The following is a 62859-nucleotide window of genomic DNA, read 5'->3' as shown; positions in this document are numbered from 1 at the left end:
ATCGGGACTTAAGAAAATGGGTTTTAGATTTGGGCACAACTGCAAAAGAATGATGGATGGCATTCAATGTTGAAATCAAAAAGAAATTGGGAATTTAGTAGATTTGGGAAACAACAAGCGGGAATTGGGAAATGGGTTTTAGATTTACGCAACAAAAATGGGTTGGGCTTTTAATAGTTAAGGGACATGGGTTCCATATAACATAAAAGAGAAAGAAACGGCCCATTTCGATTTGTTCGGTTTTTTCTTGATTTTTCAGTTTAAAAATCAAACTGAACCAAACATCGAACTTCTCCAAAATCTAAAATCGAAACTGAACCGTTTAACAAGAAACTGAACCGTTTAACAAAAACTGAAAACCATTGCGTGCTTACCCCTATCCCTCCCTTTATCTTTCCTCATTTCTGTCCATTCTCTCTCTTTGTCGCGTCATTTATGGCTTTCTCTTCTTATTTATGTTCCTCCCCATTTCTATATCTTCTCTATCTCCATCTCTCTTTCTCTCTATCTTTATTTTTCTCTCTTCTCCATTTATCTCTCTCCCCATTTCAGTTTCCTTTATTTCTCTCTCACTCATTAATTATTGTTGCAAACATGCATTTTAATACCTTGAACCAAGAAAAAAAAATCAATGAATATATACATTTTTAATTCAAATTTAATCAATCTCTCAGTTTACATTTCATTAGAGTGAAGTTTTCAAACAATTAATTTACTTTTTCAATCACACTGATTTAGTTTTCAATACAACTTTACAATTCTTATATATAAAAAAAAAAGTTTACTTTTCAATGCAATTAATTTATTTTTTCTTTTTATATATAATGATTTACATTTAAGATTAACAAATTTACTATTTATCACACCAAACAATTTATATTTTTCAGTAAGTAAAAGGCACTTTATAAGAGTTTTTATGACCCAACCTATGGGCCAGACCGGCACTAGGACCTGGGCCAGCCTAAAGCCCCCGATACTCGTAGTAAGCCTAACTATTCATCAACCCAACTCTAAGGCCCATTTGGGCCCAATTTCAAAAATTCAACCGGACAAAATCTGGTCATAAAATGTACCTTTTTAACGGGGAGTTTTTGACTCGCCCGACCTATAAACACAATATATAATCAATTTGGGAGCTCAGCTCACCCTCCACATACTCAAATGTCACAAAAATAAATGGGAGCTCAGCTCCCTCATCTAGTCCAACATATATGCATATAATAACTTTATAGGTCCAACATGGTAATTATATTACAGGCCCAAATCAAATAAATGTTTTTAACACATGCGAAAATTCTAGGAGTTAATAGAATTATACAAATATTAATAAACGACCAGCGAAGAAGAAAAGCAGGTTAACCACAACAAATATCCTCATGTAGCCTGGCAAAATAATGAACAGGAGTGAGCGTTCAACTCAGATAGTAAAGTATTAATTTTAACCATAATCTCTATAGCTATCTAAAGCTAATGCACCCTGTAGAGTGAAATGCAACATCGTCAATATTTTCACATCATAACAGCAAAAAGGTAATTTGGAGCACTCACACACCCGATAATGTCAAACAATATATATATGGGAGCTGATCCCCTATACAGCCCTCTTCATTTAAACTGTGCCAGCAAAGAACTCAAGCTCAGACTTTCGCTTAATAAACCAAATCGGGATCCCAGCGAAGAACTCAAGCCGTGTCTATCCCGAAGGACTGGGTCCTAGCGAAGATCTCAAGCCGTGTCTACCCGTCATGTCCATAGCCAACACCACACCACACCACACGCACGCCAACTCACTCACACTGCTCCAAATTACCACAACATCCATGGCACTTTAACAATAATGAATGCAATATAAAACATGCCTAGTATTTAACTACATAGATATATATTTATAAGTGATACATAGACATGCTTGAACATATAATAATATTAAAATTACAATTAAAATTAATATTTTACTCACAGACTCAACCGAAGTCACTGTGGTGATTGGGCGGAGGAGGAAGGCTGTCCCGGCTTACCTGACAATTTTATTACAATTATTTAATACAGTTGACTCAATACAAACTAAGAAAAAGATCAAAGATGTCCTAAGTCGTGCCGAAAATCTGACAGAGTCTCCCCTATACTTAAGACCTACTCAACCTGTAAAAGGGCTTAAAAACACACTTCTATATTCACAAGCCATACATCCACAACTCAATCAAATCACACAGCCCCTCCTGGACCCATCTAAACAGTCATTAATCACAATATGTAAAATTATAATTTAGTTCTTATAATTGACCATTTTTGCAAAAACTATCCAAATAAGCTCTAAAAGTTCTAAAACTTTGCCCTGCAGTCCTTAGCAATATTACTAAGCTAATGCAAAAAGAATCACAATTTTTTGAGCTACCACGAATATTTTATGAATTTTTAATCCAATTCAAGCACTAGAAAATTACGAAAAAGTAAGGCTCGGGTTTACCTATGCCGATTCCGATCTCGGAAACGCACTCGGAACGTCTGAAAATGGTGGGGTAGACAAAATCTCGACCAAATTCTGAGACTTTTTGGGTAGCCTGTCTGTTTGGCCAGAAATTCACAAACCAGGGCAACTGTCGAATTTCTGTAAATTGAAGGTACCTACACGAAGCCCACAACACGGGAGTTAGTATATAATTTTTACTGAATTTTCTAAGCTCATTTAATGCTCGAAAAAATACTACGAAGTTTAGTGGGACCCACCGAAAAACGGTGTCGAAAAATTTTGAAATTTATATTGCCGCGAAGCTCTCGACGAGTGAAGCGCTCTGGTACTCTCGGTTTTCTCGTGGGGTTCACGGTTTGCGAGAAATCTAGCCCAAAAGTTGAAATGGGCTAAAACTTCCCGAATAAAAATTAGACAAACAGCTCGACGGATTTTGGTGTTCTTGGTGTCTATAAAAAACTCTCGAGGTGTAGATGGTGTTTGACACAAGACCTGACCCAATCGGTGGCCGGATCGGCCAGATTTCCATCGGGAAGCCGAAACGGCGCGCTGCATGTCGCATCTCTTCGTGCGTCGTTTTCGGCCTCCTGGAAGGCAGGCTGGCGGTGGGGGAAGGCAGGGGCGGTGCGTCGGTGAGGTGGGGAGGCAGCGGTGCGGCTTGAGGAGGAGGGAGGAGAGAGAAAACGGGAGAGAGAGAGGAAGAGAGGTCAGGATGCGCGGGGAAGGGAAGAAGAAGAAAAGAAAAGGTCGGTCCGATTCGATCGGTTCAATCCGGTCCGGTTTGATTCGATCGGTCCGATTCATGATACAAAATTTTAAATTTTTACTCTGCCTCGAGATCGAAAACGAGGCCCAAAAATTTCAAAAAAATTTTAGAAAACTCAGAAAAATTCGTAGACTCCAAATATATTTTTAGTTTTACTACGTGGTCTTTAAATTAATTTTTAAAAATCGTCAAAGTTTTATATTTTAGAAAAATCGAACCCGATTTCTAAAACCTGAAAAATCTCAAATAATTTTTCAAAATTTAATTAAAATAAAATATCAATATTTACCCACAAAATAATAAATTTAAAAATTATGAGTGTTACAAGAATATTGACAAAAAATTTACAAGTGGAATTATAGCCATTAAAAAATTTCAATCTCACGATGCAATAATCAATTCCAATCCAAACGACATTTGATGCAAGATCCATCTTTAAAATGTTCATCAATAGTTCCGTATTATCTTCTTACTATTATTATTTGTATATGAAATTTAAATAACAATAATAATCAAATTAAAATAATCAAATTCAATCTTATACTAAATATCAGCAATAATGCATTCATTAGAAAGATTAAAAATAAAATTCACCGGCTGTATATTGTAAATAAAGTAAACAAAAACGAAAAATGAATTAACACAAAAAAAAAAACTACAATTAAAAAATGGAATGAGGTTCAATTTGGTCCCTATATTTATTGAGGATGTTCAATTTAATTTATTTTTAACTTTTAGTCTAATTTAACGCATAAGTTTTGATTTATGCTCAAATTATTCCAATTAATAAAAATATTATTTCTTAATATTAAAATATAATATAAAAAAAATTTATTTAATATTTTAATTATACAATATAAAAATAATATTTTAATATCATTTTTAACATATTTAATTATTTTATTTAAATAATCTTAAAAATGACTTTTGTTAATATTAAAATATTATTTTTATATTGTATAATTAATTAATCAATTAATTTGTTTATATATCAAATAATTTATTTAAATAAATTATTTAATATTTAATTATTTTTTAATATTAAAATATTATTTTTTATTGTATAATTAATTAAATAAAAATATTATTTTTATTATTCAATATTATTAATGGGAATAGTAATAATTTTTAATTTTAATTAATTATATGAAAATATAAAAATATTCTTTTATATTTTCTGTTTAATTAATAATATTGAATAATAAAAATAATATTTTTATTTTTATTAATTAATTATATAATATAAAAATAATATTTTAATATTAAAAAAATAATTAAATAATGACACTTTTTTATTAATCGGACTAATTTTAATATAAATCAAAATTTATGAGTTAAATTAGATCAAAAGTTAAAAATAAACTAAATTAAACATCTCCAACAAGGACATGAAGTAATTTAAACCTTATTTTATTAAAAGATCAAACGAAATTAAAATAAAGTGTGGGTGAGAAATGAGGACATGCACCATTATTAAAACAAGCTACGTCAACTCCCAAGAGAAGGAAACAAAAAGAAATCCTAATTTCATTTTTTCATTATAGTTTTATAATAGAATTATGAGATTGATGGAACTTAATGCTTATACAAATACAAGTACGTCGATAATTATATTCATTTTAAATTATTACGTGACTTTTTTATTCTTTATTTTTATTTTATTTGTTAAAAATATTATTTGTTATTTTATATAAACAAAAAGATATAAAAAAAATAAACGAAAATTGAGTCTTTTAATTAAATAATATGTGACATGGGGATTTTTAACAATAGTTAACATATTTTAAAAATAACTTCCTAAAATAAAAATAAAAATAAAATAAAATGACAATAACATTGATAATTGATTAGTAGATAGAATACTCACCTCTTAAATATCCTATTGTTGGAAAATGAATCCTTTCAACCCATAAATTGAAAAGTATGAATAAATTGAAAAGATTACCTTAACTAAAGATCTTTAAGACCATCAGTGAACACAGAATTGAATATCTCCATCTCATGCTTATTCACTACACCAATCTCGACTATGTCACTTCCATCTTTGCTCTCCGCCATAGAAATGGATCCAGTCCGATCTATGGATATAATCTCCACCTTCTTTGGCCTCCCCCACCCAAAGTCCGTCGCATAAACCTTGAATCGGGGTGACCCAGCAGCCTCAATTCATTCTATTGAACCTGTCGTCACTGCCATAAAAGCTTCTCTTTTGCTCCCACAAGAGCTTCTTTCCTAAATTTTTTATCCACCTGCTAGGCCTTGTGCCACAAAGGCAAGCCCATTTTCTTCCATGATAACTCAGCTTCCGAATCATCAATATAATCGCCAACACAATTGCCAAAATAATTTGCAGGTACTGTAGGGTATAAACGAGCTCTACAATCTGCTGTAAATCCGAACATCACCTTTCTATGTCTTTCTAATCCCTTGGTTTTAACTACACTAACCAGTGCATATGAATAACTAAGCTCAAAAGTTGATAAATGAATGCAGTGTTTCTCTTTAAGAGCCTTTTCCAATTGGCAGTGTATCTTTTGTCTGAGTTTCTTTAGATCTTCACTAGAAAGCTTGAACGTTCCAATGACTTTGTGTCTATTTGATATTGAGATTCAGAGGTCAAAATTATTTTTCTAATAAAAGCAATATTTTAAATGCTTTTAAAAAAAGTAATTTAACAAAAAAATTGATTTATTATTTTAATATTTTTATGAGTAAAATTTAGCCAATTTAATTTTAAATTATTTATTAATATTCTCAAACTAATATACTTTAAAAAGTGATTTTTTTCAATAATAATTTCAACAACATACCAAATAGACATTTATGTCCCTCCAATTCAATTAACAATATATATATATATATATATATATATATATATATATATATATATATATATATATATATATATATATAAATACAATTTACATTATTACAATGTCATGAATTTCTTAACAAGCTTTCAGTAGTTTTAATTAATTTTCGATTCTCTTAAAAAAATAATTTTTGATTTATATTTTTTTTGCCAATTGCATTTTATTTTTTAATCACTATATTTTTCAATTCAAATTTAATTAATCTCTCTGTCTACTTGTATCGTTGTATAAAGATTTACTTCTCTTTCTGGTAAAAAAAAAAAAAAAAGATTTACTTCTCTAAAATGTTGTTATTTACATTCAAACAATTAATTTATGTTCACTACAATCAAGTGGTTTACCATATCATTTATTTTTTCAAAAACATCAATTTACTTTTTCAATTGCATTTTTTTTCGTTTCAATTACAATTTTACAATATTTACACAGTAATTAATTTACTTTTTAAAGCAATCAATTTATATTTGTTATGCATAATTATTTATATTTTAAGATTAATCAATTTACTTTTCATTGTGCTAAGTAATTTATATTTTTCAACAAATAAAGAAATTTTAGAAAAATATTGATAAAATACTTACTAATGAAGTTAGAGTTATAAGAAAATTGAGTTCTTTATTTCCTGTTACAATCAATATGGTTAGAAATTAGAAAAAAGCATTCACACTCAATTCGCATCGAAATCTCTCAGTTATGTTTATTGTGGAAAACAATTTTCTATTTTCTATTTTCTAAGAAAATTCTAGTTTCATTTTCTATAGAAAATAAGAGAAAATATATATGTTCACCTGTCAACAATAAAAAAAAAACAGTTTTCTAATTCAAATTAAAATTAAAAATTTTAAATATTTTAATTAGTAACTTTATTCTCCACAAATAAACCATGATACATAGTTTTTAAATATAATTAATTTTAACTACAACTTAAATTCAAAACATCACAATTTTAAAAATAATCAAAGTACCACTTAATTAGATCACACGATCCACGAACTTATTAATTCCAATCCAGATGAAATTTGATGCAACATCCATCTTTACAGCGTTCATCACCAACTCCATATTCTCTTCTTACTATTACCATCTGTATCTGAAATTTAAATAACAATAATCAAATTCATCTTATTATACTAAATATCCGCCAACGAAATTAAAAATAAACGAGAAGGAAAAAGAAAACACAAAAATAGTAAAGCAATATTCTGTAATAATGACAAAAATCAATTTTTAATTGACTGTTGGACGACGTTTGTTAGAGATAAGAGCTGTTTATAATTGAACAATAATTTCAAAAACTTAAAAAAAAATCTGACAAACAATACAAAATAGACAAAATCTAACAAAACGACACTATTCCTATAATTATTTTTTAAAATTATATTACGAATTAGTTATTTTCTTTGGAAATAAAAATTAAAAATTATAAACCAAGAAAAAAAAATCTGAACAAATTTCGCAAACAATTTAATAACCATGACTTTTAATGTTAAAAAAAAAAAAACTTTCATTGTAATGGATATTTACATTAAATACGTAATTATTTTCATATTTTGTGAATATATATAAAAAAGATTTTTTTTATTATCACTCTTTTAAGATTAGCAAAAAACAAATTTGAAAATTAAAAATACTAATAACGGAGGTTCTTGAAAAATTATGAAATTAAATTGGAAAGGTGCCTTAATTAAAGATCTTTAAGGCCATTAGTAAACACAGAATCAAATTTCTCCATCTCAACACTACACCAATCTCGACTCCACCACTCCCATCTTTACTCTCCGCCATAGAAATGGATCCAGTCCTATCTATATATGGATGTAATCTCCACCTTCTTTGGCCTCCCCCATCCAAAATCCGTCTCATAAACCTTGAATCGGGGTGACCCAGCAACCCCAATCCATTCTACTGAACCTGGTGTTACTGCCATAAATCCTTCAAGCTTCTCTTTTGCTCCCTCAAGAGCTCCTTTCTCTAAATTTTTTATCACCCTGGTAAGCCTATGTGCGACAAAGGCGAGCCCATTTTCTTCCATGATAACTTCTGCTTCTGAATCATTGCTATAGACGCCAACACAATTGCCAAAATAATTTGCAGGTACTGGAGGGTATAAACGGGCTCTACAATCTGCCGTAAATCCAAACTTCACCTTTCTATGTCTTTCTAATCCCTTGGTTTTAACTATGCTAACCAGTGCATATGAATAACGAAGCACAAAAGTTGATAAACGAATGGGGTTTGTTTGATCTGGTTCCTCTTTAGGAGCCTTTTCCAATTGACAGAGTATCTTTTGTCTGAGTTTCTTTAGATCTTCACAAGAAAACTCGAACGTTCCTCTCACAGTATTGATTAAAGGTGGGCCATAAGATGGCGAGAGCTTCAGGCTCCTGGGCTGGCATCAAGACCTATCAACTTGAAGAAGCTGAACCAGTTGTTCAAGTACACCATGTCAAGCCCTTCTGGGTCCTGAATAATTGTCTTATCAAAAGTGGGAGTTAGCTCCGGTGACAAACTTGGGTGCTTATCCTTTTTGCTCTGTTTGCAAAGGTGAGCCCATGCTTTAATGAACATGGTTACACTTTTGCCATCAAGAATGGCATGGTGGGAAGAGATGCCGATTCAAAAGCCTTGACTAGGAAACAACGTTATTTGAATGGATATGGTTTCTGCTGTGGAGTCATATACAGGCAACTCTGGTATATAGGGGTGTGACTCAACTGCTTCAAGAATCCTAACTGAAAGACGGTGAAAATCCGCATCAGATTCTGCAACTGTGAGTGAAACTGCGTTGTGTGGGGCATAGTGGATGAAGGGTTTGGCAGCATGTGGCGGCCAGGTGAGTTTTCCAGCGAGAGGGAGGAAGTGGAGGAGAGAAAGAGAGAGAGATTGCTTGAGTTTGGGGAGGATGACAGAGTTGAAAAAAGCAGGGGTTGAATCGGTTAGTTCATAGAAGAAGATGCGCTCAACTGGGTGGAATTTGATCCAGAAATTGTCAAAGAAAGTGAGAGGCAGAGAAAACTCGGTGGCTGACTCAGGAGAGTCGAAGGAAGGGGTGACTTGGCAGATCTCTGTTATTCTTACTGGATTATCGGTGGATGCCATGAGATCTATCAACTCAGCAAGCAGAGAAAAACTCAATGAAATAACTTTATACGTTAATTATCACTCTGCTGGGCAACGTCTGATTGTAATTAATAAGATTGGGTTAGTTGATGTGTCCAATCAATGGTTTTGCCCAATCAATTGCTTTTAATGCAAAAGGTGGAAATTATAAAATATAAAGTTGTCTCATATCATGTAAATCACATCACAATTGTTTTGCACAAATTTATTTATTGTATATATAATATTGCATAAAATAATATTTTTTGACGGAAGGATTTCAGAAAGTTTGAGAATCGAGATCTAAATTTAAAATTTTAATTTTAAATTAAATTACTTTTATTTGCAAAATATATACATGCCACAAAAGAGCAGGATATTGGATGACTTTTTTTTTTAAACAAGCAAGAATCTGTGTTTAGAGCTACACTCTAATGTCTCAAAGATTAAGGGATCAATAACGTTTGGGAAATGTTTACAAGACCAGCTACAGGGCATACTCTCCGAATCCCTTGCCAAAGCAGCAATGGAACCTCTATTACAAGCAACATTTAGAGCACCATCAAAATTTAATTTAATAAAATTGTGACAAGGAGGTGGTCAATTTACTGGGTACTAATGGGCTTCTATTTAAGGATTATGAGGAACCTACAACGGAAAAAAATTCCTCAGAGTAAGAAATAGCTGACAAAATGACCTGCTGGTGGTTGAGCGTGTTGTTCGTTAAGATTGTCTCATTTCGGCTTTTCTAAATACTCCACAAAAGGAATGCCATCAGAACCTGAAAATTGCTATCCGCTCCATGAGCTTGAGATCTGATGCAGGATAGGATTTGCATCCAGTAATCAGCGGCTGAAAAACCATGAAGAAGAGAGATTCGTAGCATGAAGGGAGAGAGGAACCAGATTTGAATAGCTCTTGGGTATTGAAAGAACAGATGAACAACAGATTCTGGCTCCCTACAAAACTTGCACTCATTAGAAAAGGAAGAAAAACGCTTGCACATTTGTTCATTAGTTGGGAGTTTCTCATGTAATAATTTCCACAAAAAACACAACAATTTTCGTTGGCAGCTTTAATCTCCACAAATTCCTTCAAACTTCATTTGTGAATAAAGTCGAATTAGGGCCAGGTCCTGCAGAGGCTGCTGTTTCCCTTGCTTGCCGAATGTAGGAAGCCAATTTATACGCTAATTTTACATTTTATGCCCCTGAAGTAGAATAATGCCTCACCATGGAGTCTTCCCCATTGAAAATACTCATGGGAATAGAAAGAATATAAGAAATTTCCTCCTCTTCAAAAACTGATTTCAGAACTTCTAGCTTCTAACTTCTAGACCTTATGTGTAGACTATGTGGGATAGAATATGTATTAGGAGCCAAATGCAGCATTTAAATTTAAGGAAGGCCAATGATGAATACATGGCATTTTGTATTTAAATTTAAGACCCGACATAATGATTAAATTAAATTTTCTTTTAATATGTTTATTAATAATTTAAAATTTTTTAAATTTTATTTTTTATTATTGAAAGGAATTAAAAAAACAAAACCAATTTTTTTATTTTGGTTAAATTAATAAAAATAAACTTTTATTTTTTAAAATATGAATTTTTCGTATTTCATTGAGCTGATAAATAAATATAATTATTTTAAATTTTTGCTAAATATTTATTATTAAATATGAAAGTTCATTAAAAATACGTTCACATTTAATCTGCTATCGCAAAGAGTTGTAACCCTTGCCAGTCCTCTTGGGTCCATCATTACAGGTGCCAAAATTGTTCTTACATATCCAAAATTTTGCCATTTGTGTGCAGTTAGTTTGAATTATTGATTAGAATAAGATCACGTATCCAATTTGTTCTCTAGATATTTTTTTCAATAATTCATTGTTCCAATGTACAGCTCCCAAGTGATTGGGCATTAATCATCTCACGCTGCGACATAATGGGCACCCCAATAATATCATGTAATTAATAGCAAATAGACAAGGTGGGTCTTTTAAGAAATAAGTACAGAAATTTTTATTTAAATTAAATTTATTATAAATTTAAAATATAAATATATAAAATTTATTTAATAAAATTTATTAAATAAATTTTATATATTTATATTTTAAATTTATAGTATAAATATTTATATTTTAATAAATTAATTTTTAATATAAATATTTATATTTTAAATTTATAGTATAAATATTTATATTTTAATAAATTAATTTTTAATATAAATATTTATATTTTAAATTTATAGTATAAATATTTATATTTTAATAAATTAATTTTTAATATAAATATTTATATTTTAAAAATAATTTTAAAAATTTTTAAATAAAAAATTAAAGGGTGTGGACTGTGGAGCCATTCCTTGGGGGCCGTGGTCAGTAGCAGAAGTACTATCCCATATTCGAATGTAGCAGAAAGCCCTCATGGACCACCCATAGTTTAGCTCTAATAATTGAACACTGCCATTAAAAAAAGAAAATAAAAAATTATTATTTATTTTTTTATTTTAATAAAATTAATTATTTAATTCTTTTATCTAAAAAAATATATATTTTTTAGACTTAAAAAATATATTAGCTAGTTCATATATCTTTATTCTATTTATTCTTTAATCTTTTTATTTAATTAATTAAATCAAATTTTCTATTAGTTAATATATTTTATAACTTTTATTATTTATCTCATACTATTATTTATAATTTTAATAATATTCATATATTTTTTAATGATATATAAAAATTTTTAAAGGATATTTTAAGATTAAAATTTGATGTTTGATTGATGAGAAAAAAAAATTTAATTATTTTAAATGTTTATTTGAAGTAAAAGAATTTTTATTATTTTTAAATAAATTTAAATTTAAATATTTTAATTTTTTAATAATATATTTTTATTTTATAGATTTTATAAAATTATTTTACTTATTTATTAATTATATAAATTAATAAAATTATTATTAAAGTTTTAAAATTAAATTTCTTTGTTCAATGAAACTTAAATGATTATTAAATTATTTTTTAAAAACTTAAATGATGATTTTTTTTTTTAATTTGGCTTTATTGAGACATTTTGTAAAATTTAAGGGTAAAGACATCGTTTTTATTAGGTCTCTCTTTCTGTCTTTCACTTCGTGTTCCATTCCTCTCTCTCTCTTCTCTCCCTCCTTCTCTGTCCTAAGGCAAAACAAATCCAACGACACTGAGGCAAAATCATCGATTATGCAAAGCCATAATAGTGCATGTTCTTAACAATCAATGTTACAGAAGCAAAATAATTAATGAATCCCCAATTTCCAGCAACAACATCATAAAAGAATAATAAAAAAAGTTCAATCAAAACTGAGATTTTAAAAGAAATAAAACAAAATAAAAATCTGAACTGTGAAAATCAAGCACAAAACCATGTTATTCCTCTATGCATGTACCCTACAACCAGTTTGCCTAAATCCCTAATCCCAGCATATTTCAACAAATTAAACAAAGTTCTTAACATTATTTATCAACAAATCAATCCTAAAGCAACAAATTTAGAAAATCACAATAAATTTCAACAAAACTTCAGGAATACCAATTAAAATGCAATACCAATCAAAAGGAGGAGAAGGGAAAGAAGGGATGATTGACATATATATGGCTTTGCGGGCAGAGGGTGAGAGGAGGAAAAGGCAGGGGGTGAGAAGGGCTGAAGGCTCAAATTCAGAAGGGCTGAGTGGGGGTAACTGTGACTATTAGATTTTTTTTTAATATATACAGGGAGGATTGTTTTATGTTTTCGTCCATTTGGCTTTCGCTGATTTAATCAAATCAAATTGAAACTAGAATTATTTAAAATTAAAATTAAATCCAATTATTTAAAAAAAATAAAATAAATTAAACCTAATAAATGTAATTCAATTTAATATAATTTTTCAGTTTAAATTGAAAAGTGAACACCCTAATGATTGGGTATTTGGGCATTGCAAACGTGAAATTGTTAAAGATGTCAATTATTGTTAATTGTCGAAGAGCAAATAGAGTGTTACAATCTTGCAATTATAGAAGAGCAAATTGCTTAGGGATGAATTGGTGTTATAATTATTATTAATTACAATTACCGTTGCACTCTGATTATGTATAAAAAAATAATTATATATATATATATATAAAGCAGAAAGTTATTTTAAGAGAATATCACGTAAAATTCTCTTTCATAATATTTGTACATGATATTTTTTTATTATATATATTTTATAAATTATTTAATAATTATCTTATTAATACCACAATAGGTAATTATTATTATAAAATAATTTATAGTTTATTAATATATATATTAATTATTTCTATATATATTAATATATTAATATCTATTAATTATATATATATATATATTAATATTTATATTATATATAGATATATTTTAATTATTTCTATTAAGAATTTTTTATTAAAAAGTTGAGAGATAAAAGTAATAAAAATAAAATTTAAATTAATTAATAAAAAAATTAAAATATTATATTATTTTTATATATTAAAATTAAAAGAAATATATAAATTAAAATTAATAATAACCGCATACATTAATCATGATAATTCCCTAATTTCTCTACTATAATAATACATTCAGATGAGATGAAATGAAATGAAATAATTTTATGATTTTAATACCTTCTTGTAGGACATTTCCGAATTATTTGAATATTTTGAGCATAGTTATTGGGGACAACATATAGATTTTTTTTAATTTATTATTTAGTACGGAGTTAAATCTAAATAAAATGGAATTTTTTTCGTGAACAATGAAGTAATAATTTGGTTGTTAATAAATTTTAACTCAGTAATATAAATTTTAGAGTTATAAAGTTTTAAATTTTAATTTTAATTGAATTTAATTATATTAAATAATAATATTAATAATTTTAATTTGATTCTTTGAAGTTGTTTAATTATCCTGAGCATTATATAATCTGAATCCACACAAAAATTTCTTTATAATCAAAATGTAAAATATATAATATTAACTAGTGTTATATTTATCATAATTTAAATATTTTGAAAGATAATTCATAAAAATACAAATATTAGTTAACATTATGAAGTTCAATCAACTTCCAAATTCTTTTTATTTCAATTTCAGAATTTGTCTATTTCCAAATTTTCAATCCCGTCACGTGTCGCTTTTTTTAGTTGTCCAGTGAAACCAGCGCCAACCTTTTGCGACTTTTGAAATGCTGGACAACCACTCTTGAAATTTTAGAGGAACGTGGACAACTTTGGATAAATTAATTAGAGTAGATGTTGATAATAATAATAACATACCTCACATCACAGGTTTTTTAGATTTTTTTTTAAAAAAAAAAGATAGGTTGGAATTCATTAAACATTAAGCTTATACAAGAAAGGGCAATACATAGGCTAACAAAGGAAGTTCAGGCCTAGACTTACTATTAAAAAAAGGCTCCCAATTAAGTTAAAGATACACTGTCCAAAATTAAGGCTCAAAACCATACAATATACTCTTACAACTACGAAGACTCGACCCAAGTACAGGATCCGGAAGACTATCTCTTCCAAAAGAGAAACCCTAATCGCCTGCTTCTCCAAGCTTGGACCATCCTTCACCGATGTCAACAACTAGAAAAGCTATTATAGGAAGCCTCACACCATTAATATTTAGCATAATGAAGCTCAAATGAGGACATAAAGAAATCTATCTAGCATCAAGACAGCAAACTGAGGGTTGCCGAAGACTCCCCACTGAGGAACCCTCTGCATGTAATAAACCACCACAGAGACAATCTTCCATTGGGTTCCCTCTCCATGAAAGGATGGGCAAACAACCCAAAACAAAACTAAAAAACAACTATTTGGGTAGGGAGGGAAGAAACCCCTGCCCGAATGGAGCAAGGGACAGCCACTAACGGTAAAGAAAGGAGCTGGTCTCCTAGATGAAAAGAAAGGAAAAATGAAAGAACTTTCTCTCTCTACAACAATAGAGAGAGAGAGAGTTAATTAACTCATAGGTTTCTTAGACCATTGACAAACACCGAATCAAATCTCTCCATCTCATGCTTCTTTAGAACTAAACCAACCTCAACTCCGCCACTCCCGTCTTTGCTCTCCGTTAAGGAAATGGATTCCCCCCTATCTATGGATGTAATTTCCACCTTCTTTGGCTTTCCCCACCCAAAATCTGTCCCATAAACCTCGAATCGAGGTGACCCAGCAACCCCAATGCCTATTGCTGTACCTCCTGCCCCCATAACTTCCAAATAGATTGCAAGCCTTTCCTTCTCTCTTTCGCTTATCACTCCTTTCTCTAACCCTTTTATCCGCTCGCTAAGCTTCTCTGCAGCAAAGGCAACCCCATCATCTCCAAGAAGAGTTTCTGCTTCTGTAAATATACGGATGCCTTTGACACAGTTACCAAAATAATTGGCAGGTATTGGAGGGTCCAAACGGGCTCTACAATCTGCTACGAATACAAAAACAATCTTTCTGTTCCTTTCGGCCATTCGCGCTTTCACGATACAAACCAAAGTATAAGCAAATGAGAGAACAAAAGTTGAAAAATGCGCTGATTTAATTTGATTCGAATCTTCTTCATGGAGGCCTTCCAATTGATAGATTACCTTTCGCCTCAGTTTCTGTATATCTTCGCGAGACAACTCGAACGTTGATCGTACTGAGTTGGGTGGAACTCCTTTACCCTGAAATAGCTTTAAACTCTTAGGATTAATGGTATTCAAACCTGGCAATTTGGCTTCCAACCAGTTGTTCAAGTAAATCATGGAAAGACCTTCTGGGTCCTGAATGAGACTTCGATCGAGAACCGGAATTAGCTCAGGTAATAAAGATGGGTTGGTCTCCGTTTCGCTCTGTTTGCATATGTAAGCCCATGCTTTCATAAACATGATCACACTTTTGCCGTCAAAGATAGCATGGTGGGAAGAGATACCAATGGAAAAGCCTTGATTTGGAAATAGTGTTATTTGGAAGGCTATAGTTGCCGCTGTTGAATCCGATACAGGCAACTCTGGAATATAAAGTTTTGACTCCATGACTTCACGCATTTGGTTGCCAGAAACAAGAGTGAAGTCCGCATTAGACTCGGCAACTGTGACCAAAACATCGTCGTTTGGGTAGTAGCAGATGGCTGGCATGGCGGCGTGTGGGAGCCACAAGATGTTTCCAGCGAGAGGGAGAAAGTGGAGGAGTGTAAGGGAGAGAGAGGCTTTAAGTTTAGCGACGATCACTGAGTGGAAAAATGTGTGGGTTGAATCAGTGAGCTCATAGAAAAAGATACGCTCAGTTGGGTGTTGTTTGAGCCAAAAGATGTCGAAGTGGGTGAGAGGGAGAGATAACTCAGTAGCTGACTCAGGTGCGTCAGAAGGAGTGACTCGGCAAATCTCTAGTATCTTGACTGGGTCGGTTGCTGCCATGACAATCGGATTCATGGTGATCTTCCCAATTGTTGGTACTACATATAGAACGATGGAAAATTATAGGAGACGCGGTCCATCCTGACACGATATGGAACGGGTCACCCCATCTTAAATCCATGAAGATACGTGCTATACTTTAAATTTATAGTGAATCCATTTTAAATAAAAAAAAATTTATAAAAAAGTTATATTTTAAAATTTTTTAACTTACTTAAATTGAATAAATTTTAATTTGAAATTTAGACAAATTTAAATTTAGTTAAATCTTTTCTTTTTAATTTTAATTCAATTTAGCTATATATTAATGAAATAAATTTAGAAAATCACAATAAATTTAGCCATATATTAATGAAATAAATTTAGAAAATCACAATAAATTTAGCCATATATTAATGAAATAAATTTAGAAAATCACAATAAATTTCAACAAAACTTCAGCAATGCCAATCAAAATGCAAAAACCAAACGAGGAACCAAAGAATTGAAGGTTCTTCACCAAAGAACTGAAGGCTCTTTACCGCAAGCAAAAGCAACAAATTTCAACAATCTCATGCCGATGGGTCTCTTGGTTTGTGAATCGTGCATTGGGTGTTTGTTGAAATAACCTTCAACAGAGAACTGAAGGTTCTTAGCCGCCCGCACGCAAAAGCAACTTGGTGGCTGTGGGTGAGTAAGAGTCGTCAAGGGAGACGAGTGCCTATCGAAGCATTGCACACCCCTAAATTATTGACGTGAGAGGCAGAGCTTAGGGATGAGAGGATGAACTGCGAGTCCGAGAGTGGATGGGTATCAAGGGACAATCGACAATGACTGAGATAGCGAGGGATAAGGAAGAGAAGGGAAAGAAGGGATGATTGACATATCTATGGCTTCGAGGGAAGAGGGCGAGAAGGGCAGAGGGCTCAAATTGAGAAGGGCTGAGCGGGGGTAACTGTGACTACTAGATTTTTTAATATATATATATATATATATATATATATATATATATATATATATATATATATATATATATATATATATATATGGGGAGGATTGTTTTATGTTTCCGTGGATTTGGTTTTCGCTGATTTAACCAAACCAAATCGAAAATTAAATTTTTTTAAAATTTAAATTTAAATTAAATTATTTATAAAAAAAATAAATTAAATCTTAATTTGATTTAATTTTTCAGTCTAAATTGAAAATTGGACACCGTAATTGTTGGATATTTGGGCATTGCAAACATGCAACTGTTAAAGATGTCAGTTATTCTTAATCGTCAAAGAGCAAATAGAGCGTTACAATCTTGCAATTACAGAAGAGGAAATTGGTTAGGGATGAATTGGTGTTATAATTATTATCAATTACAACTATCTTGTGTATATATATATATACCACAAGAAATTATTTGTGATGTGACATTTTTTTTATAATATTAATATATAATATTTTTTATTATATATAAATTATAAATAATTTTATAATTATTTTATTAATCCTATAAAAAATTTTTATTATTATAAAATAATTAATAATATATTAATATATAATATTATATATATATATAGATTTTAATTATTTTTATTATCAATTTTTTATTAAAAAATAAAAATAACATAAATAAAATTAAAAATAATTAATGAAAAATTTTAAAATATTATTTTATTTTTAAATATTAAAAATAAAAAATATATATAAATTAAAATTAAAATTAAAATTAGCCACGTGCAGACAATTCCTAATTTTTCTAATATGATAATACATTGAGATGAAGGGAAAGTCTTCTGGTGGGACACTTCCGAATTATATGAATATTTTGAGCATAGTTATTCGGGACAACATGCAGATTTTTTTTATTTATTATTTAGTACGTAGTTAAATTTAAATAAAATTAATAAATCTTAATTCAATAATATAAATTTTAAATTTATGAAGTCTTAAATTTAAATTTCAATTGAATTTAATTATATTAAATTATAATTTGATTTTTTAAAGTTGCTTAATTATTCTGAGCATTACATAATCTGAATCCATGGAAAAATTTCTTTATAATCAAAATGTAAAATATATAATATTAAAAAATTAAATTTAAAACAGGTTTCATAATAATTACCTGTCAAGGATTAAAAATTTTTTAACTAGTGTTATATTTATCATAATTTAAATATTTTGAAAGATAATTCATAAAAATACAAATATTAGTTAACATTATGAAGTTCAATCAACTTCCGAATTCTTTTTATTTTAATTTCAGAATTTGTCTATTTCTAAATTTTCAATCTCGTAGTGTGTGGCCTTTTTTCGTTGTCCAGTGAAACCAGCGTAAACCTTTTGCTACTTTGAAATGAAGTATAACTACTTTTGAAATTATGGAGGAATGTGGACAACTTTGGATTAATTAATTAGAGTAGATGTTGATAATAATAATAATAATAATAATAATAATAATAATAATAATAATAATAATAATAACATACCTCACATCACTTGTTTTTTATTTTTTTTACTTTTGAAGATAAATTTTTTTTAAAGATATTTATATTTATACGCTTTTATATGATTTAATAGTAAAATATATTCTTTAATATTTTATTAATATATATTAATTTTTATAAAATACCCATACACACGCTACCTATAAATAATATGCAATTTCAAAGTTTGATTATAATTAATATGCAATTTCAAAGGCAATCAATCCTCTATGTAGAAAATTACGTGTACGTTATTCAAATGTAAAATATAATTCATGCATGTATTGACTTACCATCTCAAATATTTTATTTTTTTTAAATATATATACACATATATAAGTGATTTACTAATAAAATATATTTTTTAATAAAATTATAATAATTTTATTAAAATATATTAATTCATGTAAATCATTCATATATACTGTTCCCAATGAGGATGGAATTCATTAAACATCAAGCTAATACAAAAAAGGACAATACATATAGGCTCACAAAGGAAGTTCAGGCCTAGACTTACCATTAAAAAAAAGGCTCCCAATTAAATTAAAGAGACACTGTCCAAAAACCAAGTACAGGATCTGGTAGATTTTCTCTTCCAAAATAGAAAACCTAATCGGCTGCTTCTCCAAGCTTGGACCATCCTTCACCGATGTCAACAATTAGAAAAGCCACTATAGGAAGCCTGACACCCTTAATATTTAGCATAATGAAGCTCAAATGAGGCCATAAAGAAATCTATCTAGCATCAACACAACAAACCGCGGGTTGCAGAAGACTCTCCACGGAGGAACAACTCTGCATGTAATAAACCACCACAGGGACAATCTTCCGCTGGGTTCCCTCTCCATGAAAGAATGGGCAAGCAACCCAAAACAAAACTTAAAAACAACTATTTGGGTAGGGAGGGAAGAAACCCCTGCCCGAATGGGGCAAGGGACAGCCACTAACGGTAGAGAAAGGAGCTGGTCTCCTAGATGAAAAGAAAGGAAAAATGAGAGAACTTTCTCTCTCTATTATTTTAGAGAGAGAGAGTTAATTAACTCATAAGTTTCTTAGACCACTGACAAACACCGAATCAAATTTCTCCATCTCATGCTTCTTTAGAACTAAACCAACCTCAACTCCGCCACTCCCGTCTTTGCTCTCCGCTGTGGAAATGGATTCCTCCCTGTCTATGGATGTAATTCCCACCTTCTTTGGCTTTCCCCACCCAAAATCTGTCCCCTAAACCTCGAATCGAGGTGACCCAGCAACCCCAATGCCTATTGCTGTAGCTCCTGGCCCCATAACTTCCAAATAGATTGCAAGCCTTTCCTTCTCTCTTTCGCTTTTCACTCCTTTCTCTAACCCTTTTATCCTCTCGCTAAGCTTCTCTGCAGCGAAGGCAACCCCATCATCTCCAAGAAGAGCTTCTGCGTCTGTAAATATAGACGCCTTTGACACAGTTACCAAAATAATTGGGAGGTATTGGAGGGTCCAAACGGGCTCTACAATCTGCTGCGAATGCAAAAACAATCTTTTTCTTCCTTTCGGGCATTCTCGCTTTCACGATACAAACCAAAGTATAAGCAAATGAGAGAGCAAAATTTGAAAAATGGGTTGATTTAATTTGATTCGAATCTTCTTCATGGAGGCCTTCCAATTGATAGATTACCTTTCGCCTGATAATGTAAGCAAATGAGAGAGCAAAATTTGAAAAATGGGTTGATTTAATTTGATTCGAATCTTCTTCATGGAGGCCTTCCAATTGATAGATTACCTTTCGCCTGATAATGTAAAATATAAATGTAAAATTGAAAAATAATTTTTATATTTTTTTAATTTAATTTAATTTTAAATTGAAAAATAATTTTTTATAATAAAAAATTATAATATATAATTTTAATTATTATATTATTATTTATTAAAATAATATTTATATTTTTATTTAAAATATAAAAATAAAATAATCAAAAAATTAAATAAAAAAGTGGACCCTAATTATAGTAGTTTTTCAGATTTTTATTTAATTTTTTTATTATAATAATATTTTATATTTTAATTTTTTATTTAATTAAAATTTAATTTAATTTTAAATTAAAAAATAATTTTTTTATAATAAAAATATTATAATATATAATATTAATTATTATAATATTATTTATTAAAATAATATTTATATTTTATTTAAAATATTAAAAAAATTAAAACAAAAACTGGACGCTACTATAAATATTTATAGTGTCTAACTTTTTTTTTTTTATAAATTTGAATCGCGTCAGCACGTTATTAAGAATAGCATGACGATAATATTTTTAAACGCTATTATTAATAATATTTTAAATATTAAAATATTATTAATATTAAAATTTTTATGCTTCTAATTTTTTTCATCCTGATTAAATAAATTTTTTACATCACACTCAATTTTAATAATTTTTATTTTCACGTTACCGCGTTCAATTTCCCCGTAGTCACGGTGATCTTCCCAATTGTTGGTACTACATATAGAACGATGGAAAAATATAGGAGAAGCGGTCTATCCTGACACGATATGGAAATGGTCCCCCAATCTTAAATCCATGAAAGATACGTGCCATATTTTAAATTTACAGTGAATCCATTTAAAAAAAAAGATTGATTTATAAAAAGTTTTATTTTAAAATTTTTTACCTTACTTAAATTGAATAAATTTTAATTTTAAAATTTAAACAAATTTAAATTTAGTTAAATCTTTTCTTTTTTATTTTAATTCAATTTAGCCATGTATTAATGAAATTTTCATTAATTAAAGTATATAAACCCTTAAAAATAATAAAATATTATATAAAAAAACCTTAATCCCATATATACTTTAATATACTCAGTATAATTACATAATAAATTATATAATATATAATATAAAAAATATAATATAATTTATTTATTTATTTCCTTTATAAAATAAAAATTTTATTTTTAATTTATTTTTCATATAACAGCTCATTCAGAAATTGAATCAAAGAGGTCCTTTTAACTCAATGGTAGAATAAAGCCATCGATTTTCCTTTACCAATTGACAATTCTTTTCTCTTATCGATTTTTTCTTCAATTGAAATTTTTATCTAAGTAATTAAGGGGTAAATTTATAAAAATAAATCATTCACGTGTTACACTTGATTCACTTTGCATTTGATTAAATTTTTCCTATCTAATCTTGCACTCAATAGTATGTGGGACATGGATCGGGAAAAAGCCTCTCGTCCTAAATTCTTGAAACTTGCTCTTCTAATAATATATTATTATTTTTATTAAAAGAAATTTATTTCTTTATATTTAAGTACTTAGATATTGTAATATTAATAAAAAATATATTTACATTATTAATATTATTTAAAAATTATATTTATAACTTATAATTAAGTTGTTTAATAAATAATTTTTTATTATATAATGGTAAATTAAAATAAATAAATAAATTCCTTGAAGAAATCCGCTTTGCCCCATTTCTTAGTTAGAAAGCTTTCACCTTGACTCTGATCCTTTGATATTTGTATCCAATTTATTTGCATCTGTGTCAACTCATTTCTTGATATGCTAATAATTATGTCATGATACGAACTGGTCTGTTAACTCAAATTAATATATTTATGACACATTTTATTATTCTTATTGGTGTTATATATCAATATGTGACCTATCAATTTATTTTGATCCGTCAACTTATTTTAATCTACTAATCCACAAATGAAATTATTATAAAATAATAAATTAGTAAATATAAGTCTATTTATTTATTACATTAGAATTTTGTTACGATAACTTTTTTTATTAAAATTAATTTAATTTGTAAATTTATATAATAAATTAGAAAAAATTGTTTTATAATTATTATTTTTAACTTTTTAGTTAAAATGTTAATTGACTAAGTATTAAAATATCATTTACTTGTTTTATGTTAAATTTTATATTTTTTTATATTACTAAATTTATGCATATTAAAATTGTGTAAATTTCATATAACATATTATTTTATAAAAATAAAAAATATTGAATCGTGTCCAAACGTATCAAATGAGTTATGTGGGATCATGTTAAATCATGTTGAATAAGTTAAATCGTATCAAATTATGTTAAATAAGTTAATTCGTGCCAAAACGTGTTAAATGGATTGTTTTGTGTCGAATTAACCCAACACGTATAATTTAATATTAACCATATCGTGTTGTAAAACCTATTTAATAAAATGATCATGTTAATGTTTTGATTTTTAATATGATTTATTAATTGTGTTATGTTTATGTTGACTATAATTATGTTCGTGTCTATGTCATATTGATACGAACAGTACTAGTCAACCCAAATTTCTACCCTATTCTGTGACGGAGAATGATTCCATTCTCGCCCCACCCAGTTACCAACCCTACTAGTGGGACACTTAATTGAGTGAAGTAAAGAGAAATAATTAAGTGGAAGCAAATCTTTAAAAGTTAATGGGAGCAGTTGCCTCCATTCCCATGCTAGATCCACCTTGTTTGGAGGTCCTCCTTTTCTTATTACAAATGTGCGCTTTCTTCATAAGCTCGACGACTTCCTCTCCAACGCTGCAGACCTTTTATATATATATATATATATATATATATATATATACTCTTAATCATCTTAAAAACGATGGTATTAATAGAGGAATTGGCATCAATCTCACCACTGAAGAGGCCTAAAAACAAGAGCTTGAAGGTGCATTTTGATTGTGGGCTCAACGACCTCAGCATAGGAAAGATCCAGGGAGGGAATTAATTAAGGCTGAAGAAGGAATTTGATGTCGAAGGGAGAGACACCAATGAAATTAAAAAGACTGGAATTTAGAAGAAATTACTCAGTATTTTTTATAAACAGGTAACATGTATCCTTAACTATTATATAAGATTCATTTTATGTATTTCAATTAAATTAATTTTTATAAGGTATGATATTTCTTAATGTACAAAGAATAACATATAATTTGTCGAAAATTAAGATCTGAAAAGGAACAAGGGAGGAATATCACTACAAGGAAAAAAAAAAATAGTGAGGAGCCATTAGTGCACTATAACAAATTAGGCTTTAATAATTTTTTTTTAACATCATTTTATATATGATGTAAAAGTAATAAATAATATCAAGATAATATATTTCAGCATTAAGATAACGTATAACTAAAATAATAAATAATGTATATAATATCAAGCATAATAATACTGTAAATTAATATAATGTTCTTACGATAGACAACCTCTCCAGCTTCCTTGGAAGGTTGGATTTTTTCACTGCTTTAGAGGGGCTATAATATGGTGACTGATGGTTTGGCAAATTTATCTATTCAAGGTGAAGAAGATTTTCATAACCTTCATTTGGCTCTTGCTGATGTTGTGCAATTCCTTTAATATGACATTCAAAGAGTAACTTGGCTAAGACTATGTCAGACCAAGCTTTATTTTTTGGGTGTGCATCTTCCTCTGTATAAAAAAAATAGTGAAAAGTGCTATTAAAATTTTAGGTTACAAGATGTATGTACATCAATAGATATTTGCTGATAATTTCAATTAACAATATATTTTAAATTTTTTACAATATGTAAGACATATTATTAAAATCTAAATTTATTGTAGCGATATATTATTTTTTTTATTCTCAATATTTAAGTTGAAGGAAGGACTAATAAAGAGATAACTGGTAAATCTGGTGTTAAGTTTTTTTTCTTTTTCATACAATATTTTATTATTCTTAAGGATTGTATTGTGGGGTTTTATATATTTTAAATAACGAAATATTAATGAAATTTGTTAGATTATAACTAAATTGAGTTAAAAATAAAAATTAAAAAGTTTAATTGAACTTAAAATTTATTTAAGCATCAAATTAAATTTTTATGAATGATTTAAGATTCAATTCAAAATTTTATCAACCAAATGATCATTCATTCATTTCTAGTTAATCCTTTCAATTCTTAAAATTCTACCTTTGTCCCAACTTTCAAATTTATGTATAGATGTGTAACACCCCTAAATTTTTAAATTTATTATTTTTGGGTAATTATTGATATTTTATTTTATTTGAATTTTAGGAAATTATTTGAAATTTTTTGGATTTTAGAAATCGGGTTCGATTTTTTCCGAAAATAAAAACTTTGATGATTTTTAAAATTTAATTTAAAGACCACGTGGCAAAACTAAAATATATTTGGAGTTTACAAATTTTTCTAAATTTTCTAGAATTTTTTTGAAATTTTTGGGCTTCGTTTTCGGTCCCAAGGCAGAGTAAAAAAAATTTAAAATTTTATATTCTGAATCGAACTGGCCGAATCTAACCAGACCGGATCAGACCGGTCGAATCAAACCGGCCTTTCTTCTTCCTTTTTCTTCTCTCCGCGCGCGTCCCGACCTTCCTCTCTCTCTCTCTCTCCCGTTTTCTCTCTCCGCCCACCCTGCCAGCCGGCCAGCCGTCTCCCCCGCCACCCCAGCTTGCCGGCGCACCTCCCAAGCCGCCCCAGCTCGCCGGCTACCGCCTGGAGCGCCAGCAAGCGTCGCACGAAGCAACACGACGCGCAAGCGCGCCGCTTCGTCTTCCCGGCCAAAATCCGGCCGATCCAGCCACCATTTTGGGCCGGGTCTTGTGTCTAAACCCATCTACTCGTCGAGAGCTTTCCATAGACACCAAGAACACCGAAATCCATCGAGCGGTTTGTCCAATTTTTGCCCGGGAAGTTTTAGCCTATTTTGACTTTTGGGCTAGATTTCTCGCAAATCGTGAACCCCACGAGAAAACCGAGAGTACCAGAACGCTCCACTCGTAGAGAGCTTCGCGGTGATATAAATTTCAAATTTTTCTGACACCGTTTTTCGGTGGGTCCCACGGAACTTCGTAGTGTTTTTCCGAGCATTAAATGAGCTTAGAAAATTTCGTAAAATTTATGTACTAACCCTCGTGTTGTGGGCTTCGTGTAGGTATCTTCAATTCACCGAAATTTGACAATTGTCTGGGTCTATGAATTTTCGACTTGACGGACCGGCTATCGGAAAAGTCTCTGAATTGGATCGAGGTTTTGGTTACCCCACCATTGTCAGACGTCTCGAGCGCGTCCCCAAAGTCAGAATAGGCATAGGTAAACCCGAACCTTACTTTATCGTAATTTTCTAGTGCTTAAATGGGATTAAAAATTCATAAAATATTCGTAGTAGCTCAGAAAATTATAATTCTTTTTGCAATAGCCTAGTAATATTGCTAAGGACCGCGGGGCAAAGTTTTAGAATTTTTAGAGCTTATTTGGGCAGTTTTTGCAAAAATGATCAATTATAAGGACTAAACTGTAAATTTATATATTGTGATTGAGGACTGTTTGGATGGGCCCAGAAGGGGCTGTGTGATGTGATTGAGTTGTGAGTGTATGATTTGTGAATATAGAAGTGCGTTTTGAGCCCTTTTGCAGGGTGGGTAGGTCCTAGGTATAGGGGAGACTCTGCCGGATTTTCGGCACGACTTAGGACGTATTTGGTTTTTTTCTTAGTTTGTATTGAGTCAAATTTATTACAGGATTGTAATAAATTGTCAGGTGAGCCGGGACAGCCTTCTTCCTCCGCCCAGCCTTCACAGTGACCGCTGTCAAGTCTGTGAGTAAAATATTAATTTTAATTGTAATTTCGACATTATTATATGTTTAAGCATGCCCATGCATCACTTATATGTATGTATCTATGTAGTTAAACTCTAGGCATGTTTTATGTTGTATTCATAACTGTTAAAGTGCCATGAATGTTGTTGTGGTAATTTGGAGCAGTGTGCGTGCGTTGGCGTGCGTGTGATGTGGTGTTGACTATGGATAGGACAGGTAGACGCGGCTTGAGATCTTCGCTGGGACCCGGTCCTTCGGGGTAAACACGGCTTGAGTTCTTCGCTGGGACCCTAATTTGGTTTATTAAGCGAAAGTCCGACTTGAGTTCTTCGCTGGCACAGGTTGGATTAAAGAGAGCTGTATAGGGGATCAGCTCCCATATATTATAATTGATATTACTAGGTGTGTGAGTGCTCCAAATTACCTTTTTGCTGTTATGATGTGAAATATTACTGATGTTGCATTTCACTCTACAGGGTACATTAGTTTTAGATAGTTATAGAGATTATGGTTAAAATTGATATTTTACTCTCTAAGTCAAACGCTCACTCCTGTTCAATATTTTTCCAGGCCACAGGAGGATATTTTTGAGGTTTAATATGCTTTTCTCCCTCGCAGGTCGTTTATTAATTTTTGTATAAACCTGTTAACTTTTAGAATATCCGCATGTGTTAGAAATATTTATTCGATTTGGGTCTGTAATATAATTATCATGTTGGACCTGTAAAATTATTATTATATGCATGTTTGATGGACTAGATGAGGGAGCTAAGCTCCCATTTATTTTTATGTTGATATGAATATGTGGAGGGTGAGTTGAGCTCCCCAATTGATATATATTGTGTTTACAGGTCGAGTGAGTCAAAAACTCCCCGTTTAAAGGTCCATTTTATGGCCGGACTCTGTCCGGTTGAATTCTTGAAATTAGGCCCAAATGGGCCTTAGAGTTGGGTTAATGAACAGTTAGGCTAGCCTAGGTCCTAGTGCAGGTTCGGCCCATAGGTTGGGTCGTGACAGAGCTTAGGCTCCAGATTCTTAGGGATTATTTGTCTAAAGTGTTGGGAAGAGTCTACTAGGAGTCACATGCAAAAAATAGGGTCCATATTCGTCTTACATTGTCATCTTTGCTTCTAGTTTCTGCTTCATATAATTATGTATAAATATGAGTCTATAGAGCTGTGTAACATATTGTTTTGAATATTGTGGGCTAATGCTGCTGAATTTCAGGAAAATACGTAGAAGCAGGAGAGCTGCTACTGCACCAGAACCAGATGTGTCTGATGAGGTGTCAGCACAAGATGAGGCGCCTGCCCCGAGGAGGCGGGGTAGGAGGCCTAGAGCTGCTCAAGTAGAAGAGCAGCTGCCACCAGTTCAGGATCAGTCTTTTATGGCACAGGGTCTCATGGACCCAATGGCAGCTACTCTAGCTAGGTTGCAGAGAACCATCGATATGATGGAGCAGTATATGGTCCACCCTCCACAGCAGCAGCAGTCCACCGTACCAAGAGGGAAACCTTACAAACAGATCATCAATTTCAAGAAGTTGGTGTCTGGTACTTATGATGTGTCAGATGATGCCTATCGATTTTTGGATTCCTGCAGACAGGCAGGAACAGAATTACAGTTGATTGACAGAAGACTTATAGAGTGTATGCAGCATGTCATGGGGCCTATGCCTAGACAATGGATGAATGACTACATATTACCTCAGATGGAGGGTTTGTCGTGGACTCAGTTTGTGGAACTGTTCATCAACCAGTTTGTACAGAAAGTTTCTGAGATCAAAAGCAGTGGGCCCTTGAGGCCTTAAGACAGAATGGCAGGTCCGTAGATGAATATGCTACAGAATTTCTGGAATTGAGCAGGTATGCCCCTACAGCAGTAGCTACAGAAACTATGAAGGTGAAGAGATTCCTAAAGGGGCTTGACAGGAGGTATGCAAACCTGGTCATGATGTCGGATCAGTCTTTTGATGTGGTGGTTGATCGAGCCGGACAGATTGAGATTAGCAATGCTGTGGATGACAGTGGAAGAGCAAAGAAAAACAGAGCGGAGGGTTCTTCAGGTGTTCCCCATATGGGTGCTCCGGATAGTGGTGGCCAGAGTAATTACAGAGGAAGAAGTAGGAACAAGAAGAGTGGTCTTAGACACAAATCCCGAGGGTTCAGACCAGGGTATGGATCCAAAGGTGGTCACGGGTACAGCAGCAGTGAGTGCAGGTCAGGATCCTCCTTGGCACCTTGTGCACAGTGTGGAAGAGGACATTCAGGACCTTGTATGATGGGTTCAGGAGTATGCTTCAGGTGTGGCCAACCAGGTCACTTTGCTAGGGAATGCCCCGTGTTCAGCGAGCCACAGATGGGGTCACAGGGTTCTGTTGCAAATGTTCCTCGTCAGTTGTATCTTGGTGCTTCCAGCATGGCAGGCAGTTAGTTCAGTGGCCAACAGGGCCGAGGACAAGGGGGACGTGGATTTGGAGGCAGATCAGGAGGTAGAAGTCAGTATCAGGGTTCTGCCACTCAAGGTAGGGTCAAGCTCGGGTTTTCACCCTGACCCACCAGGATGCTCAGGCTTCCAATGCAGTTGTGGCACGTATTCTTCTAGTCTGTTCCTATGAGGCTCGTGTTTTGATAGATCCAGGTGCTACGCACTCATTTGTCACCCTTGTGTTTGCCATGAGATTGGGTAGGAACCCTACAACTTTAGAATGTCCTTTGTCTATAGCTACCCCGCTTAGTGACAACATAGATGTAGATATGGTTTTTTCAGGTAGCCCAGTAGTAGTGGATGGAAAGATCCTCCCAGCAGACTTGGTTCCTCTACCAGTAATGGATTTTGATATAATCTTGGGAATGGATTGGTTGGCAACTCATTATGCCACTTTAGACTGCAGGAACAAAAATGTGTATTTCCACATACCTGGTGTGGAAGAGTTTAGCTTTGATGGTGACAGGAGCGTGGCTCCATATAATTTGGTGTCAGCAATTAGTACTAGAAAAATGTTGAGGCGTGGATGCCAAGGGTATTTGGCATTGGTGAGAGATACATCTGTAGAAGGTGTCAATATGGAAAATGTTTCTGTTGTCAGAGAATTCATGGATGTCTTCCCTGAGGAGCTTCCAGGGTTGCCACCAGGAAGGGAAATAGAGTTTTGCATTGATGTTGTTCCGGGTACAAACCCCATATTAATGCCGCCTTATAGGATGGCACCAGCAGAATTGAAAGAGCTAAAGGAGCAACTACAGGAGCTTTTGGACAAGGGTTTTATACACCCGAGTACTTCACCCTGGGGTGCTCCTGTGCTATTTGTAAGAAAGAAAGATGGGTCATTGAGGTTGTGTATTGACTATAGACAGCTGAACAAGGTGACTGTGAAGAACAAGTATCCACTTCCTCAGATCGATGACCTGTTTGATCAGCTCCAAGGGGCTAGATTCTTTTCCAAGATAGACCTGTGATCAGACTACCATCAGTTGAAAATCAGGAATGAGGACGTGTCCAAAACAGCATTCAGGACAAGATATGATCATTATGAGTTCTTGGTAATGTCTTTTGGACTCACTAATGCACCAGCAGCCTTCATGGACTTGATGAACCGGGTGTTCAAGCCATTTTTGGACCGTTTTGTCATCATATTCATAGATGACATTTTGGTATACTCTCGGATCGAGGAAGAACATGTGTGGCACTTGAGGATGGTGTTGCAGACTTTGAGGGAGCACCAGCTATATGCCAAATTTTCAAAATGTAAATTTTGGCTAGAAAGCATCTCATTCTTGGGACACGTGGTTTCCAGTGAAGGTATTCAAGTGGATCCCAAGAAAATTGAAGTTGTAACTAATTGGCTTAGGCCTACAACAGTCACTGAGGTGCGAAGTTTTTTGGGCCTAGCTAGCTACTATTAGCGTTTTGTGCAGGATTTTCCCAGGATAGCGGCTCCCCTAACTAAGTTGACTCGGAAAAATGTTCCATTCATTTGGACAGATGTCTATGAGAAGAGTTTCCAGAAGCTTAAGGAGTGTCTAACCATCACCCCTATGTTGACACTACCTATGAGTGGTGAAGGATATACCGTGTATTGTGATGCCTCCAGAGCTGGCTTAGGGTGTGTTTTGATGCAGAATGAAAAAGTAGTGGCTTATGCTTAAAGGCAGCTAAAGAGGCATGAGTAGAACTACCCCACCCATGATTTGGAAATGGCGGCTATAGTCTTTGCACTAAAATTCTGGAAACACTACCTGTATGGTGAAGTGTGCAAGATATACACCGACCATAAGAGTTTGAAGTACATCTTCCAACAGAGGGATTTAAACTTGAGACAGAGGAGATGGATGGAGCTTCTAAAAGACTATGATTGCACTATCCAGTACCACCCTGGGAAGGCCAATGTAGTAGCAGATGCTTTGAGCAGAAAATCTTCTGGTAGCTTGGCACACATTTCAGCAGAGAAGAGACCGTTGATTCAGGAAGTAGATAAGTTGATGGATTAAGGTTTAATCCTAGATCTTTCAGATGAGGGGGTATTGTTGGCTCATTTTTCAGTGAGACCAGACCTGCGAGATAGAGTTAGAGTTTCCCAGCACAGAGATCAACAGTTGATAAAGATCATAGAAAGAGTACAGCAGGGTGAAGGTGGAGAGTTTGGATTTGCCAATGATGGCGCCCTAGTGCAAGGTTCTAGGATATGTGTGCTCGATGTGGACAATCTCAGAAATGAAATCATGCGAGAGGCACACTATACACTGTACAATGTCCACCCAGGCTCCACTAAGATGTATCATGATGTGAAAGATAGCTATTGGTGGAATGGCATGAAGAGAGACATAGCAGATTTCGTGTCCAAGTGCTTGACTTGTCAGAAGGTGAAGTTTGAACACCAGAGACCGTCAGGGAAGATGTAAGAGCTCCCTATCCCATAATGGAAGTGGAAATGATTACCATGGATTTTGTGATTGGGTTGCCTCGTACCACGCAAGGATATGATTCGATATGGGTAATTGTAGACCGCCTAACTAAATCAGCTCATTTCTTGCCTGTAAAGACTACATATTCTGTTGCACAGTATGCTCAGCTCTACATTCGAGAAATAGTCAGATTGCATGGAGTTCCTGCTTCCATAATATCTGACAGAGGGCCCCAATTCACTTCTCGGTTTTGGAGGAAGTTGCAGGAGGCACTTGGCACACAGTTGAACTTTAGTACTGCTTTCTACCCTCAGACAGACGGACAGTCCGAAAGGACAATCCAAACACTGGAAGACATGTTTCGCATGAGTGTTCTGGATTTTGGAGGCCAATGGGTTGACCAGCTAGCTTTGGTGGAGTTTGCCTACAACAACAGTTACCATTCCAGCATAGGGATGGCACCCTATGAGGCATTATATGGAAGAAAGTGTAGGTCTCCTCTGTGTTGGATGGAGATGGGAAAAGCGAAGGTGCATGATATAGACCTAGTGCAGTACACTTCAGAGATAGTTTCTTTAATCAGCGAACGATTGAAAATAGCTTTCAGTAGGCAGAAGAGTTATGCAGACCCCAGACGGAGGGATGTGGAGTTTGCAGGCAACTATGTATTCCTGAAGGTTTCTCCAATGAAGGGAGTCATGAGATTTGGAAAGAAGGGCAAGTTGGCACCTCGGTATATTGGACCTTTTGAGGTTACTGATAGAGTTGGAGCAGTTGCCTACCGGTTGGAGCTACCACCCAATCTTTCTCACGTTCATCCTGTGTTTCACATCTCCATGCTCAGGAAATACATTCCTGATCCTTCTCATGTACTACAGCCAGATGTAATAGAGCTAAAAGAAAACCTGACGTTTGAGGAGCAACCTGTAGCCATAGTGGACTACCAAGTGAGGCAGCTAAGATCAAAACAGATCCCTATGGTTAAGGTTTTGTGGAGGAGCCAATCAGTGGAAGAATGCACCTGGGAGTCAGAACGGGATATGCGTAGCAAGTACCCTTATCTGTTCAATGTGTAATTCTGTACTTTATTCTGCCTTGTGTAAAATTCGAGGATAAATTTTCTGTAAGGGGGGAAGAATGTAACACCCCTAAATTTTTAAATTTATTATTGTTGGGTAATTATTGATATTTTATTTTATTTGAATTTTAGGAAATTATTTGAAATTTTTCGGATTTTAGAAATCGGGTTCAATTTTTTCCGAAAATAAAAACTTTGATGATTTTTAAAATTTAATTTAAAAACCACATGGCAAAACTAAAAATATATTTGGAGTCTACAAATTTTTCTGAGTTTTCTAGAATTTTTTCAGAATTTTTAGGCCTCGTTTTCGGTCGCAAGGCAGAGTAAAAAAAATTCAAAATTTTGTATTCTGAATCGAACCGGCTAAATCAATCCGGATCGGATCGGACCGGCCTTTCTTCTTCCTTTTTCTTCTCTCCGCGCGTGTCCCGACCTTCCTCTCTCTCTCTCTCTCTCTCTCTCTCTCTCTCTCTCCTCCCACCCCAACCTGCCGGCCAGCAGCCACCCCAGCCCGCCAGCGCACCTCCCCAGCCGCCCAAGCTCATCGGTCGCCGCCTGGAGCGCTGGCAAGCGTCGCACGAAGCGACGCGACGCGCAAGCACGCCGCTTCATCTTCCCGGTCGAAATCTGGCCGATCTAGCCACCATTTTAGGCCTGGTCTTGTGTCTAAACCCATCTACTCGTCGAGAGCTTTCCATAGACACCAAGAACACCGAAATCCATCGAGCGGTTTGTCCATGGCTGTTTTGGGAAGTTTTAGCCCATTTTGAGTTTTGGGCTAGATTTCTCACAAACCGTGAACCCCACGAGAAAACCGAGAGTACCAGAGCGCTCCACTCGTCGAGAGCTTCGCGGCAATATAAATTTCAAATTTTTCTAACACCGTTTTTTGGTGGGTCTCACGGAACTTCGCAGTATTTTTCCGCGCATTAAATGAGCTTAGAAAATTTCGTAAAATTTATGTACTAACCCCCGTGTTGTGGGCTTCGTGTAGGTATCTTCAATTCACCGAAATTCGACAATTGTCCAGGTCTGTGAATTTCCGGCCAGACAGACTGGCTACCGGAAAAGTCTCTGAATTGGATCGAGGTTTTGGTTACCCCACCATTGTCAGACGTCCCGAGTGCGTCCCCAAAGTCGGAATAGGCATAGGTAAACTCGAACCTTACTTTATCGTAATTTTTTAGTGCTTAAATAGGATTAAAAATCCATAAAATATTCGTGGTAGCTTAGAAAATTATAATTCTTTTTGCAATAGCCTAGTAATATTGCTAAGGACCACGGGGCAAAGTTTTAGAATTTTTAGAGCTTATTTGGGCAGTTTTTGCAAAAATGATCAATTATAAGGACTAAACTGTAAATTTATATATTGTGATTGAGGACTGTTTGGATGGGCCCAGGAGGGGCTGTGTGATGTGATTGAGTTGTGAGTGTATGATTTGTGAATATAGAAGTGCATTTTAAGCCCTTTTGTAGGTTGGGTAGGTCCTAGGTATAGGGGAGACTCTGCCTGATTTTCGATTCGACTTAGGACGTATTTGGTCTTTTTCTTAGCTTGTATTGAGTCAAATTTATTACAGGATTGTAATAAATTGTCATGTGAGCCGGGACATCTTTCTTTCTCCGCCCAGCCACCACAGTGACCGCTGTCAAGTCTGTGAGTAAAATATTAATTTTAATTGTAATTTCGATATTATTTTACGTTTAAGCATGCCCATGCATCACTTATATGTATGTATTTATGTAGTTAAACTCTAGGCACGTTTTATGTTGCATTCATAACTGTTAAAGTGCCATGGATGTTGTTGTGGTAATTTAGAGTAGTGTGCGTGCGTTGGCGTCCGTGTGATGTGGTGTTGACTATGGATAGGATGGGTAGACACGGCTTGAGATCTTCGCTGGGACCCGGTCCTTCGGGGTAGACACGGCTTGAGTTCTTCGCTGGGACCCCGATTTGGTTTATTAAGCGAAAGTCCGGCTTGAGTTCTTCGCTGGCACAGGTTGGATTAAAGAGAGCTGTATAGGGGATCAGCTCCCATATATTATGATTGATATTACTGGGTGTGTGAGTGCTCCAAATTACCTTTTTGCTGTTATGATGTGAAAATATTGCTGATATTGCATTTCACTCTACATGGTGCATTAGTTTTAGATAGTTATAGAGATTATGGTTAAAATTGATATTTTACTCTCTGAGTCGAACGCTCACTCCTGTTCAATATTTTTCCAGGCCACAGGAGGATATTTTCGAGGTTAACCTGCTTTTCTCCCTCGCAGGTCATTTATTAATTTTTGTATAAACCTGTTAACTCTTAGAATTTTCGCATATGTTAGAAATATTTATTCGATTTGGGTCTGTAATATAATTATCATGTTGTACCTGTAAAATTATTATTATATGCATGTTCGATGGACTGGATGAGGGAGCTGAGCTCCCATTTATTTTTATGTTGATATGAATATGTAGAGGGTGAGCTGAGCTCCCCAATTGATATATATTGTGTTTACAGGTCAGGTGAGTCAAAAACTCCCCGTTGAAAGGTCCATTTTATGGCCGGACTCTGTCCGGTTGAATTCTTAAAATTAGGCCCAAATGGGCCTTAGAGTTGAGTTAATGAATAGTTAGGCTTACTACGGGTCTCGGGGGCGTTAGGCTGGCCCAGGTCCTAGTGCCGGTCTGACTCATAGGTTGGGTCGTGACAAGATGAATCATAGGTGGATAAACTCATTTTTTTAAGTATAGGCATCCATCTAAAATTATGAAAAATAAATTTCATATTTATGTAATTGAGGATAGTATTGAATAAGCATCTCAATTAACAAGCCTAATGATGAGTTTTCTTGCAAACCGATTTCATTCAATTTATATTTCGTTAATTTTCATATTGAGAAAGCACATTATTAATAAAATTTAAAATCTGAAAGATAAACTGAAAAACTAAATCGTACTAAAAATTGTATATTTTTAAAATGAAATTCATTAATAAAATTTACCATTAAAATTTTTAAAATATTTGAATTAAAAATTAGTTTTTATCTCTATATAATAAAATTATTATTTTTATAAATAAAATTGGAATATATAATAAAAAAAACATAAAATTGATCTCATCATAAGGCCTAATAATTTCCAACTCTCACGCTATTAATATTTCATAGTTATTCGATACAATCACGTTATATAAAGGGTGTTTAGCAAGCATTTAAAATTTTAAATAATTATATATTAATTAAAATATTTATAAATAATTGATAAAGCAATGTAAGTCCATAATTTTGTTTAAAAAAATTATTTAAATTTAATTCATTTTAATTTAAAATATAAAATATATAGTAAAATCTATATATTTTATATTTAATCTCATATATTTTATATTTAAAATAGATGAAATTTTAATAAAAAAAAAACTTAATATTCCTTAATTTTACCCTTTATTATGTGTGAGTGTGCTTTGCGTCTTCATTTAATTCAATAATATACGTCCTTCACTCTTGATAAAAGCACGACTCTCTTGAATCTTGATATGAGCTTTTTTTTTTTTTTTAATCTCCAACTATTTTGAACGGCCATGAATTGCAACCATTTCAATTGTTTTTTCTTCGAAATATTGTATGCTATTTTGTTGCAGAGTTGGTGGTATCATAGAAGACGTAAATAGATGTTCTACTATCACATTCAAGACAAGGAAAGGTTAGTCCAGTCGATGTTATTCTATCATATATAATTCTAGAAAAATTTTGAGATATTACGGATCAAACACAAAATAAATTTTAAAAAGTAATTAAAAATTCTTAAATTGAAATTTAACCCCATAAAAATAAATTTAAGTTCTCAACTTTTAAATACATAAAATGAAATTTTGGATGTTACAACCATTATTCACCGTTTCATCCCCCTCTCTCTCTCATTAAGTTTTTGTCTATCTTTTCTTGTTTCTCTCCATGCCTCTCCCTCGTCTGTCTCTCTCTTAAAGAAATTCTCAAAATTTTGATAGTTCAATCTCATAAAATGTAAAAATGAAAAATCCAAAATCAAAATTTTAAGATATTATGTTTTAAATAAATAGAATATAAATATTTTTTTGCATGATATTGATAAAATTTTAAAATATAAATTATTAATAAAATGTATTTTTACATAAATTATTAATTAAAATAAAATTTAATTAAATTTAAATGAGAGTAAATATTAAAATCAAGACTTATTAGTAAAATAGATTCAAACCTTTACCTTGGTTGCTGATTATATTCAAAACTTTGAATTTTGGATAATTTAATTGTAACTTTCAAAATTAAAAAATTTTTAATCCAAAATTTAAAAACCAATTTGAAAATTTTGACCTTTTACGCCTGAATTGCTATGCGTCATGCCATATCACATATTTTAAATTTTTTTATTTGATTAATCTCTCTCTCTCTTCTTTATTCCAAGCAATCAAGCTCACTTAGTATGAAATCCCTACTATATTGTTTAGAGGCATTGGCTTCCAATTTTTTAGTTGATTCATTGTATCCTTTTATATTTCTCTACTCATACTTTTGCAATTGTTCCTCTCATTTTCTTGCTGCATTATATATGATAGTTTCATGTTTTGATGGAAACTGACTTATGCAATTTCCTTCAAAGGAAATATGGTGCATTTCGAATGCATATAATGCAAAAGGAAAAAACTTGGCACATGTCCAGTACTGCAGATTAGAGGTTGCTCTTTCTTTTATATGAGAATCAGCAATGTCTATGTAGTGATTGTTATCAGCAACAATGCTAATGTGGCTTGTCCATTCAAGTTTGCTGTTGAGGTGGTTAGCTTATCCTTACTGATTTGGTTTTACTCTTCAGATTTGGCTTCATCATCCGTGTAAGAGATAATTGGTCAAGTTTCTGTTTAAAAGAGTAACATTTTTTTTAGCATTAAATAATTTGATGAACTTTAAAAAAATTGTTTAGTAGGAAAAAAAAAAAAAAAACAAGAATCAGTACTCTTTGTTTATTAGTGTTATTGAAAAATTGTTTTCCAAGAAGATTGTTGAATTCATCAGTCATTATAGTTCTTAATTATTGCAAATGGCAAAAATGATTGGATTCTGGTATCAAATAATGCACCTAGGTTTCGAATGGTGTTTCTCTGAGACCTGTTGGCTCAAGAAGAAACAATAACCTGGTTTTATTTTTGTGACACTATTTCTATTGCAACCAAGCAGTTGCATTGTTCAAATCATACATTGGTGAGGCTTTTGATGAAGATGCTATCAGAAATTATTTTGTTTTGAATTATGAGCTGTTGGATGATATGTTGTTTGAAACAAATATCTTCCTTTGATTCTTTCTTGTGAATTTTTTTTATGGAATCTACTTATGTTCATTTTGAATTGTTTTGTCATTCATCATGCAAGAAATGAAAGCCAAATCGCCAATTTTTGTTTCAGTAATGAATCATAACATAATCTGATGAATGATTTATATCTTGTGAGCTTGAGGAGAATCAAAAAAAAAAAAAAAATATGACATGGCATGCCACATGGCAATTCAAGTATAAAAAGTCAAAAATTCTAAAATTGCTTTCTGAATTTTGGCTAATAATTTTTCAATTTTGAAAGTTATGATTAAATTGTCCAAAATTAAATTTTTTAAATATAATAAAAAACGAACATGAAGGTTTGAATTTATTTAGCAATAAGCCTCTCTCTCTCTCTCTCTCCATATATATATATATTAAAGCTGAGCATTAAAAAGGCTTTGTAAGAATGTGCCATGTGGCTCGAAAAGAGTGTTTACAAAAAATGTTATGTGGCATAACCTATTTTTTATTTATTTTTATAAATTTTTATTAATAAAAAACTTATCATATTAAATATCAATAACACGCTTATTTTATATAAACATTTTAAAGTAGTTTTATATCTATTTTGCCTTTTAATTTTAGTGTTTTATAGTATTTTAGTCTTTATTTTAGTTAAATTGTTAATTTTACTATTTTATATTTTATTTTTGAAATTTTTATATTTTTATTAGGTTTTTAAGGTAATTTGAAGATAAAAAAGTGCAAGTGGAGATGATTTAACGTGATGTTATAGCCTAAAGTGGTAAAAAGGTTAAAGAAATTTGAGATGCAAAAGTTTTTTTGAATTCCTACACTAGGCATTGTTATATGTCATGAGTAGCAAGGAAGAATTTATTAGAGAAACAACAATTTTTAGACAAATTGACATTAGGCAAGTTATATTGTCAGGTGCAACAAAGGGAAAATTTTAGAGAGGCGGCTATAACAACTCAAAAAAAAAAAAAGACTTTTTCGTGTGCAGTGGAACTCAGTTCCACTGTCAGAAAAAAAAAATTAAAATAAAAAATCGGGAGGAAACCCCCCCCCCCCCAATTTCTCTCTCTCCTCTCCTCCCCTCTCTTCTTCTTCTTCCCTTCTTCGGTGACCGGCCAACGACCTCCCAAGGGCTCCACACTCACCAACGACATCACCAGTGGCAGCATCAGCCCAAAATTCGACCAACAGTAGAGAGAAAGAGAGAGAGAGAGAGAGAGAGAGAGAGAGAGACAAATGGGTCCCAAACTTTGAATGCTCGTATCTTGCGATCCCGACGTCCGATTGGAGTGATTCCAGTGGCTATGGACTCCTAAGAGATAGCTCTTTCAGATGAGACTAGTCTTGCCGGATTTGGTGGCTGTTACCGACACCGGCGAGGAGAGAGATAATCAGCTTTTTTTTACTTTCCGATGAGATTTCTGATAATCCGACTGTTGGATCGATGATCCAAGACCACCTATGGACTCAGGAGGATGAGAGGAACATTTTGGTGTAACCAGTTTCGGTAGATGTCGCCGGCGATCAGCGGCCGGCCACCATGCGTAGTGGTTTTGACGGTGGCTCCGGCAAGCTTTGGGGATGATTCAACTTTCAGAGGCTTTCTCATAAACTTTTAGAATTTTTGAGACACAGATAAACTTTGGGTAAGATTATTTTCATTATTTCTCAGTCTATGGAGTATAAATGTAATGTTTCTTAAACAGGAAAAATTGGAGAAAAATTCTAAGAAAATAATATGATAAAAGTAAAATTATTTGGAGATATTCTATGGTATTTGTTGAATTTTTGAGTGATTGTAGAATATTTTTTGAAAAATATAGATGGATTTTAGTTAGATTTTCAACATATGAGCATATAAGATTATTTGAAATTTTGATATTTAAATTTTATATGATTGGTTGAAGCTTGAGAATAGAGGTTTAAATATGTGAATATTAAATTGGGTTGAATTAAGAATATGTTAGCTGTTGAAAACTTATGGAATTGAGTAATATTCTCAAATAAAATATTCATGGCTGATTAGAAAATTATAATTCCTTTTGCGATAGCTTTATAACTTTATTAAGGACCGTGGGGCAAAATTTTAGAATTTTTAGAACTTGTTTGAGTGGATTTTACAAAATATTAGTTATAGGGACTAAAACGTAATTTTTCAAGTTTATGACTATTGTCTGATTTGGAGGGCCCAGGAGGGGCCATATAATGTTAATGAGATGTAATTATGGAAATTGAGAATTTAAAAGTGTTATTTGAATCTTTTTGCAGGTTGGGTAGGTCCTAGGTATAGAGAAAACTCTGCCGAATTTTCGGCATAAATTAGGATTGCCTCTTTAAATTTATTTTTATTTGAATTGGTACTAATAAATTCACAATAAAATTACGTAAGTGATCAGGGTAAACCATCTTCCTTCACCCAACCTCTATCGTCGTCTCTAGTGTACTGTGAGTAAAATATTAATTTTAATTATAATTTTGATATTATTATATGTTCAAGTATGCCCATGCATCACTTATAAATATATATCTATATAGTTAAACACTAGGCAAGTTTTATATTGCATTTATAATTGATGAAGTGCCATGGATGTTGTTTGTGGTAATTTAGAGCAGTGTACGTGCGTTGACATGCGTGTGGTATGGTATTGGATATGGACAGGACGGGTAGACACGGCTTGAGAGACACTCGCTAGGACTCGTTCCTTTATGGATAAATCAGGGTAGACATGACTTGAGAGACACTCGTTGGGACCCCGCATTTGGTTTATTAAGTGAAAGTCTGACTTGAGAGACACTCACTGGTAGATATTGGATTAAGAGGGAATTGGCTCCCATATATGTACTGTTTGCATAGTATTGGGTGTGTGAGTACTCCAAATTGCCTTTTTACTATTATGATGTGATGTGTATGAAAATTTTAATAGTGTTGCATTCTACTCTTTATGATGCATTAGTTTTAGATAGCTATAGAAATTGTACTTAAAATTGGAATTTTACTCTCTGAGTCGAACGCTCACTCCTATTCACCATATTTTTTAGGCTACAGGAGGACACCTTTTTCAGAATAACCTATTCCTTTCCTTGCAGGTTATGAAAAAATTACTTAACTGTATTATTATTATCTAAATTTATAATTTAGAACTCTACATGTAATAGTAGTAGCATTAATCCTGTCAAGCACTGCATGAATTTAAGTTTTTGTATTAACAAATGAAAAATTTTTATGAGTTTTAAATAGTTCGTAAATAATGTAACAGGGTTAAGCTGGGCTCCCTTAATTTTAGTTTCTGATAATTACTGGGTTAAGTTGGCCCGAAATAAAATTATAACAGTTTAATTTAAATTATTTTATATGCATATTAGGCCTAAATTATGGGCCTGGTCATGGGTTTGATAATAGTAAGGCTTACTACGAGCCTCGAGGGCTTTATGTCGGCCCAGGTCCTAGTGCCGGTCCGGCGCATAGGTTGGGTTGTGACAAAGTTAGTATTAGAGCCTAGGCTTTAGATTCATGGGAAATATTGTAATTAAGAGTGTAAAAAGGAGTCTTGTTAGGAGGTTACATGCGCAATATCAGATTCTGTTTCGTCTTTTTCTGTAATTCTTTATTTCTAGATTCTACGTTATATCTTAGGAAATATAAAAGTGCCTTAGTTAGTGTCTTGATTTTCGTGGAGTACATAGAAATGTGAAATAGAGTTAGCAGACATGTTAAGGTCAGCCATGGAAATACATTGTCCAAGAAACACTATATTTCTATCAGTATGGGTCTAAGTGTTGTGCCTATCTGGTGCTAGGCACGAGTACATAAAGGTGAGTTTTGATGGTATAATGGCGCTAGATAATGGTGAGGATACCATTGCTGGCAGTCGTCAGTGGATGACCTAGTCAGAGTAAGTTTATGATAATAGTAGATTCAAGAGAGATAAGAGATTAAGAGACCTAATCTGTCAGAACATATCATAGTAACTATACAATATTCTCAACCTCTGCTCTGTAAGCTGCAGATTACAGTACTGACATGAGAATATTGTGTAGAGCTGCGTGCTTCCCCGTAGTGCTCATGATGAGGATGTCTGCAGACAGTCTCTATTTTGATACAGTTATGCCAGAACAGGGTTCTATTACTATAAAAGAGTTTGGAAATCCTAGGTAGAGATTTAAAACCCTAGCGCTAGAATGTCGAAGGGTCACAGTTATAAGGTAGCTAGAGTCAGTGACTCAGTTACCCTAGCATGAGCTACAGTTACATTAGGAATTGCTGAAAGACTAAAGGTTTTAGTATAGTCATAAATTAAAGGTAGCACCTTTAAGGTGAGGCCATTTGGTCTTTGATATGAGGTCTTAGATGGTTTTTGCACTGCAATTGGCCTTTTGCCTAAAGTTTAGTGAAAAACAGTATCTTCTTTGTGTAGCAGTAGGGCACAGGGTATGATTTTTCTCCCCTAACGGAGACAGGATGCTATGAATGATGTTCATAGCCTCTGAAACGACGCTTTAAGGGGTTTCCAATAGGATAAGAGAGCAGATAGCCTGACGTGGTTGTGGCAAGGTGGTAGATATAGTACCTTTTTCACAATTAGTTATGACATAAAATGGTCTTATTCTTTCAAGAGAGATAGGGGTTTATTACTAATAATGGTGACCAACAAAATAATGTCCCAGATGAGACTGTAGAGTGTAGTAGAGAGTAGTTGGCTTAGGTATCCTGGAGATGATACAAGTTCCATTATAGGAACCATAAATGATCAGATCATGATGGATGTAAAGCATTTGAATTGAATGACGGGTTTGGATGCCCAGTATCTTATGTTTTGGCTAATTGAGTAAAAATGGAAAAAATAATAATAATAAGAAAATAGAATAAAATTGCTGCAGAATCAGTTCTCGAGGTGGTAAGGATATTATGGAGGCTAAAGGATAATAATAGAGATCACACAGTAAATATATGACTGTAATTTCCTGAGTTCCCTTCTAACTTTATATTGTTCAAAATAATAATATAATCCAATTATAATAGTGTTAAGAGTAAAAAAATTAGCGAAGATAAATGACAAAAGGCCAGTGGATAGAGAAAGTGCAGAATGAAAATTTAGACAATTGATTACAAATGCAACGTAATCTAAATGCCAGTGAAAGTACTAGCTAGAGAAGTCAAAAGACCAAATCTGACTAGCACAGATATGTGATAACCTGGTAGAGACTCTAAAAGATACAGTTAGCAAGTACAGCTGTCATGTTAGGAAGAAGAATGGAACCAGGGATAGAATAGTCAAGTTCTATTTTGGGTAAGACAAAGGAAATAAATGAAAGGACAACCTGAAGGGCCCAGAATAAAAGGAACAAAGTTAAGATATAGGGTAGTCTAAGTGTTATTCTTGGCAAGGTGAATGACAAGGATGGAGAACCCAAATTAGGACCATATTAGTGAGAATAGTGATAGAGTCTAGTAATGTGATACTCATAGCATGATGTAGTTGAGGTAGTGCCAGGGGCTAGAATATAGAGCTTGGAGTTGCATGATTGGATCATACTCTATCTATTCTCTATTCCTAAAGTGAAGTGGATAGTAATGGGGCAATGACATAAGAACCCTTTTGGTTGTTGATAGTATAATAGAAATTAGGTGAGGTGTGCAACCAAAGTAGGTAGTAACTGTTGAGCGTGCTGTGGTAACTTTAATTATATTGTCAGTTAAAGAAGCAAGATCAGTAGGAGTAAGTGGGATAAAAGTCAACATAAGGGATATAAATATGCAAGATGAGGGATAATGTCACAGAGGCTTGATGTTAATATTTAGAGTGGTGAGACCTGGTGTAACACCCTAGGCAAATCCCACATCGACAAAACATGGGAGAGATGCTGGGTTTATAAGTTGGCGATTCATAACCTCTAGTGAAGCGTTTTAAAACCGTGAGGGCTTTGGCCCAGAGCAGATAATATCACTAGTGGGCCAGGCCGTTACATTTGTGGTATCAGAGCCACTCCGCGTGCAACCTTGAGCGATGGTGGGGCAAACCTCAGCGAGGACGCTGAGTCCCATAAGAAGGGTGGATTGTAACACCCTAGGCAAATCCCACATCAGCAAAACACGGGAGAGATGCTGCGTTTTTAAGTTGGAGGTTCATAACCCCTAGTGATGCATTTTAAAACCGTGAGGACTTCGGCCCAGAGCGGACAATATCACTAGTGGGCCGGGCCGTTACACTTAGAGTCTAAAATTGGAGTTAGATAGATATTTTAGTGTGATCGATAGGATAATTATGTAAAAAAAAAAGGGGTAGTAATAATAATAGTATGATAATGTGTAGCAGAACGCTAGTAAAGGTCAAAATAGGACAAGATAGGTATAGGTGTAATTAAAAGATATTGAGAAGTATATGGATTAGAGGAGTGATTGTTGGTAAGATTGGAGTATATATGAAAGAATCTGTGAGTGCTTTTATCTTCTAGAATATAACCAAGTGTAAGGAGTATTGGACAAATAATTATAAGTATGGAAGATAAATAGAGAGTAAAAAGGAAATAGTAAATTCTAAGATGATATGTCAGGTTGGACAACAGTATAACAAATGGTAAATACAACTGATATCTTGTAATAAAGCACAATAATTACAAAGATATAATGAAACTAAAAAGGGAGACTAAGGGGTATGAGCTAAACCTTATTTATCAAACAATAGTATACCATAAATGGTGGGAGAACATTTCTCATTCTTTTCAAATTGACTCGTGTTTCGATTCTAGGAGATTATGTTAAGAAGAAAGGTTGTGTCAAAGTGACCCAATTAATTGAAAATTTGATGGGCTTTAGTGCATATCTAATCTTTTGCGACAAAAATGACAATAAGGGTGTACCTAATGTTAAGTATGAAAGGACGATCGGAGTAGTGGCAGGAGTTAAATTGAGTTAGTTATGAAGGCTTGCAACAATACTATTTGTGGATGATTTTCAATAGATGAAATTATTGCTAATGGGAAAAGTTGAAGCTGAAGTTTGGAAAGAAATGGGCAGTGTATGTGATTATATTAAGGAGAATGAACACATGAAGTATCTTGTTTGGAATTAAGGTATGGCACACATTTTCCACAGCCGTGTTAGTTCAGATGGAACTTCTAGTTTCTAGGGCTCCTATCCATCCAGGATGAGCAATTTCTTACTAAGGCTGGTAGGGAATGATAATGTTTTGATAGTTAAGTTGGGAAAGGGGATACAAAAAGAATTTTTTATGATTAATTACAAGTGTTACATAATATGAAGAATGCGCTGGTAGGAGTCAATCGTAAGGTTAGAATTCTCGAAGTAATGAAATTAGTGATCAAGATAAGACTAAGGAATAAAAAAAAAAAAAGAAGAAGAAGAAGAAAGTCAAAGTTGATGATGGGATGGACATCCTTGAAGGAAAAGGTGTAAGGGTGAGACAGGACTAAGATTAAGGAATAAGTACAGCAAGTTGAAAATATATCAACAATAGCAGAAATAGGAAAGTGGATAAGATCCAAAGGACAGGAAGAAAGCTCGGTAGAGCTTGTTATAATGATGAGGATAAGAAGGAATAGGTATGCTAGGAACACACTAAGAGATGTTTGAAACAAGTTATTATGAGATGATAAATTAAATGAGTGATGGAGCCTCGATCTAAGTGCCAATGTGTCAGAAGTAGGCCACATACTAAGAAGCTTTAGGAAGAAGTCTAGATATTTCCATTCCAGAAAAGGAGTGGGAAACGATAAAGTTGCATTAACTGGGTTGTTAGGGATATAAATACATTTGTCCTATAAGAGAAGAGACCCAGTTCACTTTCCAATATTGATAAATGGTGTAGCGTACGTTTGACACTTGGATGGAGCTCTACATAACTAGTTACATATGATGCACAGAAGTTGATATGAGGACTTTAGTAATGACACAAAGTAAATTGGAAGCTTGTCATATCATGAAGTTAAGATGGTGCGAACATTTTGAATATTGAAGGGATCTAGCTAAAGTTTCAAGGACCAACAAAATCAGTAATGATCTCGAGTAAGGTACATGAAAAAGTAGTTATTTCAGATGGGCACTTCATGAGACCTGGTAAAGTAGGTAGAGTCACATATTAGCCCCAAGAATTGGCAATAGAAAGGAACCAAAACTAGTATTGCTACATACCATATCTGAGTGTAGTGGGAGCAATCATGTGTACTAGAGATATCAAAAAAAGAACAACGAGTACTCAAATATAATGGCTTAGTTTCAAATGGAGGAGTAATGCTTGCACTTGTACTAATAATCTTCTTTTCTTTATCCCTAGTTTATTCAAAAATTCGAGGACGAATTTTTGAATAAACTAGGGATAAACTAGGAATTTTTCTTAAGGGGGAAGAATGTAACAACTCAAAAAAAAAAAAGATATGACTTTTTCGTGTGGCAGTGGAACTCAATTCCACTGTTAGAAAAAAAAAATTTCAAATCAAAAATCAGGAGGAGCCCCCCCCCCCCCCCCCCACCCCATTTCTCTCTCTCCTCTCCTCTCCTCTCCTCCCCTTTCTTTTTCTTCTTCCCTTCTCCGGTGACCAGCCGACGTCCTCCCAAGCAGCTCCACACTCACCGACGACATCACCAATGGTGGTAGCAGTCCAAAATCTGGCCAACAGTAGAGAGAGAGAGAGAGAGAGAGAGAGAGAGAGAGAGAGAGAAAGAAATGGGTCCCAAACTTTGAATGCTTGTATCTGGCGATCCCGACGTCCGATTGGAGTGATTCTAGTGGCTATGGACTCCTAAGAGATAGCTCTTTCAAATGAGACTAGCCTTGCTGGATTTTGTGGTTGTTTCTGGCATCGACGAGGAGAGAGAAAATCGGCTTTTTTTTTACTTTCCGACAAGACTTCTAACAATCCGACCGTTGGATCAACGATCAAATACCACCTATGGACTCAGGAGGATGAGAGGAATATTTTGGTGTAATCAGTTCCGACAGATGTCGTCGGTGACCGACGGCAACCACCGTGCGTGGTGGCTTTGGCGGTGGCTCCAGTGAGCTTTGGGGATGATTCAACTTCTAGAGGCTTTCTCATAAAATTTTGAAATTTTTGAGACACAGATAAGTTTCGGGTAAGATTATTTTTATTATTTTTCAGTCTGTGGAGTAAATGTAGTGTTTCTTAAATAGGAAAAATTGGAAAAAAATTCTAAGAAAAATATATGATGAAAGTAAAATTATTTGGAGATATTCTATGATGTTTGTTGAATTTTTGGGTGATTGTAGAGTATTTTTTGAAAAATATAGATGGATTTTAGTTAGATTTTCAGTATATGGGCATATAAGATTATTTGGAATTATGATATTTAAATTTTATATAATTGGTTGAAGTTTGAGAATAGAGGTTTGAATATGTTAATATTGAATTGAGTTGAATTAAGAATATGTTAGCTGTTGAAAACTTATAGAATTGAGTAATATTCTCAAATAAAATATTCATGGCTGATTAGAAAATTACAATTCCTTTTGTGATAGCTTTATAACTTTATTAAGGACCGTGGGGCAAAATTTTAGAATTTTTAGAACTTATTTGAGTGGATTTTTACAAAATATCAGTTATAGGGACTAAAGCGTATTTTTTCAAATTTATGACTATTGTCTGATTTGGAGGGCCCAAGAGGGGCTATATAATATTGATGAGATATGATTATGGAAATTGAGAATTTAGAATTGTTATTTGAATCTTTTTGCAGGTTGGGTAGATCCTAGGTATACAGAAAACTCTGTTGAATTTTCGACATAAATTAGGATTGCCTCTTTAAATTTATTTTTATTTGAATTGGCACTAATAAATTTACAATAAAATTACGTAGGTGATCAGGGTCAACCATCTTCTTTCACCCAACCTCTACTGTCATCTCTGGTGTACTGTGAGTAAAATATTAATTTTAATTATAATTTCGATATTATTATATGTTCAAGCATGCCCATGCATCACTTATAAATATGTATTTATGTAGTTAAATACTAGACACGTTTTATATTGCATTCATAATTGATAAAGTGCCATGGATGTTATTTGTGGTAATTTGGAACAGTGTGCGTCCGTTGACATGCGTGTGGTATGATATTGGATATTGACAGGACGGGTAGACACGGCTTGAGAGACACTCGCTGGGACCCGGTCCTTTATAGATAAGTTAGGATAGACACAGCTTGAGAGACACTTACTGGGACCCCGCATTTGGTTTATTAAGCAAAAGTCCGGCTTGAGAGCCACTCGCTGACAGATATTAGATTAAGAGAGCTGTATAGGGGATCAGCTCCCATATATGTACTGGTTGCACAGCGTTTAGTGTGTGAGTGCTCTAAATTGCCTTTTTGCTGTTATGATGTGATGTGTATGAAAATTTGATAGTGTTGCATTCCACTCTTTAGGATGCATTAGTTTTAGATAGCTATAGAAATTGTACTTAAAATTGGTATTTTACTTTCTGAGTCGAACGCTCACTCCTGTTCACCATATTTTTCCAATCTACAGGAGGAGACCTTTTTCAGAATAACCCATTCCTTTCCTCGCAAGTTGTAAAAAAATTACTTAACTGTATTATTATTATCTAAATTTATAATTTAGAACTCTGCATGCACTAGTAGTAGCATTAATTCTGTCAGGGATTGCATGAATTTAAGTTTTTGTATTAACAAATAAAATTTTTTTATGAGTTTTAAATAGTTTGTAAATGATGTAACAGGGTTGAGCTGCGCTCCCCTAATTTTAGTTTCTGATAATTATTGGGTTAAGTTGGCCCGAAATAAAATTATAATAGTTTAATTTAAATTATTTTGTATACATATTGGGCCTAAGTTGTGGGCCTAGTCATGGGTTTGAAAATAGTAAGGCTTACTACGATCCTCAGAGGCTTTATGTCTGCCCAGGTTCTAGTGCAGGTCATGCCCATAGGTTGGGTCGTGACTGCGACAATTTTCGGACAAAGTCACATGCTCCATGTTGATTGTTTTGTTGTTTCAGCTTTGCTCTTGACTTTCGCTACATGGGGCATGTTGAAATCCAACATTGAGTTATGTTGTTTGGCAAAACTTTAGCATTAACTAGGACCTTTTTTTACACCTCACCACTTCTTGTACATTTTTTTTGTCTTTTCTTCCTATTAGATATTTCTATGATAATTTCCTGATACACACACACAAATATATCATCTTATTCTCCTCTTTAAAAAAAAAAGCCATTAAAATAAAAAAAAATAAGGAGGAAGGGAAAGAAAAAGAACACAAGAAAGAGAAGAAGAGGAAGATACCATTACAATTGTAGATTTTCTCAGTTTTGGGACTTTTTTTACATGGGTTTTTTACTCTTAACTTCATTTCATGCTTCTTTTGCTTATTTTGATGGTTTCAATTGTAAATATCATTATGAGTAAATAGGTTTTCTAAGATTTCAGAGTTAGGTTGTAATATTTTAAATTAATTTATGGATTTGGATGAGTTTTATTCAGATTTATAATATTTATGAGTTTTAATTCATTATTTGTGTACCTTATTGACTTGCCTAATATTGGATCTTATTGGTTATAGTTTTTAATTTTTGATTGAAGAACTGAGAGGTAAAAATCATTGATAGATAATAAAGTTTTTGAACTTAATTACGTAGTGTTAGAGATAAATTAGAGAGTAAGAGGATTTATTAATTAATTAAAAAGTTTAACGGATTTCGAGTAAATTAAATATCGTATGAGAGTAGGGTTTGATTTTTTTAAAATACTCTTCGATTTGCTTGAGAAATAAATAAATAAAATATTAAAATTAGCCACCTTCAAAACATGAATTTTTCTTAAAAATTGGATAAACCAAGCTAAATCCTAATGGGTTTAAAGCATGAACCCCAACTCCGAGATCACTTTTATCATTAATTGATCTTTTTTTCTGCAAACCTATTGCTAGTTTAGTTAAATTTTGCTTAGTTTAAGAATTTATTTACTTTACTCATTACATATTTTCTTTAATTTCATTTAAAATTGTTGCATTTTATTTAATATAGTTCTCCTATAAATTTTTATTAGTTTAAATAATTAAAATAATCATAATTTAGTACTTAAACAAAATTTTTTATTGAAAACGATATTCACTTATCACTTTATTACTTAATATGATCCGCGCACTTACGGAAAATCCATATCAATCAATTTTTATTTAAATGTTTTCAAATTTTAACAAATAAAATATCATCTCATATAAAGAATCATAGTTATTTAAAATTATCTTTTCCACATCTTTCAAGAATTTTAAAATTATTAAGTTTATAATTCCAGACATTATAAAACTCTACTTATCCTATTATATATCTCTAAAAAGCAATCATTTTTTAATTAAATTTTTGATCATATAAGGAAATGGTGAATTATTTTTTAAAAATTATATTAATATGATTTAAATAATTATTCAATGAAAAATTATTTATAAAATTTAAAAAATTATTTTAAAAAATGTTTCTTGTATTTAAAGTCCAAAATTTTTAATAATGATACTTCAAAAACTGTCACATGGCATTTTTTTTTTACTACGGTATAATATGTCAACTAATTTAAAGAATAATTAAAAAAAATCTATTAATTAAATTATTTATTTATTATAACTTAAAATAAAATTATAGTTAATTAAAATTTCAGTATTAACAAAATTTTGCAATATTATTATGAAAATATGAAATATAAAATAACACAAAATAAAACTGAGCCTTAAAAATGCTTTGCAAGAGTGTGCCATGTGACTTAAAAGATTGTTTAAAAAAATTGTTATGTGGTATAACCTCTTTTCTATTTTTATTTTTATATTTTTTATATAAAAAAATAACTTATTATATTAAATATCAACTTTTATTTAAATGTTTTCAAATTTAAACTATTAAAATATTATCTTATATAAAAAATAATATTTATTTAAATTTTTCCTATTAAATATTTTAAGAGTTTTAAAATTATGAAGTTCATAATTTTATATATTATAAAACCTTCCTCATTATATTATATATCTCTAAAATTAATCATTTTTTAATTAAATTTTTGTATCTTATTAGAAAAATGAGAATTATTTTTTTACAAATTATATTAATATATATTTAAATAATTAATTAATAAAAAATTATTTAAAAAATTTAAAATTTCATTTTTAAAAATATTTCTTATATTTAAAGTCAAAATTTAAAAAATAATACTTCAAAACCCATCAAGTGGCATATGTGTTTTTTTTTATAATTATTTTGTTATCATTTTAAAAATTGTCATATGGGATATACATTTTTTTTTACCATTTTTTATCATTTTATTGGTATATATCAATTAATTTAAAGAATAATAAAAAATAATCTATTAATCAAATTATTTATTTATTTTTTAACATTTAAAATAAAATTATAATCAATTAAAATTTTGCAATACAATTGTGAAAATCTAAAACATAAAAAAATAAATATTAAATTGTGTTAATACAATAAAATATAAAAGATTAGTGCGGATAAAATGACTAATAAATATATTAAAGTTGAATATTTAAAATTGATTTACAAGAGTGTATTACTTAAATAAATAAGAAGGTTGCTTAAAAAATCACCACGTGGCACAAAATTTTTATTATTTTCATTTTGATATTTTTATATAAAAAAATTAGTTTATTATATTAAATATCGTCTGTTTTTTTTATGTAAACTTTTTCAAATTTCAATTATTAAAATCATATTTTATGCAATAAAAAATTATCTTAAATTCTTTTTTTTACAACAACTTTTAAACTATCCTCATTAATTATATATATATGTGTGTAAGTTAAAGACTAAAAAGCATTTAACTGAAAATTAGCATTTGTATTCACCATTAATTGACATTTTGCAAAATTAAAAATAATAATTTTATTTAAAAATTTAACATTCGTTTATCTTTTTTTTTAAATAATTTTATTTAAAAATATAAAATATTTAAAATTTTATTTTAAAAGTGAAATTAATTTTGGTAAGTCCTTAGTAAATTTGAAATCTCTTTTTAACTTATATTTTGTTAATTATAAATTTAATTATTGACATTAGATAATGCTTAATTTATAATTTTATCTTAATTGAGTTTAAATTTTCATTTTAACTTGTATTTTTTAATTATAGATTTAATTATTGGTATAATATAATAAACAAAATTTGACACTTTTATTCACTATTAATTAATACTTGAAAAAAATTAAAAAATAATAATTTTATTTAAAAAATATAAAATATTACAATTTTATATTTTAAGAATATTTTTACAGAATTTTTCACCAATTTATTTTAGTTTGTTATGTCATTTTAATTTAAATTAAATACTATTAAATTAATACATATTTGTATAACTAATTTTTTTATTGCTATATAAAGAAAAAAAATAATTAACCATTTGAAGTTCACTTGATTTATGTTAAAACAAAATTAAAAATAAATTTAAAATTATTACTACATAATTCGTGGATATATATATATATATATATATATATATATATATATATATATATATATATATATATATATATATATATATCAAATAGATTTTTTTGCTAGATTAAAAAATGATAATTTATTTTTTTAAAATATTATATTAATATTAATAAATTAAAATAATTATTCATTATAAAAATCTGATGGTATATAGTTTTATATCTTTTATTAAATATAAAATTATATTAAATATTATAAAAAAAATTATTTATTAAGATTTGAAAAATATAATTAATTAAAAATATTATTATTAATAAAATTTTATAATAAAATTTTAAAAATATAAAAATAAATAATAAATTATATTATTAAAATAAAATTATAAATAATCCATTCAACGGCAAGACAATTAATTATTAGTTAAATTAAAGTACAGTAATTTTCATGGGTCCCTGCTCAGTATCATCCCCAAACGCAAGTGCTAACAATAATTTTAATCACGCTGAATTCTGGCCTAACAATTGGAATTTATTCTCCAACGCTCAATGTCACGGGACGGGTGGGGAACTTCCGAACCGTTACATCAAGGATACATAAACAATAATTGAAGTCCACCGACAAGGCATGTGCCTTCTCTCCAAACTAGCTGAACTAGCGCGGATGATTATTAAAATTTATTTGATAAATGAAGTAATAAATATTTATTAGAAAAATAATTTTTAAAATTTACAGAATATTTTATTTGATATAATTATAATATAAACAATAAGAAAAAATATTTTTTTTAAATAGAATACTAATAAAATATAAAAATAATAATGTAATGTAATTTTTTTAATAAATCAATAGTTTTACAACTAATCACATAAAACAAATATAAGTGATTTAAACTAAAAAAAATTAAACCATAAAAAGAAAAATAGTAATATGTAATATTTTTTCGATTCTAAATTTCTAATGATATGATCTGTAATTAAACGTATATTATTATAATGTGCTGATTATATTTTAATTGAAATATATATATACATGATGCTATTTTTTAATTTGTCATATAATTAGCAGTCATTACTGATATTAAAGAATTCGGATATTCTTTATTAAAGAATCAACTTCAATATATTACTAATTTGTTAAAATTTAAATTATATGACTCTACTTAAAAATTATTAACCCAAATTAGATTATAATTTTTTTTATACTGTTCTAAAAAAATTTTGAGATACCGATGCCACGGGTTATTGAGATAAAGTTCATTTTCAAGAGAAAAAAAAAGAAAAAAAAGAAAAAAAAATCCTTTGCCATTGATTGTTTATCTCAAAAGTCGCTCTCATACAACCACCACTCATACGAACCTCCAATTATTTGTATTACTTCGCAGAAGCAGAAAATAATAAGAGAAAACAAGTCTAAAGATACAAGAAAACAAGGGAAAGGGGGGTTGAGAAGAGGCAGAATGAGGTTTTTTCTTCTATTAGTCGTAGCAGTGGTGGTGTTGACTCTGCTGAGCAGAAGCAATTGCAGAGCTAGTGTTCCAAAGGGCATGGATGGCAACCACTTCTCCGTAGGGGATACCAATGAGGAATTTGAGTTCATGATGGATTCTGAGTTTATTAGAATGCTTGCTGCTTCAAATACTAATCTTAAGCCTTTAAGCCCTCAAGCAACTTTTAATTGCGGCAGAGAGAAACGCTACTGCCTTCCAGTTAAAAATAAAATATGCCCCAGTGTTTACCTTCGGAATTGTTAGCATATTTTACTACTACAGCCATTGCCGCGGGCGCTTCAACCATCTTTCTCTCTGTCTACTATGCCGTGCAGATGAAATATTGGTGTTTATAAATAAATGATCAGTTATGTATTCTTCTTCTTCTTCTTCTCTTATTATTTTGTTCTATTGATGTCGAAACTTCATGTGTGAAATTTCCCGCTTTGAGTAATACTATAATACTCTTCATTAGTTTTAATTACTATTACATAAAAATTAAAAATTTTAATTTTTAAATATTAAAAATACATATATATGGGTTTACAATAAGATGAGTCAGGTATGTGTACAAGAAAAGTAAAGTAAAAAAAAGAAAAAAAATCATATAATTTGGATATTTTTAAATATGGTATGTGGTTTAGATTTTAACAAAACATTATGTGGTTTAGGTTTTAACAAAACAATATTCTTTCTTTTTGACAAGAAAATGGGGAAGTGAATGTTTAAAATTGGCATCAAGTCATTAAACTAAGTTAAATTAAGCAAGAAATTAATATTTTATAGTTAATTATGTTAGCAAAAAATACATAAATATCATAATAATTTAATGGTCGTGGATGTGATATTAGTTTTGTATTTCTTATGTTGGTTTAGTGATTAAAGATATATCATTCATTATGATAAATTTAAATTAAGTTTATATTAAAAAATTAATATTATTAATATGTTTGGATATTTTTTTACTAAACAACTTTTAACAGAGCACAATACTAACTTGTAAAAGCTCAAATCGTATAATATTATTTAAAAGTACCTAAATCACATGATATTTTATTTTAAGAAATTGAGATATATTTAAAGTGGAAATCGAAATATTGTGATAATTTTTTTTTTGGTGTATACACACACAAAATACTTGCGTGCTTAACTCAATTTAAATAGTAGAAATAGAATTTAATTTTGAATATAATTTTCGAAAAATAATAATGAAATTATATTCAATCATAAAACTGAAATTAGAATAACATTTCTATTCACATTTCATTTTTTGGGCAAACAAAATATATTAATTAGTGTAAATGGCAAAGTTGAAGATATCGGTCTAATCCAACTTCTTTTCTATTCTTTAAGAAACTAATAATCCTACATATTATATATATTAAAAGAAGTTTTAAGTTCAAGAACATGCTTTATCCAAAATAAATCTAAATCTTAGTTTAAGGTTCGGATTAGGGCCCAGTTTTTCAATATTAAAAATTTCATTAAATTTTCAAGGGCAAACCTATACTTAATACAACACCCATTTACATAAACTTAATTTTCATAGGCTTCAGCATTGTCAAATTTAGATTCGATTCAATTTTAATCTAATTTATTTATAATTTAAGTAAAAAATGAGTTTAGCCAATTTAGATCTGATTTAAATATATCCGATTTCAGTTTTGAATTAGCCCTTAGCCGAGTCTAATTGTAAGGCCAGACATAATATTCTACCTCAATATTAATTCAGCCTCACATAGATGTAACCATCTCAATTTTATAAGAATTCCATGAGAATTAAATGCATTTAATATTTTGTCTTATCTAAATGATTTTTAGTTGTCGAAAGAGTAAATCAAATTTGAAAGATTAACGTAGTAGTTTTAAAAATTAATTATTTCTTTAATCAAATTGCTCAAAGTTTAAATCCTTTGAACTATTTTCCCTTATAAAATAGCCACAGAAAATAACGTCATACATGAGTAAAGAGAGGAGGAAGCCTCCTAGTATCCATTCTCTCTGTAGTTGTTACAAAAAGAAATTCTTTCTGATTCTTATTTCTAAGAGACAGGTTGTCTTTTCCCTGCTGATTCTTGCAGTCGTCCGAAGAAACAAGGGATGGCTCCTCTGCCTCGCTCTCTGGACATGGGTTTTTCTCTCCCTATCGAGTAGGGATTATAAATAATTTTTATCGAGTCAAAATAAAAAGAAAAAGATAAATCTACTGCTGGGTTTCAATACCCAAACAACTACGCTACAGCTTGAGGTTTATATGCCATCTCTTTTTATATTATATTTATTTAGTTTAATTACGGTTTTATAATTTTTTTTAAAAATTAAATTAAATTAAATTAAATAAATCAAAATATATAAAAATTAAAATTCCCATTTAGGATATTTTAATTTTTTAAATGTTAATCTAGTAATACTCATTCCCATTTAGGATATTTTATAGTTGACATGTGTGATAGCCAACCTCGAAGGCAAAGCCGCTTTTAAGCTCTGTCTGTCGACTTTCCTTGCAACTCACTGAGCAAGGAGCTGTTTGTTTACTAAATTAAGGCTGCAGTGTCGTTTTTGGAATGCTGTGTTTATGGGTGGCGATGGCCTTTCAAGTATCTTCATCGAAAGGCTATTTTTGTTCTCTCCCAGACAAAGGATGATGCTTGGCGGCGCTGCTTGTTGCCCACCCGTTCCTCCCCAGCTTTTCCCTATTAGCCCTAGGGATTTGTGGTTGTATGGGCCACTGGGCCGATTATTTGGTTGGGTTTGATGTTTAGGCCTCTTTCTTTCTGTGTCTTCAGCTCTACCAATTGGACTCCTAGATTCGGATGAGCTGTTTAAGGCCTAGATATTATTCTTAACTCCTTTTATCAATGAATATTATAATTTTTGGTAAAAATAAATAACTAAATAAATAAAGAGAAGAAGCATACACGGCCAACGGTGAAATATCTCCAATCTTCTACCAGCTTAATTATATTTTTTGGGACATTTCACATCAACGGGTCAGAAGAAAAAGAATCCATAGCGCACTTAAATTGTAAATGATTTGTTTCAAGTAAAGCAAAAAATCGAAAGTGAAAGCACTCCCTTACTTTACCTCATTTTCTATCACCAGTGCACATATTGATTAGTTCTTTACGTGAAACATAAAACCTCTTAATTAATTAATTATAAACATTTGATTCTCTGAAACATCTCTTTTCCACTAACATAACATAACCATTATTGATCTGCAGGTGGAGAGGCCATAATCTCTATCAACATTTTCTCTGATGTCAAATCTGGCTCACACGTACTTGAACATGTCGATTGCCCTTTCTCACGTGACAAGGACTTATATCCGAGAATTGCAAAAATTAAACCCCTGAGCCCACGTAAAGAAGATGGTTTGGCCAGCTTATTATTAACTCTCGCCCTGTCACTGAAAAATCTGTAAGGCTCCCTTGGAGATAAAGTTTTCTTCCAAATTGCTGGACAAGAATGCACTATACAACCACTGTTGTCCCTATTCCCACGAAGCGAACTTAGCTCACTATGCAAAATTCCCACCTCCGCTGCAGCATCAGCGCATTCCTGCAGCCTCAATGCAAGCTCAAGTTTCCTCAACACCTTTGACATTGTAGGCCTTTCATTTCTGTGCTCTCGCAAGCACTTGGCTGCAATTGTTGCGTACACCTTCAAACTCTCTGGCGCAATTTTACCTGTCAGACTGGGATCAATAATCTGATCAAGGGTTCCTTCTTTAACATGCGTCCTGGCCCACAGAACCAAGCTATGTTGCTCCTCCTCTAGCCTCATATCCACTGCTGGTCTGGCACACAATACTTCGAATAACAATACCCCAAAACTAAAAACATCAGATTTTACACTCAGATGATTGGTAAAATAGTACTCAGGATCTAAATACCCAAATGTACCCTTCACATCTGTGGTGACGTGGCTGCGAGACATGCTTGTAGGGCCCAATCTGGAGAGTCCAAAATCAGAAACCTTGGGGACCCACTTCTCATCAAGTAAAATGTTGGAGCTCTTGATATCCCGATGGATGATACTATGCTCTGCACCTGTGTGAAGGTATTTTATGCCATAAGCAGCACCAATGCAAATCTCTAGCCTTTGTTTCCAGGACAATGGAGGATTATGCGTATGATAAAGATGATCACGGAGTGTTCCTTGGGCCATGTAGTCGTAGACGAGGATCATAAGCCGTTCATCATTGCAGTATCCGACCAGAGACACTAAGTGCGGATGACGGAGCTTTGAAAGCATTTCAATCTCTGCCCAGAACTCCCGAGACCCTTGGCTTGAAGTTGGCTTCAGAGCCTTGACGGCTACTGGTGTATTTTCACTATCAATGTTACCTTTGAATACTCTACCAAACCCACCATCACCGATTACCAGAGCTCTGTCAAAGTTGTTGGTGGCATTTCTGATCTCTTCAGCTGCAAACCGGCGGCAAATTCCTTCTGGCTGAGGTTTCATATTCTCCTCATCGAATCTTGCTCTTTTCCAATGCCAGCAAATTGTGAAGCCCACAAGCAGTAACACTATGATCACTACAGTTGTAACTCCAACAATAATTACAACGATTTTTGTCTTCGTGTTCTTGGATTTCTTAGCTAGCTTATCTGGTGGTCTAGGTATAGCTGCAGCAATGAAAGCTTTAGCGTTGTGTCCACAAAGATTGCCATCTGTATTGTTGATCTTGAACAACTCCAATCCATTCAGGATTGGGTCTGATTTGCCCTTGGGACGAAGAGAAACAGAGAGGTTGTTCTTCTTGCGGCTTAGATTAGGCAGCATCACAATATAGTCTCTGAACACTGGAATTCCGTTTCCACCAGTCCATCTAATTATATCTGCAGAAGGTTCGACCATTCTATTAGCAATGAAAATTTGGAACTCCCTGTCTCCTCTTTTTTTATTCAGTTGCAGCTCACAGAAGTGGAGTCTCACAAGATACTTGAAACCTGAATCTACAGGTAATTTCCATGTAAGATTCATCCCTTTGCCTGTGGACCGAGCGGTTTGGTAGAGCTCTCTTGGAGCAGCATAAGAAGGGATTGTTGTGAAGTTGATGCGAGTTGTTCTATTGGTAATTTCTCGTGTGGAAGGCAAATTAAACACAAAATATCTGTCTTCAATCCAGCTCCGAAACATGCCCGAATCATTTACAGGTAATATGGAGCTTCTGCCTACATTTAATCGGTGAATCATCTCAAGAGCTGTGTGGTTCTGAAGATAGCGACCGATGTTATGTCCTGTTCCAGTATAATAAAGACTAGTAGGCATGGACACAATCTCTATTCCACTGATAATCCCATATGCACCATTTGAAGTGTCAGGACTAAAAGTTACATTCAAAACCTGATTCTCTCCTATGTTTATGCAGAATTCTTTAACAAAGGAATCAGCGAAAGAGGAAAGGCTGAAGTTACTAAGGAGGGTGAAGGGACCAGTTGTAACATTGAAAAAGGCCTTAGACCTATTGAGCTCCTGGACTGAAGTGGGGTTGAAGTACAAGCGTATAAATTTCTGGCCTGAACTAACATGAAAAGCGTATATCAATTGAGAATGAAAAATTCTAACAGTCCTGTACGGGACAGGGTAAGCAGATGTGGGTAGATCAAGGGCTTTAGAGGATGAGCTTGTATCAATTGAATCATTTAAGGAAATAAATTTTGACCCAACATCTCCTGTCCACTGTCGGCCATCAAGGCTTGTTGAGTTGCCAGAGGCACCACAGTCAACAAGAATGTAATCAGCTGGGAAGAAGGTGTAGCCAGAGACTGAAATTGAGAGAAATTTGACAACTATGAAGAGGAAGAAGATTGCGAAGTGATGAAGATAGGATTTGCAAAATATGAACATGGAGGATTTTGGTGGCTACCAAAAAGGGAAGGGAAATTTGAGGACAGGGTGTCTGGAGAGAAACTGCAATATAAGAAGTTGAAAAGGGAAGAAACCGAGTTGAGATGGAAGGCAGGGGTGGTGGACTTGGAAAATGGAGAAGGAAGCGTACTTGTCACTTTCTTCTTGGCTCCGCTATGGCCGGCTTGGAGAGACTCCTGAAACAGAAAGCAATAGTGCATTGCAATTATGGGACTGCAAAAAAAAAAAAAAAATTACATGGGAGTGTTTTTTTTTGTGGAAAAATACGCAGGAGTTACTTTTGACTCGCCTCCAAAATGGAATTTAAGGCGAGCCATGGCGTTTTTACTGTGGCCAGTCAATCCAATTAATAATCCACGTTTCACTAACATCACATCTCTTCTTTTTATTTTTTATTATTATTATTTTTTTATCTGTAAGTAAAATATTTATTTTTCCTCCTATATATATATATATATTCAACAACTTCATATTTAATTAGCATTGCGTTGAAAGAGTTAAAATTAAATTTTTTAATAAAAATATTATTAAAAAATTTATTTTATTATTTTTATAATTAAAATTTATTAAATTTAATTTTAAATTATTTTTTAATATTTTTTAATTAATATATTTAAAAAAAAAAAATTTTAACAACACTTCCAACTGTAATAACAAACAGCTGATACGGTGTGTCCGCAAGTGCACGGGTCACAGTAGTATAGTTTTAAAAAAAATGATATCGATCCCACAGGGAATTGTGCTTAAATTGGAAATAAAAGTATAAGCTAATTAGAATGACAAAAATTTAAAGATATTAAAAATGAAATTTGGTATTTGAGGAATTAAAACTAAATCAAACAATTAACTAAAATTAATTAAACTAGATTACCAAAAATTAATTTGAAATTTCTATTAAGAAGAATTAAATCTAAATTCAATAAAAAAAATAAAGTGATTCTAGAGATTGGATTTAAATTGGATTTAAATTGAAATTGCTATTTATGAGATTTGGAGGATTTAAATCTAAATTCAATAAAAATTAAAATGATTCTAGAGATTGGATTTTTCAATATTGTTTGCATGTGGTTTATCCCTAATTTAGCCAAACACATGAGAATTGCAATTTTGAGGGAAATCAATTCTTAAATTTTTGAAACCTTTTTCAAGCATCTCAAAATTGGTTTTCATTAAATCAAACCCTGTTTTCACGGTATTTCAAATCTAACAAAAACCCAACTAATGCATAAAATTGATTTTTGGAAAATTCCCCTTAATCTTCTTAGCTTATTTCTAACACCAAGAAAATAAAGTTTATTGCAAGATTATCCATCCCCAATATTCACTTTTCAGTCCATCTATTAAGGATTAAAACTTAACTTAATGAGGGCCCATTCATCAAGCAAGGCAATAAGCACACAAGCAATAAATCAAAATATAACAAATCCCATTTAAATGGCTAAATCAGTTCAAAACCACAATACAAATCAATATTTACAAACCCATCTCTAGAATCTCAATCAACTACTCACAAATCATTGTTTAAAGACAAACCCAAATGAAGAAATGAAGAAATAATGGAAATGTAAGCTAAAAGGGGTAGAAAAAAAAACCCAGCAAATTGCAGAAGGATCTCTGCAGAAAAGTGCGGCGTGATCCTTCTTGCTGCTTTGGAAGAAAATGCGAAGGTGCTCCTCCTTCTCTCTTTCTAACTTTTCGAAAATGACTCCTTGCTCTCTATATGGAAAGAAAGTGATAAAGGGCACTTTATATAGGCGAGGTGCTTCTAGAATGGGTAAAAGGGGAAGGATCGAGAAAGTGAGGTAAAAAGGAGTAGCGGAAATGCCACGTCAATTATTTTCGATAAAAGCGACATAAGCCGTCGGTTGTGTCGCGGGTTGTGTCGCTCGGCGTGAATATCTGACGATCGACACAACCTGCGACATAAGCTAATTCGGTTGTGCTGCAGGTTGTGTCGCTCTCGGCCATTTTTTTACTCAACTTCAAAATTTTTGCAATTCGATTTTAATCTCCTCCAAATGGCTACTCTGATCAAAATACATCAAATTTCTCCAAATTTATCCTACAAAACAAATGAATTCCAAAAATTAAACTAAGAAAAGTGAAAATTGCAAAATTGACTAAATATATACTAATATCTAAAATAATAGCTATGAATAAGGGTAAATTATGTGCAAAAATTACTCCTAAATGATGATCTAAAATGCATGCATCAAATTCCCCCATACTCAAACTCTTGCTTGTCCTCAAGCAAAATTTCATTAAAACTCATTTGGAAGGGAATAGAATCAGTCTTTGAAAACACAAAATTCACTAATCCAAACTACCAACTTACCTCTAGCCACCAACATTCCAAATTCCCACCAGCAAAAGCACAAAGAATGAAGCAAGCACTCTCAACTATTACAGAATAGCTAAGAATTAACCAATCAACCCAAGCAACAAATACCAACCAGCTACAAGAGTCAATTGTGCCAAAACAAACCTAAATGAAATAGATAGCCAATGTGTCTCAAATAGATGGTGAGTAATGTATGGAAGATTATATTGCCAAACCCATATGCAAGCATAAAAGATCTAACTCTACTAATGTAACAAGCATTTTTCAAAGAATCATTAGGTCTTTTTAAGGGTTGTAATGGGGTCTAATAGGGTAAAATTGTGGTTAACAAAGAAAGGGAATAAGGTAAACAAAATATGAGAATAATATTAATCATGAAACTCAAAGTGCATCCATTTTTTTTTTTTTTTATTTAAATCAAGAGGAAAGAAATTCACAATGAATTTTAAGTGCTAACACAATAAAGGGACTACTTTTATAATATATTTTTTTATTTTGTATGTGTCCCTATTTCACGTCACACCCAAAATTACCTTTGGGATATTTTGGTGACTTCTTTTTATCAACTTTTCACAATTACTTTAGCACTTTTCAAGATGTTTCAATCCTCCATGTTTTTTTTTTTTTCACGTTATTGGGAAAAAATTATTATAATAAATAGGTGGTTGGGTTTAGGTTTTATGGGGAGGTAAATGATTTTGGTTCCAAAGAAATTAGGGAAT

The 62859-nt window shown here is 32.2% G+C and overlaps 2 protein-coding genes and 1 pseudogene across 2 annotated transcripts; all 3 read right to left on the bottom strand.

Moving 5' to 3' along the window:
* Positions 1-5186: 5186 nt before the first annotated feature.
* LOC110641152 (phenolic glucoside malonyltransferase 1-like) lies at positions 5187-9278 on the bottom strand (annotated as a pseudogene).
* A 5270-nt stretch (positions 9279-14548) lies between these two features.
* LOC110641132 (phenolic glucoside malonyltransferase 1) lies at positions 14549-16763 on the bottom strand. The gene has a single exon (XM_058153422.1). It carries the CDS (start codon positions 16648-16650, stop codon positions 15211-15213), a length of 1440 nt encoding a protein of 479 aa, XP_058009405.1. The 5' UTR covers positions 16651-16763; the 3' UTR covers positions 14549-15210.
* A 40144-nt stretch (positions 16764-56907) lies between these two features.
* LOC110657689 (receptor-like protein kinase FERONIA) lies at positions 56908-60001 on the bottom strand. Its single transcript, XM_021815005.2, has one exon. The coding sequence runs from the start codon at positions 59773-59775 to the stop codon at positions 57127-57129; it is 2649 nt and encodes an 882-aa protein (XP_021670697.2). The 5' UTR covers positions 59776-60001; the 3' UTR covers positions 56908-57126.
* Positions 60002-62859: the final 2858 nt, after the last annotated feature.

The sequence above is a fragment of the Hevea brasiliensis genome, chromosome 9 (assembly GCF_030052815.1).
Source record: "Hevea brasiliensis isolate MT/VB/25A 57/8 chromosome 9, ASM3005281v1, whole genome shotgun sequence".
Lineage (NCBI taxonomy): Eukaryota > Viridiplantae > Streptophyta > Magnoliopsida > Malpighiales > Euphorbiaceae > Hevea > Hevea brasiliensis.
This window is presented reverse-complemented; position numbering and strand designations above follow the sequence as displayed.

Coding starts and splice junctions, on each gene's coding strand:
- LOC110641132 (XM_058153422.1), bottom strand. CDS start 16,650: ATGAATCCGATTGTCATGGCAGCAACCGACCCAGTCAAGATACTAGAG.
- LOC110657689 (XM_021815005.2), bottom strand. CDS start 59,775: ATGTTCATATTTTGCAAATCCTATCTTCATCACTTCGCAATCTTCTTC.